A 72089-nucleotide genomic window follows, 5' to 3' on the forward strand; every position below is an offset into this window, starting at 1 on the left:
GTAAATGCAGCACACCATAGGTGACGGAACAGCGGCACAGAATGACTAACACATCCCTGGTGATGCGCCAGTCATCATAAATCTATCCCTATGCTTCTTATCTTGTTAGAGATGAACCGCCATATGTATCATCAAAGTTATTTGCATTTCCTAAATAGCGAACTTTAAGGAATAAATAGCGATTCTTTACCATTCCTAGTTTGCGATGAGCTATTTGCTAATTAGCCGAATGTAGCCCAATGAAGCCCAATGTAGCCCAATGTAGCCCAAAGATGGCCGCCAGACACACAAAAAAACAAATGTAGCCCAAATATCAGCCAGATGTAGCCCAACTATAGCCCAGTGACAGAATGACCAATCAGCTTCGCAAACCTCCGTTACGCGAAGCGGAGCGCTGTTACAGATATATATCTTTTTTTGAACGTTAATTTCTCAAAATCCACTGGAGCACATATATTGAGACCTAGCAAAGGCACATCGGGCTACCAGTCCCTAATATTTTGCCAAGTTTCGTGCAAATCCATTCAGCCGTTCAATTATTATTTTTATTATTTTTTTTTGCCCCGCGGGGCCCTTTTAAAACCTCCACATCAAACCTAGGGGGTCAGCGAGGATCTACTATGCCCCCTTATAGTTATTTCCCCCTTTGTTTTGACCTCCTCTTGTCTCTCGATCCTACCGAGAGACAAGATGGCGGCCGCTACGGACTGTTTGGAATGTTGACAGACGCCGGAGAACCAATCAGCTTCGCTTCACAAAGCTCCGTTGCGCGAAAAGTCCGCGAACCAGAGCGCTAACCGGTCCGCTGTTACAGATATATATCTTTTTTTAAACGTTAATTTCTCAAAATCCACTGGAGCACATATATTGAGACCTACAAAAGGCACATCGGGCTACCAGTCCCTACAATTTTGCCAAGTTTCGTGCAAATCCATTCAGCCGTTCGGGCTAAAAGTGAGGCCAACCGCCCTATGGAAACCTCAATGTTAAAAACACGTTTTGGGACCCCCCTTTTTTCTCGGCCCCCACTGGACGAACCCCCCCCAAATTTTCAAGGGCTGCTCAGAAACAAAATGTGCCATTTTCCTGAAAATTTCAGCCAATTCCGTCCACAAACGCCAAAGTTATTAGACATAGAATTTTCAAAAAACCCATAGAGAAAAAATCCTAACTATATATACCTACTGGCGACCGCCAGTAGGTAATATATATATATATATATGTATATATATATATATATTATCGCATATATTTCCATACCAGAAGCATTTTCTGTCTTGCAAATATCTTTGATGCTGTTTGACGAATCTACATGAAATTTTCCCCAAAAAGTGCCCTGGTTAATCTTCTGTATGAAATGTTTGGTGATGATCTGTCAAATGGGCCGAAAAAAGGGAAGATCAAAAAAGTCCAATTGTCTGGATAGAATTGCACCGAATTTAGCAGAAAGGTAGAGGCTTTCAGTTATTTGGTGTCAATCGTTTCAGTAGTTTCTGAGAAATTAAAGGAAATCCAAATTTGTTTATCTGCAATTGTGGCTAATTCGTAAATAATAACAAGCTCGTACTGAGATATGCAGAGCTCTGATTGGCTGCCAACACTTCAACCAAGAAGTGTTGGCAGCTATCTTGAAGGGTTATATGATGTAATTACTACCCCCTAAATCACGCATGCCCGAACCATGCATGCTAAAATTCTAACTCCGCAAGACTTAACCATGAAATTACAAAAAGCACAAAACAAATTAATAAAATAAATAAATAAAAATTAAAAATATAAACAATTGTCCTAAAAATTATTTTTATTTTACAAACTAGAATATTCAACAACTAATCATCATTAAAATGAATTATCGAAGAACTTCCAGTGTATGCAAATGACTGGCGAGAAACACTAAAAAAGAAGTCCTACAACTTTTTTTTACAATAAAGACATACTTAAATGGTAACTAAAATGGTGGTGCATCGAAGAATATAATAATTCAAACGGCATTAAATAAAACGATTATAAAAAGACATGTTTTCACAGTAAATTAACGTTTATAAAAACAGATACCAAAACATATTTTGTTTTCAAAAACCATCAACTTTACTAAAACATAAAAAAACGCCCATCCACCATTTTGTCGACATTTCAACTGTGGATACCGCACTGAACAGGTGCATCGATCACAGCTGAGCAACACACCAGTCATGTACAAACCCTCTACTGTCCTCAGGAGGTAAATTTTATGAACCTTTATTATTGCAAGTTCTCAAATAAAATAAAAAAAAGTAAAACGGCAAAATACTTTTACTTTAATTTACAGTCTCTGAAAAAAAATCAGACAGACTAAACTAACTCTAACTTCGGAATTAAACAATAACTTAACTGTAAGTTCATCGCGTTTATTTCATTTTTATTAAAACAACTGTTCTCTTCAAAATTTTTAAATAAAGTTCATACACACCCCCCAAAAAACAAATATCAAAATAAATTAACTTCTATATTAAATACCATATCGAACCACAAAAATAACTAACATCCTGCAAAAATGCTGTAGAGAGAATGGAAAATAAATTTATATAATACAATTAGTAATGTTTACTGTGTCCCAAAAAACAGTAATCCACGTGATAATTATTTAGAAACTGAGCAAAATATTTTTTTAAACAAATGTCTCAAAAAACAGCTTTAAATATATATATAAATAAATACTTGTTACATTTCACAAATCAATCTAAGACAAGATATTCATTTGTCAAATCAAGGAGCCTAAATAAATCCATCAATAACTAACAAGAGTAAATAGTAAGCTCTAACAAAATATATCTACTTATAATAACAAAGGATCCAAATTATTCTTCACAGACAACTGGGTACTCACATCAGGACAGGTGCTGACAGTGCCTTGGGGTCAAATTAAATTATCCAACACCACAAGGTAATCAGCTCAGTGTAAGTACCAGACAGTGACTTGGGAACACATTTTAAATACCAAATCAAGCAGGTAATTACCTCAAGGAAGGTACTAAACAGTGAATGTAGTCCACATTTATAGTCCAAACCCACTGTATACTTATCTAAAAACAGGTGCTGAACAGTGAATTGAGATCCAAATTAATATTCCAACTCCACCAGGTAATTACAACAGGGAAGGTGGTGGACACTGACTAATGTTGTAACTTCCTTCCTCAACAGAAGATTTTCATTTCTAAATTTAAGGATGCTGCAGGAATCAAAAAACTACCTACAACAACTAAACACAGTAAATGCTTCTAAAAAATCTAACTTTGCAGGCATAGTTCAATGTAATATTCCAACTCTATTGGGTACTTACTAAAGGGCACAGGGAGGACAGTGACTTTGGGACCAATTTTATATTCCAACGCCAGTGGGTACTTACCTTAGGGCAGGTGTTGGACAGAGACTTAGGGGCCAATTTAATTTTGCAACTCAACTGGGTACCTACCTCAGGGCTGGTGCTGGACAGTGACTTAGGATCCCATTTAATATTCCAACTCATTGACTAAATAAATACATAATAAAGTAACTTACCTAATAAATCGTGGTAGAAGCAGGTCATTGTTTAGACTTGATAGTTTTTTTTCCGTTTTTGTATTGAGCAGAATAAAAAAATACAAGTTGGAACAAGCATAAATAAGCAGATAAATACATCTTAATACAATTAATACTGTGCAATACATAAAATCATAGAATGGCCAGTTTTTTATATAAACGTGTAAATGATCCAATCATCAAAATTGAAGTGCATTTAGAAATATACTACAGACTCAGCAAACTTATTTTCAACATTAGCAGGGGTCGTCACCTAAATCTTTCATATTGGAAAGGGGGCCATATTCCCAAAAAAGCAAAACAAAAAAAAGGTGTGAATGCAGATTCAATTGAGGTCCGAGAAATACAATTATACAGAGAGGATTGATTTAGTTAACTAAAGTGCAAGTGCAGATTCAAATTTACTTTACAATTCATTCCTTCAAAAGAGGCGTACATACGTCTTGAAGACTAATACTTGAGATAAAGATACAAATACAAATGGAAGACATCACCTATATAATAATACTTACGAGAGAACAACCATTCTCATCAGCTGAAGTGCGCAACAGAATAGAATCGCTGGAGTAAAATTAAACCAACAATACCACAAACATAATAAAATTATCCCTGCAGATTCCTCTCCATTTGATCAAAAAGGTTCCACACGGAGACACATTTTTTAATGACTCCAACCCTTTTCGCATACACTTCTTCGTATGCTCTAACTAGTTTCATTTTTTTATACCATTCAAAAAAGGTAGGAGTTTTTATTGACTTCCAGTTCTGCAAAATAAGAGAGCGTGCCACCAGAAAGGAAATTGATAGAAACTTCCCCTCCCCCTTTTGTTATAACCTGGTTTGGGCTTCGTTTTAATAGACCAAACAGTGCCAGGTCTGGTTTTAATGGTATATTACTTTCCAGAGTATGGCTAAGCCCAGCGCATAATCCATCCAAAACTGATTCAGCTTGGAGCATGTACAAGCAATATGGAGCCAGCTGGCCTCACCAGCATGCTGACAGCGAAAACAAGTATTTTCAATCTCAGGATAAAGTTTATGAAGAGCATATGGAGTATGGTAAGCCGACCAATGGGACAGAAAAGACATACTTTTAAAATTTGCAGCCCTGAGCACCTGATTACCATGCTGCGAAATCGCTTGCCATTATCTAATTGAAAGGTTGCAGGACAATTCATGTTTTATTTTTACCAGAAAATTGGCGACAGCAGAAGGCTCCCCTTGATTTTGAAATAGTCTATACCAATTCCCTATACCTGTCACTTTAGTTCTGAACACAGACGAGAGGAACAAAGGGGCGCCTGTATTGCCTAAAAGAACATTATTATCTATCAAAGATCTTATCTGGAGAAAGCTAAGCAAGAGAACCCTACTCCGGGTACCACATCTAGACTGAACCTCCTCACAGGTGACACATCTGCCTTGTATTATAAAATGGCCTAACTCTTTGAAGCCTTTTAATTCCCAAAATTTAATGTGGTTATGGCGAATAAAAAGGCCCAAGCTTTTAAGCTCCGACAGCCCCAAATATTCGAATCCCGAAGATTTAGCTTTTTGCGAAAAAAAGTGTTGCAGTCTAATAGAAAATTCTTTATATGTCTTATATCTAACATTTATGGGCAACTTTGATGTTTTTAGGAAAACCGGGAGCGGAGTCCCAGCTTCATCAGCCATTTTTCTCATTAAAAAACCATCCAAAGTCCCCTTGTTATCAAGCAGATGAACTAAAATATCCATAAATGCAGCTTCACAATAAGTTCAGATATGGGGGAGTACTAGCTACCCCCCCTCCCGCTTGTATCCAGTTGTAAAATTGATAATTTGACACTTGATACTTTTTTGTTCCAAATAAACTGGTGGAAAAGTTTATCCAATTCTCCAAAATACGCTGAACTGACTTTAATCGGAACATTAGAAAAAAGGAAAATGAATAGGGGGAGTACCGACATCTTGATCAGGGCGATGCCCTATCAACGAGAGAGGAAGAAATCCCCACTTACCCAATAAATCTTTAATCTTACTTAATGCTGCTTTGTAATTTAGCCGAAATATATCTAAATAGTTATTTGACACATAAATTCCTAAATAACGGATCGGTTTAGAGGAATATGCTTGCTGTTTTAGCATATCTGGGAGAGAATTGCACGATACATTTGGGGGTCGATTCCGATTCGGGAAACAAATCTGTACGACGAATCGTATTCGTAGCCGAATCGCGTAGGACGATCCGTAGGAAAAGAATACGTACAACTGTGTGCGAACCGTACGAAAAGCAAGGGAAAATCCGTACGATACAGGACCCTCACGGTGAACCGTACAAATCGTAAACATACTGTACGATCCAGACCGGGAAACGAGAACGCGATTCGTACGGAAAACGTCATATGAGCAATTCGTACGGAGAACCACACATTCACATATGCACCGTACCCCTGCAATCATGGTGGTATGCACCGTACCCCTATGCTCTGTACCTCTACACACCGTACACCCATGCACCATACACCAATGCACTGTACCCCAATGCACCATACCCCTAGGCACGTACCCCGATGCACCATACCCCTATGCACCGTACCCCTATGCACCGTACCCCTATGCACCGTACCTCTGAAATCATGGGGTGCACTCGCGTACCTGGGGGGGTCCATGTCGCACGCGGTTCAAGTCGAAATATGCTTTTACAGACGTTTTAAACTCCCGTAGGAAAAGAGTCATACGGAGTGTTGTTGTAACGAATCGTACTTGCCGGTTCATGAAAAGCTGCTTTAATCCGTACGGATGTCGCATACTACGTGTTCCGAATGCGATTTGTACGTATTTTTAAGTTGCATGGTCTGCTATAGGTTCGGATCGTACTTCATCGTACGTACGGGGAAGTTCAAGGTGTATGATTCGTATGGGAAAAATGCTCCAAACGGCGCTTCATAGGGGATTTTACCAAATCGGAAGCGACCCCTTAATGCCAATACTTCAGTTTTTTAGGGTTGATTTTATATCCTCCAATTGCCTCAAACTGATCAAACTCCTTTAATATTAAGTCAACATTTTGTTTTTCTGGTTTGAGGTAAAGTATCACATCATCAGCAAATAATTTGATTTTGGCCATCCCCCCAATTGGAGTTTTTATATCTATATTATCTCTACTCCTCACGGCTAGAGGCTCTATGAAGAAAGTGAATACAACCGGAGACAGGGGACAACCCTGTCGAGTCCCACGCTTTATATCAATTAGACCTATTGATTTAGAATTAATCCTGATCTGTTCCTGTGCTCCTTGATACAGATTTTGAAGCATATTAATAATTTGCTCTGGGAAGCCAAACTTTTTCAGGCCATAAAACAATGCTCCCCAATTCACTAGGCCAAATGCCTTTTCGGCATCAACCATTAATATTATAGCAGGGGTTTGGTGGGTGTTGAAATAATCAATTCCTTGAATAAGAAAAGCTGTGTTAGATGACATTGACTGACCTGTTATAAAGCCCGATTGATCCTTGTGAATAGCATATTGAGACAGAGAAGTAAATCGATTTGCCCAGATTTTCATCAGGATTTTGTAATCTGTGTTTAAAAGACTAATTGGTCTATCAGAGCCAACTTCCCTGGGATTTTTTCCTTTTTTAACAAAGCTTACTATTGATTACTCCTTAAAAGATGCTGGAATTTCCCCTCCTGCTCTAACAAAATGAAAAAGCTCAAGCAAAAAAGGAAGTAACTGTGCCGAAAAAGCTATATAAAATTCGGCTGGAATATTATAATTTCCACAAGCCTTGCCTCCGGGCATCGTGGCTAGAGCCCGAGAGATTTCCTCTGTCGAAATATCCTTCATTAAAGCCTCTTTTTGTCTTACAGAAAATTGAGAAAGGATTAAATCATCAAAATAAGACTGAATGGCTTGTTTCGATATCTGGTAGTCAGTTGAGTAGAGATCCCTATAATGATGCATACAGATTTTTAAGATATTATCTAGTCCAAAAACTAACAGCCTTATTCAGTTTCAGTTTTTAACGTCTTTATTGCGAATTGTTATTCATAAAAGACACGCATACAATACAAACAGTACAAATTGATTTAACAGAATCATAAAGTATCAAAGCAATACTAACAATCAAAATAAAAAGTAACAGTAATTAATTAGATACAAATTCCCAATTAAACATACATTTATAGACGTCAAAAAGGAAAATTACTAAAAATATAAAAAATTTACAAATATACATTTGTATATGAAAGAAAACTGGACATCAGTTCTGATCAGTCCATAGTATAATGCAAAAGCGTACTATTCAAAGTTATTCAAGACGATAAGTTTCGAACTGACTTGATCCTGATTAGCCAAGCCCATCCAAGAAATTTAGCCATTCCAATGGATAGCCATTCAGCAGTATTTGTTCTCAGAATGTACAAAGCTTCGCTACTCACTCGGGTATTAAGTCTGGAGCATACTGGTTTCAACCATTTACATCGTGGTTTACTGTAAGCAGTACATACAAATAAAAAGTGACCTAATGTTTCTCTGCAGTCAGTACAACAGGGGCAAAGGGATGATTCAGTCTTCTGCCAACCATTAGTAAAAACCCTCAGTGGAAGTGTTCCTACACGAAACTGATGGTATAATTTTCTATCTAATGTTTTGGGAATAACATCCCAATAGATCTCTATATGAGGGACTATTTTGTGAAGCAGAAACTGACCTGTCAAGTTCTGTTTCTCCGTAAGAACAACATGTTCTACTTTTACCGTTGACCAGAAAAGTAGCTTGAAGTCTTTTTTTGTAGGGAAAGTATTAGAACCCGGCTCAGACCAGAGCAAAGGAAGACCCATTTTGATCAAAGTGATCTTAATTTGCTTGAACCACGGTATGTCACCTGCCCCCTGCTGCATTCTCACATCCTGTATTTCTCGGGCAAACATGGCAAGTTCTGGAGTAGACCATATGCGCCTCCACAGTGCCACCATCCTGTAGAGGGCTTGATGTTTAATAGAATGCAGGCCCATATCCATTAATAATGGTAGGACTGGTGTAGAAGGGGGCAGGCTGACAAGGTTTCGAAGGAATTTGCTCTGTATCCTATCTAGGACAGACAGATCCACACAGCCCCAAATATCGGCCCCATATAAAATGGCTGAACTAATTTTAGCACCATAGATTTTAAGAGCCGGTAAAACTCTTTTAGTAAGAGAACATCGCTGCTCCTTTACTAAACAACCGGACAAGCGAGCAAATTTCAAACTGAGCGCAGCCACTTGTTCTTTCCATCTTAATCTATAGTCTATTGAAACACCAAGGTATGTCATTGCTTCAACCTGCTCCAAGCTAGACCCATTCATGGTAACATGACCCCTCTTCGGTTTATTTTTTGTCAGGACCATGAACTTAGTTTTATTGATGTTAATTTCCAGATCATTCTCATTACAGAAGTCCACAAATTTATTTATAGCCACTTGCAGACCCTTCTGTGTTTTAGCCAGTATGAGTATCGTCTGCAAATATTAAAAGAGGAAATTTAGTCCCACCCAATGAAGGGGCATCAGTCGGAATGTCTGTGAGGAATTTCACCACTTGGTTAATAAAGAGTATAAACAGGGTAGGAGCCAGGACACAGCCCTGCCTCACTCCACGTGTCACGGGGAAGGTGTCTGTGACCTGACCCTGCCGCCGCCATCTAACTCTGGCAAAATTTCCCTCATGCATCCTGATGGTGAGATCAAGGAGTGCAGCAGGCACACCCATCCTTCTCAGGGCTGACCACATCTTTGCTCTTGGGACCAAATCAAATGCTGATTTGAGGTCCACAAATGCAGCATATATCGTGCCACCTCTCAGGAATACAGTTTTCCAAAAGATCATGACAAATCTTAATATCTGGTCAACTGTGCTTGTATATTCCCTAAAACCCGCCTGCATAGGAGACAGAATGTCAGCTTCGGACATCCATGAGTGAATTTTTCCTAACAACATTCGAGCTACAACCTTTTGAAGGGCATCAATAAGACTGATGGGTCTATAATTCCCTGCATCAGTTCTGTCCCCTTTTTTATACACGGGCAGAATCTCTGCCCCTTTCCATGAAATGGGAATCTCAGTCCCTCTAGCTATTGCATTTGCCAAAAGTGTTATATACGGGACCCAATGCAATTGATCATACTTAAAAAGGTCCGCAGGGATGCAGTCCATACCTGGGGCTTTACCATTCTGCACTTGGTTTAGGGCGGTGATCGCTTCTGATTTAGTAAAGACAATGTGATCATGAGATGGCACAGGAAACTGTACGCTGGCATCTTCCCTATTGTTATGGGAGATCCGTTCCGCGACACTAAACTGTGCCTCAAAATGCTTGACCCATTGCTCAACTGGAACATAATTAACAGGAACATGCATATCACCCGTCCCACCCCATTTTACAACCTCCCAGAATTTTTGTTGGTTGGATGAGGTGCTTGCCTGATATAAATCCAACCAACGCTGGTCATCCCATTTGGTTTTTGCCTCTTTAAGTACTTTCTTGTAGTTTGCCCTAGCCAACCTTATATCCCTGGCTATTTTAGATTTAATAGCAGATAACAAAGAGCTATGGGCGGCACGACAAGATTTGTCGTACCACTTTGACTTAGTTTGCACTTTTATCCTTCCTTTAACTGGTTCGATAAAAAGAGATTTAATTTTATTAAAAAGAGACTCGTGAATCATCCCAATTTGATCAGGTGAGATTCCTTCATCAAATAAGGGTACTATCAGGTTTGTAGCAGTTATGACCTCATCGGCAACTTTGTTGATAATAGTGGGGTTGTCTAGTAACCTGGCCCATCTTACCCTTCTGCAGTCATTCGTAAGACCCGCATCTGCTGTGAGAATGCTGGTTGCAGGATCCAAAAACAAACCCTCCTGCAATAATAGTTTTATGGCCAGGGGGTTGTGATCACTTTCAGATCTGGTTACCACCACCATATCCTCCAATAATTTCCAGTATTCTAATCTTAACAAGAAATAGTCAATGCGACTCGAGTGCAGGGAATTGTCAAATGTAACCATTCCCATTGTGTCCTATTTGGTCCTGCCATTTGCTGCACGCAAATTCCAATCAAGGCAAAGACCTAACCACTGCATAGCAGCCTCAGTGACTTTTTTAACTGGTGGAATAGTTAAATGAGGAATATTCCATAACTGGTCAATCTCCCCATAACCCCCATCAACAAGGCTAGGAAAAGGTTCGAAAGAACAATTAAAATCTCCTGCCACCATAACACATTTATCTCTACTGATACTATTCAATACAGATTCTAATTCAGCTACCACTCTCGCGGGCTTCCCTCCTGGTAGCCCTCTTGCATAAATATTAATAAGGAAAAAAACCTGTTTATTTTTACCACATAATTTCAGGGCCAGAATATCAGTGCTTGCGGTGGGGAGGTCTGTTATCGCGAAAGCTAGAGATTGTTTTATCCAGATAACCAGGCCACCCGAGGGACGTCCCTTCAATCCTTTGCAGGCTAGTTTATAATAGTTAAGATAGCCAACTCGGTAAATGGGCTCTGTTGACCAACTTTCCTGCAAAACAATTATATCGTATAAATCTATAAAGGAACACCACTCAGCCTCTGACATTTTCCCCCTCAATCCCGCTATATTCCATGATAAAACTGTCAAAATATGAGGTGGTTTCTCTCCCATAAATACCGTTGGACTCACAATTTCTACTGTATTCAAAGGACTAGGTGTACAATTAGGGTGTATATCCCTTTCTATCTCCCTCTGTACTACATCAATGGACCCTAAAACAATCTCCATTTCAGGGGTTTTCAAATTATTTAGGGGCTGGGTTACTACATCTTCAGGTACCCCAATATCTAAAGATTCAACATCTTGTCAATCTACACCTTCCAGCCCTGACAATGGTGCAAACCGATTAGCAAGGCGAGGATAAAACATTGGGTAGATCGGAGTTTCGGGTTGAAATCTGCCTCTAAACCTATCCCTTCTTGTGTGGTGGAATGGAGATTGGGGTCTAGTTGCGTATAAAGCAGGATAAAAATAATGCAGTGATAATGTTTGCACATCTCCAACTCTTCCAAATCTTGCTTCCCTACTAATAAATTCAGTTACCCATGGTTCTCTAAAGCTAATAACCACACAATCACCCTCTAGGTCTTTTTTCTCAAAGCCTACCCAGTCCACCCTCCTTACATTAAGGATTTCGGGTTTTAGATCAGGGGGAAGCGGACGGTTTTTATTAAGCCAAAATATGACCTTATTGTAAAGATCCTTGTGTGTTTCTCTCGTGCCACTACTAAGGGGAGCCACACCAGTTAGAATAATAGTATAAGGCACTGATTCTGGGGGGAGATTCACACAATGCTTCCTTGGGATAGATTTGGGATGGTAACTTGAAGCCTTATTATGTGTAGAAGTTGGGTTTCTCTGATTCTGCGGGTTTATAGCAGGCTTTAGCCCAGTTGAATTCTCCAAGGTTACTTTTTTGGGAACAGGTACTGTTATATTTTGTGCTGGTTTGGGAATAGATAACCCCGCTTTAGAGGTATTTTTGGTATTATTACCATGATTATTATTGACCCCTATATTATTAACCATAGTAGTAGGCAATTTAGTAGGAAGGGCAGGGGGGTTCAATCCTTTTGGCACTAAGCTAGCAAGGATTTTAGTCGATGACGCTATATTATCTTTAACCAACTTATCTAAGGCATCCATTTTATCGTTTAACAATCTAGTCCTTTCGAAAAGTGGTAAAAGAAGTGATTTGAGTAGTAACTCAGTCCTGGCCAGGAAGATTTCTTCTGAAATACTAATTGTAGGATTACATTCCTCAGGATGGACAATCAGATTAGTATTAAGTGGCTGCGAGGGGGATTAAATAAAATTTCCCGCACCCTCGATTTGTACATCTGTATCAGGTGAATCTACCCTTTTACGCTTCCCACAGTTATTGGAAGATGTATGTTGTGAACTAAAAGTGGAATCCATATGTTCTGTACTAGCATTAAAATTAGGCGAGTCTGAAAGGCCAGATTTCTCACTAACCAGGTCTAAATCGATAGTCCCACCATTCGATAGGTTGCCCTGTGCAGTATTAAATACACTTTCTTGGTTTGTCCCCACTACCTCCACAGAATAATTATCGGGAGCAGTTAACAATAACGACTCCACATTAGTATCGTTACTGTTTGTAGTCAACAATAAAGTGGGACAGGAGAGACAACCGCGCTAATTTTACCAAGAGAGGAACGCTTGCCAGTAATAATATCAAGCGAAAGGCGTTTTTCAACTAAGGCTATCTCCTTTTCCAAAACGGCAGTAGAGCGTGTAAAAAATTGATCAATAGTCCCGGTAAAAGTGCCATTTGAGGTAGAAACCTGAACATGTCTTTCTTTACCCGACCTTAGGGGCATGATTTCAAAGAGATTACAAGAATCTAAAATGTCACGAGTCTCGATAAACAATTAATAAATATACATGATATATACTTCAAAATATAAAATGCCAAATATTAAGACCAAGTAAAAGCCACAGTTAGGAAGGAATAAATGTTAGATGGGTGGCCCTGCCCGGCCTCCTGCGGCCCCGGACGGCCACAGACGGTCCCGCCCTTGTCCCGGGCTTCTCCCGCGCTGCGGGAGTGGTATTGGATTAATGTAGAAAGAGGTGGAAGGGGTGGGAGGGGTCGGGGAGAGCGGCCCAGGTGTTGGTCCTCCGGGCTGGCAGGCGCTCCTGGGAGTTGAAGTCCCTCCGTGAGCGCACGCCGCTCGCAGCCCCGTCAGTAATCTCCCCCAGCTGACCCTCCAATCTCCAAGCTGCAGAGGTTCACACAGCGCGATGCGGGACCCGCGGAGCGGGTTCCGCGAGCAGTGGGTCGACAGGCAAGACAAGTAGGTCCCAAGCAGAGTGCTATCTAATCAGCAAAGCGTCCCACTCGCTCACAGGGAAGTGCTGTTTAAAAACGGTCGGTGGAAGGGTGGGAGGGGTCGGGGAGAGCGGCCCAGGTGTTGGTCCTCCGGGCTGGCAGGCGCTCCTGGGAGTTGAAGTCCCTCCGTGAGCGCACGCCGCTCGCAGCCCCGTCAGTAATCTCCCCCAGCTGACCCTCCAATCTCCAAGCTGCAGAGGTTCACACAGCGCGATGCGGGACCCGCGGAGCGGGTTCCGCGAGCAGTGGGTCGACAGGCAAGACAAGTAGGTCCCAAGCAGAGTGCTATCTAATCAGCAAAGCGTCCCACTCGCTCACAGGGAAGTGCTGTTTAAAAACGGTCGGTGGAAGGGTGGGAGGGGTCGGGGAGAGCGGCCCAGGTGTTGGTCCTCCGGGCTGGCAGGCGCTCCTGGGAGTTGAAGTCCCTCCGTGAGCGCACGCCGCTCGCAGCCCCGTCAGTAATCTCCCCCAGCTGACCCTCCAATCTCCAAGCTGCAGAGGTTCACACAGCGCGATGCGGGACCCGCGGAGCGGGTTCCGCGAGCAGTGGGTCGACAGGCAAGACAAGTAGGTCCCAAGCAGAGTGCTATCTAATCAGCAAAGCAGCCTTATTCATCAACGGGCCGTTTTGCGAGCCCCTAATAGCGATTCATAGCGAATCGCTATTAATGACTCGCAAAACGGTATTCATGTAGGAATTGCTAAATAAATAGCGATTCCTACACATTCCTTATTTGCGAGTAGAAAATTGCTAATCGCAAATAAGGAATAACTCCCCATTCATTCCTATGGGCCAAAAGGCCCATAGGAATGAATGGGGAGTATTCCTTATTTGCGATTAGCAATTTGCTACTCGCAAATAAGTTAGCAATTTAAAGGGTGCCAGGGGTGTCCAAAGGACACCCTGTAGCACCCATTAAATGCAAATTGATACAGGTGTTGCGCACACACATGTCCAAAGGACATGTGTGTGTGCAACATGCAACTTAGAAAAATGCTTTTAAAAGCATTTTTCTAAGTTTTTGCTAGTTTTTGCTATTTACCGAGAGGTCTGACCCCTTGGTAAATAGCGGCCCAAAATTGCATTTTCACAATTTTAAAATGCTTCATGAATTGCATTTAAGGAATCTCAAATAGAGATTCCTTAAATTCAATTCTTCGCAAATGTGCGAATTCTTAAATAGCGAATTTTGCATTTGGGATGATGAATCCCAAATGCAAAAATTGCACTCGCAAAAGGCAAGATTCTGAGAATCTTGCCCTTTGCGAGTGCAATTTAGCTTGATGAATCAGGCGGTAAATTCTATGTCCCAGGTATTAGCAGTTCATCGATCACCGCTGCCTCTTGTTTGGCTCTCGTTGACCATGCCAATATTTTGCCTACCATCTGACTTTCTTCATAGGTTCTCTGCTGATATGCTTTTGCACTGCATATCTCTTCCCTAATAAAGAAATCCCTTGATTCCTGTTTAGCCTTGTTAAGTTCCCTTGCAGTAGCCTGACCCCTCTCAGCAGAGCTTCTCTTTTTATTAATCAAAGTCATATCGACTGTTTAGACTTGATAGTTGTAAATGCAATACTGGTTCATCAATGCGTTGTTTAGACTGGATCATTGTAAATAATTGTGGTTCAGGCCCCTCGTTGGTAAAGTCCCAAAATAATCATGTAAAAAAAGGAAAGGGGAAAGGGTAAAAATACCCTGACCCATTAGCTCTGGTCTTGGAGTCCCAATCGTGACAAATTCATAAATTTGAGGCAAAAATGAAAAAATTAAGAAAAAAAGTGCAGTCTCCCACTCTTGTTTTTAAGCCCCTGGGTGGGCCAGGTCCCAAGGGCATGGTCCCTTTATTATTTTAAAGGAGGGGGGTGCAAGTGGCCCCTCTCCATGGGCATTTTATTGCCCCGGTGACCATCACCTTCCTGGGGCTTAGGTTAATGTAAAAGCGGGGGCTGTGTGCCCCCCCCCCCCTCCGGGCTCCCTGGACCACCACCTCCCTGGGAATACAAATAAAATGACTAGAAGGGGCTGCGTGGATGATCAAAACAGAGGGCAGAAAAATGAGCAGTAAAGGCAGGACGGAGGGCAGAAAAACAAGTAGAAAAGGCAAAACATAGCAGTTCCCAAAATTCCAGGGGTATGTTAACTGACATGCACTTCTTAAGTGACCTTCGAGCAGACCTCCTTCTTGAGCTTCTCAGGGTCATATTTGCTATTGAGGATAGGGGACAGGCAAAGAGCAGACTTGGTCGAAAATGCACGGATCTCATAGCACATGGTTTACTACCCGCTCCTGTCTCTGCTACCCTTTGCTACTCCTGATCTTAAGTGCCGCATAGGCAAAGGAAAGCTGTTCCTATTACCAACTACTGCTCGTTCTGGTTACCCATGACATTAGTAGACCTTAACTCCGAGTGCTAAGGGGCTTATTTACAAGCCCTTGTGCGCCACTGGTAAGTCTCTTTATTGATGTTCTGGCAGTTCACTGTGCAGTCCCATATCTGCAAGGCCATGTAAACCACCTGTGCGGCTTTTCATGCCGTTGTAGAAAGGGTGTGAGGCAATGCAGTGGAAGTCGCTGCATTGCCTCACACTGCGAGGGGGTGGAGTGCTATGGGCTCTACGGAATGTGTTCCGACAGAACACCCATGGCATTTGACACATTATCAGATTTACAAAATGTTGTAAACCTGGGAATGTGTCAAAAGCCTACACCGCCACAAGGGAGGCTTAGGGGAGGCGCAATGAGGACAAATAACATAATTTCTCCTAGTTTCTTCCTCTTTCTATTTGTGAGACAGCGATGTTGCATGTGCACAAATTAAAGGGCGCATGTGCAGTCCTCTGCAGCTGAACTGTCACTTGCACAACTGTTCCAGCAAGAAATCTTTAATCTGAAATGTAACTTTTGGTGTCAATTACATTACCAGTGCTTTTTGAAGGATTATACATTACCAATCTTTCCTAATGTAGGGCCTTAGTTTTGATGAGCTACATGTGGGTTTTAGGCCAAGTAGACTACGTTTAGGACTGAACGGAAAGCTATTCTTTTTCTGGCCTCATCCTACCAAATTGTGGCAACCAGGTACTCTAACAGTGCTACATTTTGTTGTTGAATATCATGATGTGGAGGGCTCATTAATGCATTTATGGAGTGCAAATAAAAAATAGATCTTTTTTCTAAGACAACAACACCATATGATGGTACTTTCAACTAATAAGGGTTTTGGGATTATAGGAACGGACTTCGCCTATTTTAGGCAGTGTCGGGGTTGTGGGGCCTGTCATCCCTTCTGACAGACACACACAGCCATCTACTGAAGACCAGTGTTAAAGAAAAATGTTTCACTAATGTCTGAGTTCAAGGTCCAGGGTTTATCACTGAATGCCTTTCAGTGTTGACGTTTTTTAGTAGGCATCAGCACTGATTTCTAGGTTTGCTGTTAGTCAAAACCATTTGATGTTCCTAAACTTTTTTGTACAATGTACTTATGTAGAGGAGCATTCTGCTAGAACACTTCATCCATTGGTCATTCACATTTTTCTTCCACTCAGCACAGTACAGAGCATGGGGCAGTCGGTAAGCCATCTTCAGCCATTGGCTGACTTCACTGTGAGCAACGGCATTCTACTGTTTCACAAGGAGCACATCTGTACACAAAGTAGCTCCATTAATGCTAGAAGCTACAGTGGAGATGAGAACTTTTGAAGACCAAGAATGTTTTTGCCTTGAGGTATTATTTTCTATATTAGCAAGGGATCAGCAGCTCCCCCAACAATTACGTTTTTTCAAAAGCAATGATGAAACAAAACAAGCATTGGCAAAGCTCAAACGTCGGCAGCCAGCGGCAGGCCTATCGGCTGTGCCAATGCATGTTTAACAGTGATGTTGCTGGACATTATCATTCACTGTATATCATAGCTGCAGATTCATGCGATCTCTCCTTTCATTACAAGGCTTTTTTTACTAGAAATAGAAATACCAGCTTTTGTAAAGTGCACAGCTACCTCCAGAGAGGTGTACTGGCGCTGGAAGCCGCAGGAAGATTAAGCGAGCTACTGCCGACAGTCACATGTGCTGGGCTAACCTGCCGCCGAGGATCAAACCGTGAGCCCCAGTGTTCCGGAGTCAGCCGCCCTGGCAGCTGCACCACACCTCTTCACTAACAGCACCAATGGCCATATTTATGAGAGCCTTGCGTCACATTTTCACCATGCAAATTGATACATTCATGATGTGAGGATCTGAGTCAGATTTATGAAGCCAAACAAAGCCACATTGCATGCCTTTAAGTGGCTTCATAAATCATGAGTATGGTAATGCAGTGCAAATCGATGCGTCGCCTTACTCTGCACAAGGGAGTGTTTCATGGGTGTTGCGGTGGGTGTTCCCATGCAACTCCCATGGATTGTGATGCATTCCCAGATTTTACAAGGACTTATAAACTTGGGAATGCGTCAAAATCTCATGCCTCCCAGGGCAGGCATAACAAGGAGAAATATATTTATTTTTCCTCGTTTTTCTCTTTCAATGGCAGCACACATCGAAGGAGGAAAAAACCTCCATGGTTTGTTTTCTTGCAGGAAGGTGCCCCTGCAGGAATCCTGCCTACAACACAGGCACCCCAAGTTCCACCATGGTGCAAGGGTGCCTGTGTTGGCGCTAGGCTGCTGAAACGACACCAGCGCGGGGTGAAGTACAGGCATGCGCTGTATTGGATGCATACGATGCATTCCTGGACTTTCACTTTAACACAAGGCAGCGCAGAAAGGTGACTTGCTCTCCTACCCTATGCCAAAATCCCATAAATGAAGGCCCTAGTTTTTGGGAAACCCCTAATCCCCTCACGTTGATGTTACTTCACCTTCTTTTTATGTACGTGTCACATACATTCTAGAAACGCAATTCTGTCTCTTCAGATTGAAGAAAAGCCCTGGGGAGAAAGAGTATTTGCTTGTGTAATATTTCTTTTTATTTGCATGTATAAATGAAATTCATATGATGTCCAAACGCATTGCAACGCTGAGCGCTTCCGCCATACAAACGTGCAAATTACTTGGAAGGCAGTAAATCAAATTTTGAAATATGAGGAACGCTTTAATTTGCGCGCCATCTCGTTAAAAAAACATGACTTGCTTGTCCTGTCACCCTGAATTTCTACCATCTGTTTTGAGGCGCGCTATCCCAAAGATGAAATGCATTTTTCTCTGTGTGTAATTAATTAGTGTCATCCTCCCTCGGATGGGCTGGCGCGGAATAAGCTCAATATCGCTCAAGTATTTGGTCTCTTTACAGAAAAAACTCCTCAACCAATGATCATTCATGGTTAATTATTCTGCTTGTTAATTTACGTTCCGCTGTAAACCCTGCCTGATTCTGCGTGGCCTTCTGGCTTAGCGGAACATAGGCATATTAGCAGAAAGTGCGATTTCCTTTGAGCAGAATTTGAATTGTTAATGACTTAAAGGCAGCAATGCTACAAACCGCAATCTTACCCGCCAATATTAAACAACATTAACCATTATGTCATGGAACCTAGTGCAAGGAAGGAAATGCCCCCCCCCTGGTTTCTGTTTGAACTGTGAAATACCGCAATAATCAGGGTTCAGTGGGCCTCTCAGGGCTTTGAGCCCTTCTGCGTCTGCACTTGCTGCAGTAATTGGAAGCTACGCCCTTGCCTGGCCCGACTTCACACTCCTACCTCATATTTAAAGTCCGCTCTTAGGAAAGACAATCGGCCACATGCATCATTGTTACATTTTGCGATTTTTTAATTGCGAAAATTAAGGAATCGCAATTAAGAAATCGCAAAATGCAATGCATTAAGAAATCACAATTTTTTTTGCGATTTCTTAATTTTCCTTAATTGCGATTCACAATTTGCGAATCGCAATTAAGGAATCCCTTCCCATTGATTCCTATGGGCCAAGAGGCCCATAGGAATGAATGGGAAGCCATTCTCATTTTGCGATTCGCAATTAAGGAATAGCAAAATGAGAATGCTATTTCATGGGTGCAGGGGGGGGTCCAAATGACCCCCCCGCACCCCTGAAATTTAACTTTAAGAACATTTTTCACACACACATGCCCCAAGGGCATGTGTGTGTGTAAAATGAAACTTTCAAAAATGCACTTTTGTGTATTTTTGAACGTTTTCACAAATTACCATGAAGTTCAACTTCATGGTAATTTACCTCTTCCATTTGCGAATTCGCAAAAAAAATGTTAATGCATTGCATTTAAGAAATCACAAATTGCGATTTCTGAAATGCAATCGCAATTTAAGAAATCGCAACATAATTGAGATTCCTTAAATTGCGAAAAAATGAAAAAAAAATAATGCATCCCAAAAAAGGAAATTGCATTAGCAAACGGCCGAATTTTGTGATTCGCACCGTTTGCGAATGCAATTACCTTGATGCATGTGGGCATTTAAATCTGCTGCTTTTCTGCGGGGTACCTATTGCTAGGGCTTCTAGTGACATAAGGCCTTATATAGATTTTGGTGGGTAGAATCGTGGAAATCTAGCAGATATCCAGCCCAACGTATTAAAATGCCATACGCCCTTGCAATGTGGGGGAGTGGGCATCTGCCACATTTATGACAGAGTATTCTGTTGGCCAAACTCCAAATAAGGCCCTTAGTTTGTGAATATGCCCAGCCATGGGTTCATGTTTCTCATGCCATGGGACTCAAGCTGCACTTCACTGACAAGGCCCCAAAGGCCAATACCTGTCTGGGGTTGTGCATGGTCCCATTTCGGATGGACCTGATCTTACAATTCATGCTGAATTGCTCCCATTGGAGCAGAACCAAGACTGATTTGCATGTGACAAGCTTCTGTATGATGTGACCAAAAACGTATTTACTGGAATGCAACCCCAGGTTATGACTATCAGATGAGGCTATTTTCAGCATTCCACAAATCACATTTCTGTTTTTTTAAGTGAGGTGCCATAAATACAACGGTATGCCAACATATGGTGCCCATGTTCTCTGTGCCATTGGACTCAAGCTGAACCTCACTAAAGAGGAAACAAAAGACTGACACTGGTTTGAGTTGCTTGTGTTCCTGTCTAGAGGGACGTGGTCTGGCTGGCTGTGCTAGACTGTTCCTCCTGGAGCCGGACAAAGACTGATTTACATATGACTGGTCTCTGTCTGGAGTAGCATAGGAGGCAAAAATGGATGGACTAGAATGTGATCAGTGATGGACTAGTGACTGAGATTAATACAAACATTCCACGTCTTGTGTTTTTGCTTTTCAATAAGCTGTGCAGCCATAGCAGATACCAAGAATCACATAAAATATATGAACAAAAGGGAATGTATCTTGTGGGAAATACAAACAAGTTACTAATACTGATTTTTAGGTACCAAAGGACTGTATCTTGTAGAGTTCAACCAGACTCATCAGAGGAACAACCAATGGTAAGCAAACAAGGAATATTTTCTATTGGATATACCCTGAAGTGACACACAGCAATTCTCACTGGAGGCACTGTTAAGCACCAAAGGTGTATGAGTAGAGCACATGGGTCTAAATGTCCAGTGGTAGTGATAAGAGGGCTTCCAAAGACGTCGCCTATGGTGCCATAGTATATGGGTCTCTATTTAGGTGGAAGGATGGGCTCCTATTAGGTGGTCTAATGTGATGGACCCAGATAGCATTAGTTAGTGATCTTGTGTGAAGAATGTGGTTAGGTTTTGGAATGGGTGCCATGAGAGGGGATGAGGGAAGGGCCAGAGTATGGATTCTGCTCCAAGGCCCTTCCAGGTCTAAGCACGGAAGACACAACAAGAAAGTGCTCTTAATCCCTCTGTCATTTACCTGAACAAGAGGCTGAATGGTTTGGGTGCAGAGACTAAGACGAGTTAGGGCTAGATGAGAAATATCACATGACTATAGGTGGAGCAGCCTCAGGGGGAAGAGTTTAAGAGTACGCGAGAGGAGATGATCAAAGGAAAAGTCCTGCCTTATGTGTACAAGAGACATATGACAATATTGGAGGGCCAGCAGACAGAAGAGCAAGCCCATCTCTGTAAAGTCCCAATACCCAAATACATAATTAGAATTCCAGCCCAAGTGGGTGTGCATTTTAACCAAAATGGAAGCCTGAAAAGCAGGCACCTCATGATGATTAGGCAGACTGAAATGGATCCAGATCATGATAGATGGGCACCTCCCCGGTGGTGTCGCCACCTTCATGGAGGTGGGGAGGAGTAGAGAAAAGTCCCAGTTTACGTGGGCCACAGGCTGTGCTTCATGTATTCTAATACTTTAATGTTCTAAAATGCATTTATTTTTTAGTATTCCTACAGATTTTTATCTAAAGGTGCTCAATCATCAAAATTAGAATATGCTCTAACAAATCAGATTGATTACCCTTTCTCTCTAGTCTTTACACATTGGAGCTTATCAGTTCCTGCCTCTAAAATCTGCAACTGATGTGCATTTCATAACCAATCTCTACACAAGCGGGCCTACATTGGTCATAATCTCCAGCGGCGGCCGCTCCATCAGAGCGTAGGAGTTCCGCTCCCCAACACCACCAGCAAATAAAACAATAATAAAACAGGTTTTAAAGGCGTTTTATTTTAATCCCCCGAACCCGCCCCCAGGACTCTGACGGTTCTTGGGGGTGGGGCCAGGGGATGAAACTGCTGGTGGGAGAGTGGTGGGCACTCCCTTCACAGCACATGAGGTGTTTGACCAGCCGTCTCATGCCGGCCACACCCTCATGCACAGTAAAGCTCTCTCTGTAGAGAGCAGGCACAGGCTCTCAGTCTGCCTGGAAATGCATGTTTCCTGCGCTTAGGCCAATACCGATGCTGCTTTCATGCAGCGTCAGGATTGGCCGCAATGCATTCTGGGAGCCTGTACCCAGAATCAAGAAGAGCGCGATGCAGCGGTAGACGGCGGCGGAGTTAAGGTACTTTTTTTATTTTTGTTGGTCCCTCCTTCCTCCTCCGGTCCCCCTCACAACTTTGGCAGGGGACAGGCCACTACTGATAATCTCATCCTATCACTAGCGTGACCAACCGTCCGGAATTTTCACGGACAGTCCGTGATTTTACTGTTGTGTCCGTTGTCCGTGAAGGAAGTTTCCACGGAATGCATTTGTCCGTAATTTTAGCCTTGGGGCTGGGTAGATCTCTAGAGGGGCCAAAGGGCAAATGTTCAGCAGTTGAGATGGCTCATCTCCAGCAGAAGGGAGGGAGTCTCCTGTGCAGTTATTCAGAGGGAGGGGCAGCCAGGGTGCAGGGCTGCTTCATAGAAATGGAAATGTGGGGCCTGGTTAATCTGGGGATGTAAAGGCTGCTTGAATAAGAAATAAATAGGTGTTAATTGACTCTAAGCTACCTGAGTTGAAAGATTTCTTTCTCCATGGTATTGTTGAGATGTTCCAAGCTGAGCTGGGAAGTGTGTGCTTCGCAACCACAACTGAGATCACATACCACTGTTACATTGCATTGCGACTCACAAAGATGATGCAAATAGCTCTTTCATGCCAGCTCATGTTTACAATTCAGAAGGTGTTGAAAAACCTGTTCACAATTCAGAAACTCTTTCCCCACTCTTAAAACAGGGTCTTTGCATTGTAAAAAGGTGTTTTGCTAATTCAAAGACTTTGCAGCTAAAAAAATACCTTTATGATATGCGGCCCTTGATGGATTGACCTGTCGGTATTCTTCTTGCTTTAAACAGGATTTTTTTCGTATTGTGCTTTTCACTGTTGAAATACAGGCTCTGGAATGTGGTAGTATATGACCTGCAGGAAATATACACATATCAATGTCACCTTGCAACTAACATCAAAATATTCACAGATGGGATGTAATATTGTGTGTGCTGGTGCCTCATGAAACAGGATGCTTAACTGGGTCAGAGGTTTCAGAGGGCCGGGTCCTGTCTGTGCTCAGGGCCGGGTGCAGTTCTAAAAAGCAGGTGCTGAGATGGGTCCCTATTGGGCTCTCCATTTTGCCCTAATCCTCAGGGTGGAAACAAAATCTTAACTCTGCTGCAGTTCCACCCTTCACTGCCTTTGATGCAACTCCAAAGAGACTGGTTACAGTTCTTTCACAGTCTCATAATGTTAGAACTGAAGCATTTTCAATATTATTTACAATGAAGCCAAAGTTGCTGCTTATTCGTCTTACGCAACTAACAACCATTGATAAAGCCAAAGGTCCTGACTTGTTCTAGGTGAATTGTTACTTATTGTGTTATTTATCTGAATGCACTGACATAAGCAGCACATTTACCAGTCGGGCAGCAAAATATGCTAAGCACAGATTTGTAGCTTACGTGTTTTTAAGCCACGCTCTTGTTTACATCGGCCATGCCCCTTTGACAGATCCCCCAGTTCTTTCAGCCCACTTAAAGCCCTGTACTAGGTAGTGTACATATGGCTGGCCTGTAGCTCTTCTTCATCATTTTACTACAGCAGTCAGCAGAAACTTATCATGCACCATTTGAGGTCATTTGTGTCCTGCAAGCTACAGTTAGTGGAGACGTAACACTTAGGGGTTTGCATTATATTATCATCATCATCATTATAGAAACTTTATTTCGATCATGTACATCTTAAGAAGTACATATCACCTCAGTACATCTGCTGAGACATAAAACTAGCTACACGTGAGGGGGCATGACACTTTAGGTTATACTGTCCCACCTGTGATCCTCATCTTCTTTGTATAACTATACTGCTCTCCTACCTTTACCCTGCCTTCATCCACTCTACTTGCTTATCGCTCTGATTTACTAGTGTATATCTTGCTGGCATCTTTTTGGGCTGGATTTTTTTATACTGTGGACATTTCTCAAGGTTAGCATTGATCAGGCAATTCCCTTGTCATGCTTCTATGTCATACACCTTCTGCACATCTATGTAGACATGTTACAATTATTACCGTTTCTATGCTAATGTGATCCTTCTAAATGTTTACTCCTGTTATGACAACACTTTATAGGGAGCTCCGCAAATTGTTTCTCTGCGCTCCTGCTATTGTGAAATCTATTGTGTAGTGTGCTGTAAGAGATTCATCATGTGCTTCCCCTACCCTTCCATATTGCTTTTACAGTTACCTCAAGCCAGTTTGAGTGGACTCTGCACAACGGAGAAAAAGAAAATAAAGTGCTAGGCTAGATATTTTACGAAGAGAATGTGCGTGTTTCATTTTTCCCAGAGTCTGCTTTCACTTTCTCATGCCCAATGTATGGATTTAAGACAAAGCATACTTTCAGTGCTCTGGAAATAGGAACACACGGGGCAGGAGAGATGTGGTACTATCCTTGTGCTCTCTTCTGCTGTACATGCGAACAACAGCAGTTCAGTGACTTGGTGCAATTTTCATATTTCAGACTTGGGTGAAATGTCATCATCATTAACAGCAAATGTACTTGCCCATAGACGCTGGCACAATAGATTAGGTCTCACATTAGCCAAGACCTTTTGATTTTGATAACATTATGGGCCAGATGTAGGTAACACATTTTTACCGACTCCAAAATACCGATTTTCACCGAATCGGTATTTCAGAAAAGTGAAACGAGATGTAGGTCAAAATCCAGTAAAAAATACCGATTCGGTAAAAATCGGTAACCCCTTCACGGTATTCACCGATTCGGTATTTACCGATACGGCAAATACCGAGTCGGTAACTCACATGCAATCCTATGGGCCCGGAGGCCCATAGGAATGCATTGAAACTACCGACTCGGTATTTACCGAATCTGTAAATACCGAGTCGGTAAATACCGAGTCGGGGATACAAAATATCAGGCAGTTGAAGTATCAACCAATCACGTGTCTCCATCCCGCCCCTCAGCCAACCAACAGAGCAATAGACCAATCCTGTGCATCGACCCCACCCCACTACCAGGAAGTGGCAACACCCATGCAGGTGCAGTGTAACTGATCACACAGGAGAGCAGACACACAGAGACAGGCAGTTGTGAAGCAGATCCATGCAGGAGAAACAAATGGAGCCCCAAGACTCTCAGACGGAAGGACCAGAGAGGAAGAGGAAGATGAAGTTTAGCACTGCAGAACTGCAGGTGCTGGTGGAGGAGGTAGTCAAGCACTATCCAAGAATCTTTGGAAAGCAGTCCCTGCAGGTACCAGAGGCTGTCAAGAGGAGCACCTGGCTGGGGATCCAGACTAAAATCAACACCATAGGAGTGACCAACAGGGAAGTGGACGACCTAAAAAAGCGATGGTACGATCTAAGGATCATCACTAAGAAGAAACTGGCTGCAAGAAGCAAGGAGTCCAATTTAACAGGTGGAGGGAAGAACAAGGCACCTCCACTCACAGACCTGGAAGAGCTAGTGGAGTCCACACTGGAGCCAGATTGCGTCCTGGGGATTGGTGGTGCAGACAGCTCAGCCCGAGCTGCAGCTAAGAAAGGTAAGGGACATGTTCATCATCCCACACCCCCTGCCTGTGTACCTCCCCCAATGTGGCTATGTATTTAGGAAATCCAGTTCTGACTTTAGTACTCACCTGCAATGCATTATGGGAGTGGTAGCCATGAAAATACCCATATGAGCAGTCAACATGAAATGTTATCAGGCATGCCACACAATACAATCAGACACATGGGAGGAGCAGGAAATAGTGATGTGAACATGTAATTTAATATTGATGTACACGGTGAAAGCACCACTAAGATACTGTCCATGTCTGTCCACAGGAGAGACATCACTCAAGTCACAGCAGGCGAGGGAGAAGACACATCCCCAAAGGGATAGCAGTGAGCATGAAGGTAGGGATGCTGGGCCCAGCAGTGCAAGACCTACAGCACCATGCACACAAGCAGCAGACATACCAGAGGCAGACGACACCATGCAACTGGAAGCATCTCCTGTGCTCATTGGCTCACCACTACCTGTGTCAGACCAATCACACACACCAGCAGACTCCGAGGTGTCTGAAATCCTCAGGCCTGTGAGGCATGAGGGTCCCCCGCATAGGATCCTACAAACATCCTCGGATGAGGAAGGGGAATGTGAGGAGTCAATGCAGTCTATGGCAGGGAATGCACCAGGTCACACATCCACTCCTGTCAGGCCATCTGAAGGAACAAGACGTCGTAGGGTCCAGGAGTCAGGCGGAAGTGGCCGTGATGAGAGTGTGATCCAAGGCCTTGAGACCACTATGGTGAAGGTTCAGCGCCTGCAGGCAAAAGGGATAAGTGCAATACACAGGCAGATGTGAATTCTGAACACCAACTTCACAGACATAAACAAGGGAATAGCATCAATGGCAGACAGCATGAAGGACATGTCAGAGGGAGTCAGGGACATGTCGCAGAGTGTGATGACACTCTGTGAGGAACTTCGTGAGGACCGTGCACAAAGGCGCAGGGAGAGCCATCGTACGCAGCAGCAGACAAGGGGAATGCGACAACTTGCAAATGCAACTTCACTGATGTGTCGCCGGTCAGTTGCAATGCAGGAGGGGCTGGTGCACTGCTGTACTGACCTCTCACGGGGGATGGAGAGAGTCACTACAGCGATGGAAGTGTTGCTGACAAACCAGTCAGCCACCACAGGAGCAGAAGGTCTTGGGGACACAGATACCACTAGTAGCAGGGGCAGCACCCCTGTCCCTGAAGTAAGAAGGAGTAGCAGACGCCAGAGTGCCGGCGCTGGCACAGCAGACTTTTAACCCAGCCAAGCTCATGCATCACGCGGGGCTGTTCATGGCTGCAAGCAGTGAGTCTAGCATGTTCAGTTGGACATGTGAGGGTGAGGTAACCCCTGTACACACAGTAGTGCCAGGCACACTAGTATGTGACATTTGTGGCTCATGTCTTTTCTACGTAGTGCTAAATAAACTACGTGCATTGACGTACAACACGTGCTTTGTCTCGATACTTACTCAGAAGTAGTTGTGTGTGATTTCTGTCCGTCTCTGTCTTCCATCTGTGGGTGTTGGTACTCAGACTGTGTTGGCTGCTGGTAGTGCCTGCTCATCGTCATGGTCTACATACTCCTCCAATTCCACCTCTCTGCCCCTCTTAGTTGTGAGGTTGTGCAACATTGCACAGGTAGCAATTATCTTACAGCACGTTTCAGGTGTGTACTGCCGTGCCCCCCCCACTTTTGTGGAGGCAGCGGAACCGGCTCTTCAGGAGGCCAAAGGTGCGCTCAATGATGTTCCGGGTGGATTTATGTGCCACATTGTAACGTCTCTGGCTGGGGGTTGTGGGGTTGAGGTAGGGTGTTAGGACGAAGGAACGGAGTGCATATGCACTATCCCCTAAAGTGGAAGACAAAATATACATTACTCAGATGCACACATTGGCATACGTCTGCTTCATCTATCAAGGGAGTGTCACCCATTTCTTTACCTAGCAGGTATCCTTCCTCGAATTCACCCGCTGTCAGGCGGGTATAGATCCCACTGTTTTGGAAGATATATGAATTGTGGGTACTTCCTGGGTATCTGGCCACTATATCGGTGATGATGAACTTGGCATCACAGATTCCTTGTACATTAATTGTGTGTGTTGACTTCCTGTTCCTGTATATGTGCTCTGTGGCAGCTGGGGGGCAAATGGGGATGTGGGTCCCATCAATGCAGCCAATCACGTGTGGGAAGTTTGCCATGAGGTAAAAGTCAGTCTTGGTCCTGAGCAAGTCCGCATCAGTGTCTGGGAAGTGGATGTAGTGATCGATTCTTTGCATTATGGCTTCCAGGAACTTTTGAAATAAATGCGACAGGCAGCTCTGGGACACCCCACCTACCGCTGCCACTATACTCTGGTAGCTCCCGGATGCTAGGAGGTGTATGCTACAGAGCACCTGGACATGGGGTGGGATGGCATGGGCCCTTGGTCTTGGGTGGTCCAGGAGTGGATGCAGGTCCCTGATCAGGTCCATGATGGTTTCAGGGTGCAGTCTGTATCTCTGCAGTATCTCTGGCTGTCAATTGGAAGAGTGTAATCCTTTGTCTATATACCTGTTCCTCCCTTCTCCATTCCCTCTCACCTGCTGCCTGTAGCCTTAGCCGTCTTGCTATAACGTAAAAAGCCACCATTCTGGTTCCAGTGTTGCATTTTGGGGCCCTTTTTTATAGGCTGCACCTGATTACCACCTGCTTGCAATCCATGTTAAATACCGACTCGTAATTACCGAATTTCGGAGCAAATCGGTAATTTAAGGCTGACCTATATATCGATGGCGTGGTATTTGCCATTTCGTAATTTCCGAATCGGTAATTTTACCGAGTCGGAACTTTTACCGACTCGGTATTTGTTCCGAATCGGTAATTTTACTGAGTCGGAAATATTGACGTTTCGGTATCTTTACCGAGCCGGTAATCTTCCGATTCGGTATTTTTACCTGTTTTAGGCGACCGCATTTTCCAAATACCGGTCGGTAACGGCCGAAAACACCGATTTTCGGCCGTTACCGACCGGTATTAGGCTACCTACATCTGGCCCTATATGAACAATATATTCATCTGACACAAAGCTGGCCACTTGGAGGATTGCAGTCTAGTCCAGCAGGGCAGGACCAATTTAGCTACATCCTATGACTGCTGCTTTACATCTCACAGTGCAAACACAAGGAGATGATGGACAGAGTGCTGAAACTTTTCAGACACTCACCCCAGTCACAGATGATCTGGGTTGAATCCATCATAATTCTTTAGCTCACTTCGCCACCCCAGTTCAAACCCAGCCATAGGAAAATCAGTCTTGACCCTGGGAACAGTCCAGCCCAAACTGCCAAGCCAGGTCATCACTGGACCAGAACCAAGCATCCTTGGACCGGTTTCTGGGTAACACACCTCATCAGCCAGGCTAGTGTGAATCCAGTGGCAAAGTGAGCTAGGGACCCACGTCTGAGCATACCCTGCCAACTTAGGGCGAACAAAGCAACCACTTAGAGATGATGGACAGAGCGCTGAAACTTTTCAGACATTCACCCCCCGTCACAGATCTGGGTTGAATCCATCATCATTCTTTAGCTCACTTTGACACCCCAGTTCAGACCCAGCCATATGCAAATCAGTCTTGACCCAGTGCCTCATGGGAACAGTCCAGCCTGAACTGCCAAGCCATGTCCTCACTGGACCGGAAACAAGCATCCTGGTACCAGTTTCGGGGTAACACCCCTCATCAGCCAGGCTAGCTTGAATCCAGTGGCATCTGACACAAAGCTGCTCACTCGGAGAATTGCACTGTAGTCCATTAGTGCAAAACCCATTTAGCTACATCCTATGCGTGCTGTTTTATATCTCACAGTGGCACTCAGATATGAGATGCTAGTAATAAAGTCCATCCGAACAAATCTTTCTGAACACTTCTCTCACCACACATGCTTGCTCAGGACCATGAACTGCAAACAAAATATTAGACTGAACAACCCAGTGCAGTAACCATATAAATATATTATGATCAAATGAAAGACCTGCAGAGTTGCTCAAAACTGCGTGCATACCGAAAAAAACACGAAGTGCATGATTGTCTCAAACTAATATAAACTTATTTTGACTTGTACTTATGTTGATTGTGTATTTACTTATATACTATTGCACGACTTCCTCTGATGTGTCTGTAAAACTTGCCTTTTTTGCAAATTTCGGTCCTGAATTTTGACCCTTTGTCCTGAATTTTTACACTCACCATCCTGAATTTGCCCCCATGCCAGTTGGTCACCCTACCTATCACAGAAAGTGAATAACCCAAATATCTTTGTCTGTTTTTTTTTATCCTGCAACATACATAATACAAAACCAAATCAAACAAACACCTCTGTCATATGTAGTTTCACAATGCTTTCTTTTGTGGTAGTGTGCTTGAGCAGTTAGGCATCTCAGAGGGTAGTGCTAAGCATGTATTACAAATACACAAATGGCAGCCCAAATGCTTTCTTTTGTGGTAGTGTGCTTGAGCAGTTAGGCATCTCAGAGGGTAGTGCTAAGCATGTATTACATATACACAATAAAACCGATTATTTGCACACAACATCACCTCAGACGCCTTCTGCTGGAACTGCAAACGTGCGGAGGGTGACTTATCTCACATTATCCTCGAATGCGACTGTGTAACACATTTTTGGGAGAAGATATTCGAGTTTGTATCAAAACTATTCCACATTACACCAACTAAAGAGCTCCCTTACTTAGTTTTCGGATTCACCCAGGACCCTTCCCTTGAAGCAGACGATAAGGCCTTACTTGATCTCCTTCTCACGGCGGCGATCAAGACAGTCCTTAATAACTGGAAAGACACCAACAAGGCCAACTTCGCAGGGTGGTTAAATTGGATAATCAGCTTACGCGGTGCAGATAATATCGCACTTCAATAGACACCGTGGCGCCCGCCCACGAGAAAACTGTGGTCAACCCTTGATAACTACTTTACGACACATAAACCACCTTAATATGGTCCACCACTGTTCACGCCACATGCACACGTGCTTGCAGTCTCCCATCATTGTACTATTTTTCATGGTACCCTTTTCCTTAATGCTAGAGGTACACAATATCTGTTACTAAATGTTTGCTGAGTATGCGATACATGTTCTGCTGCCTTCAGCGAGATATCGGTTATTGTACTCTTGAATTGTCATGGACTATTGTTGTAACATACTGTACAGCACTTTTAAACCATGAACTTCTGAACATAATTGTACTACTGGATCTACTCACTGTTTGTTACTGCTGAAACAACCAATAAAAACTTATTGAACAAAAAAAAAAAAGAACTCCGAGGTCAGGACGTTTTCATGAGTTGCAGCAAAGCATATCTGTGCTCAAAACAAGGAATGCAATTCTCTTAGAGCTGAAATTTAAATCATTCACCTATGTCTTCTGTAAAATACTAAGAACCTTTCTCTGAAAGGTGTTAGTGATTTACCAAAGGCATTGGTAAATGATTTGGCTTGCTTCACAATTCTTTCTCCACTGTCACTGTCTGTATATCCTTGAATGTAGGTGAGGTAACATTTATTACTCAAGAAGGAATAGAAAAGAGTGATTCCTCCAGGTTTATTCAGATCAAGCACTTTTAGGTAATTGTATGGGATGGAAAACACAACTATCCCCCATGTCATAAACAGACCTCTCGAAAGACACAATTCCAAGGTATGTTAAAATATTGTGATAAGATTAAAACAAGGGACCCAAAGAAAGTAGTTTGCATTGCTTAAATATATTATGATAACTCATGTAGTTAAATCCTACATTTATGCTACAATGTGGGAAGCTGGCTCTTTTTACAGTGGATCAAAAAGAGGTACACTGTGCAAACGGTACAAGCAAACTCCAGAGGAATTACAGATACACAAATGGCAGCCCAAATGCTTTCTTTTGTGGTAGTGTGCTTGAGCAGTTAGGCATCTCAGAGGGTAGTGCTAAGCATGTATTACATATACACAGGCAGTAAGTGAGACTACACTCAATAAAGAATTCTGACATGAATTTATAAAAATAACACACACTTTTATATCAATTTAGAAACCAAGTTCATTGGAATTGGATAAGTACTTTTCGAGTTATTGGTAATGGTATCCTATGGAGGAAAAACGTATATTGCATTTGGGCACTCGGCAACAACTTACAGGATTGTTCATCTAGACTTAAGGTAAGTATGGGGCAGGTCCAAGGCCACACCAACAGGTCACGTCAGGAAGCTCTGGGGCGTCCGGGTGCCGAGGTGGGTCACGGTGTTGGGTGTTCCGTTCACTTCAATGGGAGAATGGTCCGGTTACAGAGAGGCTGCAAGCTGGGATGAGGGGCCAGTACGGTGGAACCCACAGGGGGTCTCGACCGATGAGATCCTCAGCGGCACATGGACACCCTTTGACCACTTCTCCTCGGGCTGTGGGACATGGGTGCAGTGGTGTCCTTTGGGGTCGGATTCCAGTGTAGGAGTCTCTCGTGGTTGGAGGGAGCCAACAGAAAGAGGCTGCAGATGGAGACTAAAAGTTCAGTCTTGGTAAACCAAAGAGCGAACTTGGCTCTTATGGGTGTGGGGACCCTGTTGGCACTGTCCTCTCCCTTGGACTCGAGCTCTGGAGCGCAGGTGCATAGGTACTTTGAGGTGTCGGGTGTTGGCAGTCACAGATTCATGTCTTAGTTATGAAGAAGAGGGGCAAACAGATAGTACAGCTGGGATACTCTCAAAGTGGGTCTCATGGTACTCGAAGTCCCTCGATGTGTAGGTTGGTCTTCTTCGGTGTTGGTCCTGTGCCGCTCTGGGCTGGTCCTGGTGTCCTCCAACTTAGTGGGGAGACAGATCTGACTTTCAAGAGCACAGTATCCTCTACCTGGGGAGCTGCTGCATCAGGATGGCTGGTGAATGGTAACTCAGTGGCCTGCTCCTTGCATCTTTGGTGCCTGTTGCTGCAGGGGAGTAGATCCTTGTAGGAGGCTGGCTTAATATATGGTGCCCACTTAAAGGAGTGATGCATCTTGTACTAATCCAGGCAACCCTTATAGTGATTTTAGTGGTCTTTGATAACCTTAGGCTCTCAAAGTGGTAGCTGTGAAAACCAGCCTTCAGGCTTATCGTGAAGGAGTTTAAACCATCTTGTTTCACCACATTAGATCAATAGTGTAGATTAAATGAAAAGTAACTGCACAGTGTTTATAAAAAATAAGTCTATTTATTACACAACACAATCACTATCACATTGATATATCTCCCAGCCAGAGATATCAACAATACATATGAAAATACTTCAAATAAATCATCTAAGTAGCACCAATATACACTGGTCTCCAGGGGAGACCAAACCACATACTAAAGAAGTGCAAAGCTAACTGCAAGGAAGAACTGTACTTGGACCACAGGACTCAGGGGAGCTTGGAGAACCTAGAAACACCCAATGTAAGCACCCAGGTACCCCACGGAGGATGTGTGTAGAGTGGAAACACTGCAGAGTGCCCAATAGAAGTAAATGGAGAAGTTTCGGTTGCAGTTTTAAAGAAAAATGACACTTCCCAGAGGACCATGAAGAAACTCTGGAGGATAGAATCTTGGAAAGCCACTTCATCCATGGATGCCCCAGGAACCAGGATACCTGCACAAGGGATGCCAGGTGCACAGGGCCTAATGGACATCGGAACCTCCCATAGACAACAATGGAAGACCTGGGAAGAAAAGCCTCTGGAGAAGTCTCTGAAGATGTCTGGTGGAATCCAAGGGTGGATTCTTGTAGAGGAGGACCTGCAAGCAGAGGGGACTGGTGACCAGGAGGTGACTAAGAGGCACGGAAGCACAATGCCCAACTTTGTCAGGGAGCTCAGGAGATTTGATGAGGACCTTATCACTGGAGCTGTGGGGACCAGGCGATGCTGAGGAAGACAAGGAGCCATACACAAGCTTTCCCACATCGGATGTCGGTGACTAGGTGGTCGGAGTCTGGTGGGAGCACCAACAAGCCTTGGTAGCCGCAATTGTCTTGGAAGACGACAAAATACAATTGTTTGGCCCAGCAGGATCCGCAGGACTCACCAAGTGCAGTAGAGTCAGAGCAGGCCTTGAGAAACAGGAAAGCCCACCAAAGCATAAGAGGACCCTTGAGAGGACACACAGGCCGAAGGCACAGGAGTTGCAAGAGTACCTCAGGCAACTCCCTAAAGATGGAGGCCCACGGTGCAAGGGATACAGTGAAGATGCTGATCTTCAAGGGATGAAGCGATGAAGGCCGGAGCTTCTTGTAAACTGAAGATCTCTGGAGTGTAGAGCAGACAAGCCTTGGCAATGGCAAGTCAACATGGTGCGCAGTGGTTTGGTCCCAGTGGCTCTGATGAGGGATACTGTCCTCCAAAATGCAGGGACGGCAGGTCAGGCCTCTGAAGTGCCACAGAACCACCACCTGTGTTGCTGGGCCTCAGGAAGTCCGTAGGACGACAGGAGCAGCAGGCTGGTAATCTTTGTTGTGGTGCTCCTTCACTCCAAGGGAGATTTCTTCAGATGTCCTTGATGCCCACAAGTCTTCTGTAGAACCTCCGTGAAGCACAGACACATACAGCAGAAGACTTGCAGAAAAGCTAGACCAGAAGCGGCAGGAGGCTTCCTTGATGGAATCGCGGTTCTAGGAAATGGTTTTGGTTTCAAAGGTGAGTCTTGCTCCATGACAAATCTGAGAAGCCACCCATGGGGGATCCCTTAAAAACCCAAGGAAAGGGTTGGAGCAACTTGGGGGTCCCTCCCATACTAGGAACTGGACAGAGGAGAGCCTACTCCCCTGCTCTTTTTCCATTTTCATGCCAGAACAGGAACCAAGGGTTCCTGAACTGGCTCAAACTTGAGTATGCACGTAGGGAATCAGATATGCCCTTCAATGCATTCTGGTGGCACGGGAAGGTGCCCCCACTCCAGCCCATTACACCCAGTCATGTTCTGGAGGTGGTCACAATTCCCTGTGACAAGAAACCTAGTGTTCTACCTTCCGCTGCTCGAGCTCAGCTCAGCAGCTGGTGTGAAGAACATTGTCTGTGGTCGGCAGCAGCACTAGCTGGCGGGCAGACCCTGAAAGGCAGCAACAGTGAGTACAGGCAACTCCCCCGAGGGGCCCCCAAGTACATGGGTTCATACCTCCAACACCGGCATCAGTGAAGGGGTATGATTCCAGCATGTTTGATACCAAACATGACATGGTTCGGCACAGCCATTATATAGTTAGACATCTTGTAATGACTGGTGTCAACCGTATGTCTTAAAATTGCTAGGACTTGGTCACATTACTTAATTTCTTAGATGCTTGGCAGGCATTCCCCATATTACAGCACCAGAATGGTTAAAACAAAAAATTGAAACAGGAGTATTGGAATACAATTGAGTGCACAATCTCCCACACTTTATTGATAATTCACAACTGCCATACCAGCGGATTGTAGCACCTCCAGGATAAAAATGTTGTTTGAATCAATTGCAAACATAACGGACAATAGAGCAAAAACCAAAGCTTATACCACGGAGGAGGCAAATGACATATATAATTTAATACAAGAAACAACATCATTTGATGTGCAAAGTGGTTCCGCCACTCAACTCTTAAGACAACTGGAATATCTTACCAGAAGGGAACTCAAACAACGATTACACGCGTTCACGCTTATACAGTATCATAAAGTCAAGAGAATCCCATGCGGTCTCATATTAGCAATAAAAACCTATGATTTTCCGACTATAGCATAAACAACAATTTATGGATAAGTGGTACGCGATTCTAAATAAATGCTTGTTGGATCTGATATTATTACTAATAGAAGAATTCTCAAAAACTATTCATGATTTAGAAGAAGAAATCAATACCATCAAAAATGACCTGTTGAAAAGGACGGAACAAGAACCTTGGCAACAATTCCTTGAAGAACTGAAAGCAAAATTAGAAAAATATGGAAAAGAACTTCAAGAGGCCAAATTACGCAAATTCAAAAGAGACATGTTAGACTATAAGTTGAATGAGGCCTATACGTGGGCGGAGGTTTACCCACAAAAACGGTTCACCAGACGAAACACCAACACATCTTCTGAAGAATCTGTAATATCTGACAAAGACATAGACACAGCCAGAGCACCACTAACAACAGTAAGGGAAGCGACTCACAGAACCATTGAAGAAAGAGCACATGGCAGTACTCCCGGGTCTCTTTTTTAGAGGGAGGAGGTTATCTAGTAGAACCACCTGACTCCTCACCAAGGAAAACAACAGCCATCCAACAAAAACTCAGAGAGAAAAAGGATAAAGGGAAAAAAGGCTTACAGAGCCAAACGAAAGCCTCATAATTAATATCTGTACAATGAAACTCACTAAAGCGGAAGAGAATATCCTTAACAAAGGTACATCATTTGTAGCTACTTATCACAGCACAGAACTAGAAAATGAAGTGGCATTTTATAAATGTATGAGGGTGCTCAGACTACGGAACTATTTCACGAATATAGTACCGGTTGATCTCACAAAAGGAGAATCAGAAGGCATCCATTTTAAGCCTAAAAGCACCTTTGTGGCTCCAGTGTCTCACAAAACACTTGATACTTTTGAAACGTTAGTCAAAAAAGACCTCAAGCAAATTAAGTATCATCAGCACCACAAAACCAAAAACAACTTAAGCAGAGCATTAACGAGACTGGCTAAAACTCCACAGTGATTTTTCAAAAGGCTGATGAAGGGCTTCTATGAGCGGAAAGTGTATGAACATGTGAATGGCAAAAACATCTACACCCGACTTGATACTGATCCCACATCAGACATTGCTGCAGTGCTTAACAGAATACTTAATAAAGCGGGGGACTTGAATTGGATTAACACCACAACCAGACAAAATACCTCACTAATCGGTTTCCGAGACATCCCAAACGGTACATGCTACTCAAGGTACACAAAAGTCTAGTGGATCCTCCATTTAGGCCAATTGCATCTGGTTGTGGATCTTTATTCAAAGGTTCTGGACGATATATAGATGCCCATCTCCAACAAATAGTACAGAGTTAGACTACATACAATGAGGACACGGCTGATTTTCTACGTAGACTCACAACCATCACTGAACCGGTTGCTGAAGATTGGCTTTTATGTACAATTGATGTGATATCACTCTACACCTCAATACCACACCTAAGCCGTCTTGAGGCACTGGAATGGGCCCTACTTAGACAACAGAATCTTGACATTTCCAAAAGCTTTGTGTTAGAACTTTTTTACATTTTGCCTACTACACAGTTATTTTGAATGGAAAGATGAATATTTTTAACAACTCAATGGAACATTAATGGGCCTTCCTGGACCACCGGCGCTTGGGAATACGTTTATGGCTAAATTTGAGCATGAACACATTTTGACAAACCCGAACTGGCAACAAGGGTTAATATTCCTCCGAAGAGTCATTGATGTCATATTTTTGATCTGGAAAAATTCTGAAGAATCACTCATCGAACACATAGGTGTTCTATATACAAAGGATCCAAGAATACAATTCACATACACTATTCAGAAAAGTGGATTAGCTTTTCTAGATGTATGGATTGAACTAAAATCCAATCAAATCACCACACAATTGTACAAAAAGCCCACGGATAAAAACACCTCATTGTTGTTCGGGAGTTTCCATCCTCCATCACTCATCCAGAATACACCTGTATCTCAATTCCTTAGTACTCAATGTATCTCCTCTGAACTTAACACTTGCAAGGAAACCTTGAAGGCTCAAAAAATGAACTATATAATTAGGGAATACCCAGAAGAACTACTAGACAAACATATTGATCTGGCATTAGCTGTCCAAAGAGAAGACTTGTTACAGAAGAAACCTAAAAAGACATCAGACAGAGTAGTCTTTGTGTCAAAGTATTCTACGGTTTCAAGTCGTATCGAAATGAGAATTTGCAAATGCTGGGAATTGTTGGAATCTTAACCAGATTTTAATAATCTGTTTCAAGAGAAACCATTGCTTGCATACACAACAGCACGGAACCTCAAAGAGTTATTATCATCTAAACAAAGAAAACTATCACCTACAGTTAAAACAGGGACAACAAAAATGTTAGAACTGCATCCAATTGTATAATGTTATACCTGGAGAAGTACTTCTGCACCGGAAAACAAATTAAATTAACTCAGAGTACAGATTGCAATTCTCATAATGTTGTGTGCTCCATCAAATGTCCCTGTGGATTATTATACGTAGGGAAAACTGAGAGGACAATGAAAGTGCGACTTACAGATCACAAAAGTAAAATCAGAAATAAGAACATCAACTCTAGTCTTGCCACACACTGGGAGCAGAACCGACATACCATTGCACAACTGAAGTTGCAAATCATCGAGCAAGTACCAACTATCTGAGACACAGATAATTAAAAAAAGACTTATACAGCGTGATGCATTTTGGATAAAAAGTCAGAATACATTGATGCCCTACGGGCTCAACGATAGATTCGAAAAGGCCTGTTTTCTCTAGCATAGAAACATGGTCCCAGATGAAGACCCCTAAGAACACGCATATTATATTTACATACGATCCAGACATGCCACTAGTCTTGATGTGATTTAAGTTTTCATTACAATGGTTGCCTGAATTCCTATGCATCTACTGACGGAAGCTTAGTTATAGGAATTATATTAACATTAGATCTAGATAGGCCACTAGTCACACTCTTTTCACGTAGTAATTTCACCATATAGAGTGCTATTTTTGCAGACTCATTTGCACATCATCTGATGAATTTTCTTTATCAACAGGTTTATCCCTGATGAAGGGACAGCTCGTCCCGAAATGCATTGGGCGATGTTCAACTGAAATGATGTACAACATTTATTGATTGTATCAATGCCAGCGAAACACATTTATGGTATTATGTAATGTTTTACAATTGTGTTTGGTATGTTGCACCAAATTGTAATGATAGTAAAAATGTGAGACTGAATCAGATAAATATTGGTTTAAAAATGTTATTATGTTTAGGTAAATCACATAGAGCAGTACTCGCTAGCGTGCAAGTTGCTTGAGGGATTTGGCCACATTACTTAATTTCTTAGATGCTTGGCAGGCATTCCCCATAGCACAGCACACTAAGGGCCATATGTATCATGCAAATTCGCAATCGCAAAGGCCGAAATTCGCAGAATTTCAGCCATTGCTAATGTGAATTTGCTAAATGGAATGTATGAAGCAAAACTGCTGCTAAATAAGGAATCGCAAAATTTGCGATTCCTTATTTTGCAATTGCATTTAAGGAATCGCAAATTTTGCGATACCTTAAATGCAATCTATGTAGCAAAAAAAACTTTGCAAAATGCCCTTAAGGAATCACAAATTACCACCAGCTTCTAGTTGCTGGTAAGTTGAGAATTCCTTGAAAAATGCACATTTTTGCTTTTTTCAAAGTGCCATGTGATGCACATACATGCTCTTAGGGCATGTATGTGCGCCACATGTGCAGCCATGCATATTTCAGGGGTGCAACAGGGTGTCCTTTGGACACCCCTGCACCCTTGAAATTATTCTCAATTTGCGATTAGCAAATTGCGAATCGCAAATTGAAAATAACTTCCCATTCATTCCTATGGGCCTCCTGGCCCATAGAAATGAATGGGAAAGTATTCCTTAATTGTGATTCGCAATTTGCTAATCGGAATTAAGGAATTCTAAGGAATAGCAAAAAAAATTCGATTTTGTACATACATACCCATTTGCGATTCTCAAATACCGATTTCTTAAAAATCGCTATTTGAGAATCGCAAATGGGTATCTTGATACATATGGCCCTAAATGGTTAAAACAAAAAATTGAAACAGGAGTATTGGAATACAATTGAGTGCACAATCTCCCACACTTTATTAAAATGGCTTACCGCACTTACAAAGCCTGGAGAATCGACTCTGTGATTTGTAAGGGTGTCATGCTATGTGTGGGCACTCTCACACTTCTAATCCAGCACCCTGCCCTCAGGATTGATGACCTACCAAAGGGGTGATGCATAGGTTTTAAGTGTAGTGACCTCAGATATAAGAAAACTTATATCTGTCATGAGAGGTGCAAGCACCACCTCACACGCTGCAATGGCAGGCCTGTAGTCTGAATTTAAGTTGACTTCAATGGGTGGCACAATACATGTTGCAGCCCATAGGAGACCCCTGGTGTACCTATGCCGGGCGTACTTTAGTAACATATACTAGGGACATATAAGTATACATCAGTAGCTTATTGATTCTTCAGGCAATTGGCAAAGCACCGGCAGCCCTCCGGGTTTCTTAGAGACTGTTTAGCGGCAGGACGAGTCTGCTTCTTCTACAATAGTTGAGGGCATCAGTCTCGTTGTCAAAGTTGGTGCAAAGTAAGTTGTTGCTCATCAGACTCTTCTTTGTTTACTTTTTCTCTTGATCTGTTGGAACCTGAAGTCTTGCTGTCAGGGGACAACTTAAATACTCAATTTAGGGGCATTCGGGAGAGTAAAGGGTAGTAGTCAATGGGCTACTTACTCCTAGGGTCACTACTCCCCTTAGATGACCACTTCCTGTGGGTAGTGGGCATCCCCATCCCAGAATTCCTAATTCCACCACACACAATATGGTGGATTTTCCTAAAGTCGTGCTCATATAAGACTTGGCCACCCTTGAGGTGTGCCTAGTGTGGCAGTGCATCACACCAACTGCATAGGTAAGTTTCCTGCCTGTCCAGGTGCCTAAGTGCTCTGGACAAAGGGGTGTGCCTTCCTCTCCTGTGAGAGAAGCCAGATTCACATTTCAAAGGTGATGGGCTCTTTGAAGCCCGCTGCCTTGGAATGCTAATATACCAGCCTTTCCTGGGGGAGGAGGTGATACCACCTCTCACCCAGAAAGAAAGCTCTCACCCCCGGGGGTCAGAAACCCATCTCTACACACAAGAAACAGACATAAGTAAAGCAGCATAGCACAAGGGTGCAAACAAGAGGGTTGTGTTTCAAAAAGTGGGAACACTTACAAATGGGCCAAAGAAATGGCTGCAGTATTCCTTATAATATCCCACATTAATAATGACTGCAAAATATTGTGGTACCAGAATATCATATCAAAGATGTCATGGACCAAAATATTGAGAAGGTGAGTTTGCATATGTAAACGTGGATGTACTTAATATAACTCCTCACACGTGGACCTTGATTACATATATTTATTTGATGTAAAATGGCAAAAGACTTTAACCTTTACTAGCTTGCCATTGCTAGTACTGCGCCAATCCCATGCTTTAAAACGTTGATAGCAAAAAGCAGACATTTGAGGTGAGCAGATTCAAAGTGCTGGTGGTGTTGTAGGGTGCTCTATATAGAAGCTCCTCGCCACCAAAACTAGGGAACTACCCAGAGTTCCCTGCTTCCTTTTTTGCATATTTAGTATAGCCCTCTAAGTCTTAAAGGGTATTGGTTGACTTATACTGGCTGCTTCCTTGAGTCTGGACAAAGCTATACCTCTTTGAAGAGCTCAAATTAACACTATGCCTGGATTGGTAAAAAGGCTTTTGTCATTTTTCAGCTCTGCATGGATGTCACTAACTAATCCTATGCCTAAAGACTTTGCTGTAAAAATGGCAAAAGGATTTGTCTCATTTTAGCTCAGCGTGGGTGGCACTACACCAATTGTTTGCTATAAGCTTTGCTAAAAAACAGATATTTGAGGTGAACAGATTCAAAGTATCTGTGGTGTTCTAGGGTGCTCTATTTAGGAGTTGCTCACCATCAAACTTTGGAAATACCCAGGACTCCCCACTTCCTTTTTTGTGCAGTATTCATGCAGCAATCTAAGCCTGAAATGGTATGCTTTTTGATATATATGTTACCTACTGGCGATAGCCAACAGAAAGTTATAGTAATAGGACCAAAGTTTACACAGGAAAAACGTTTTTTTGTTTTTCCAATAACCTTTGCACTGCTTGATGAATTTCCACAAAGGTTTTACAAAACTTCCCTTTTTTGGTCCAGCTGATGTGTTCAAAGTTTTGGGGTGATCCGTCAAGCAGAAGCCGAGAAAAAAAGGATTTCAAAACACGTTTAAGTCTATGGGGATGCTTCATTTTTTCAAGACTACAGCCCAAACTGCTGACCAGAATCACACCAAATGGAGGAGAAAGCTAGATTTTGGTCCAGAAAGCATGCTTTTGTGATTTGGTGTAAATCCGTTCAGTAGTTTTTGAGATATCTACCTTTAAAAAGTATATATATATCTGGGGACACGAGTCCTTGGAGTGGACTTGCTAATCCTACTAAAATTTGATTGGCTGCCAACACTTCAACCAGAAAGTGTTGGCAGCCATATTGGGACTCGACTTGAAGCTGAGTCCCAGAAAATAAAAGTAAAAAAATAAAGAAAAGGGGACAGGGTGCGAATACTCTGACCCCCCAGATATGGTGGGGAGGTCCCACAGGGGTTTAAAATCATTTTTATTTTTTATTTTGCTGCAGACTCACAGGACGATACAGAAAAGGGGGTGGTGATGAACAGAGTGTCTGAATTAAGCAGACCACTCTTACCCAGTCCAAAGATCAGGGCTTGATCCATCACCGTTATTTATCTCACTGCCCCATCCCAGCTCAGAACCTGGCTATATGCAAATTAGTCTGTCCCTGGCCCAGTGCATCATGGGAACAGGGCAGACCAAACTACCAAGCCAATTCTTCACCAGAAAGGAGACAAGCTACCGGGGACCGGTTTCTGGCATTTCAGCCTCTTCGGCCCGGCTTGCTTGAATCCTGATGGAGCAGTGAGAAAGGGACTCATGTCTGAGTATACCCTGCCACACCTATAGTGGCCAAAAACGATACAGAAAAGGGGGTGGTGATGAACAGAGTGTCTGAATTAAGCAGACCACTCTTACCCAGTCCAAAGATCAGGGCTTGATCCATCACCGTTTTTTAGCTCACTGCACCATCCCAGCTCAGAACTTGGCTATATGCAAATTAGTCTGTTCCTGTCCCAGTGCATGATGGGAACAGGGCAAACCAAACTACCAAGCCAATTTTGCTTAATTCAGAGACTCTGTCCATCACCACCCCTTGTTGTAAATAATTTTGTCCACCCTAAGCGTGGAAGGGTATACTCAGATGTGAGTCCCTTGCTCATTGCACCATCAGGATTCAAGCAAGCCGGGCCGAAGACGCCTGAAATGGCAGAAACCGGTCCCCGGAAGCTTGTTTCCTTCCCAGTGTAAGAATTGGCTTTTGTAGTCTGGTCTGCCCTGTTCCCATGATGCACTGGGCCAGGGACAGACTAATTTGCATACAGCCGGGTTCTGAAACTGGGATGGTGCAATGAGCTAAAAAACGGTGTTGGATCTAGCCCTGATCTCTTGACTGGGTGAGAGTACTCTGCTTAATTCAGAGACTCTGTCCATCACCACCCCTTGTTGTAAATAATTTTGTCCACCCTAAGCGTGGAAGGGTATACTCAGATGTGAGTCCCTTGCTCATTGCACCATCAGGATTCAAGCAAGCCGGGCCGAAGACGCCTGAAATGGCAGAAACCGGTCCCCGGAAGCTTGTTTCCTTCCCAGTGTAAGAATTGGCTTTTGTAGTCTGGTCTGCCCTGTTCCCATGATGCACTGGGCCAGGGACAGACTAATTTGCATACAGCCGGGTTCTGAAACTGGGATGGTGCAATGAGCTAAAAAACGATGTTGGATCTAGCCCTGATCTCTTGACTGGGTGAGAGTACTCTGCTTAATACAGAGACTCTGTCCATCACCACCCCTTGTTGTAAATAATTTTGTCCACCCTAAGCGTGGAAGGGTATACTCAGATGTGAGTCCCTTGCTCATTGCACCATCAGGATTCAAGCAAGCCGGGCCGAAGACGCCTGAAATGGCAGAAACCGGTCCCCGGAAGCTTGTTTCCTTCCCAGTGTAAGAATTGGCTTTTGTAGTCTGGTCTGCCCTGTTCCCATGATGCACTGGGCCAGGGACAGACTAATTTGCATACAGCCGGGTTCTGAAACTGGGATGGTGCAATGAGCTAAAAAACGGTGTTGGATCTAGCCCTGATCTCTTGACTGGGTGAGAGTACTCTGCTTAATTCAGAGACTCTGTCCATCACCACCCCTTGTTGTAAATAATTTTGTCCACCCTAAGCGTGGAAGGGTATACTCAGATGTGAGTCCCTTGCTCATTGCACCATCAGGATTCAAGCAAGCCGGGCCGAAAACGCCTGAAATGGCAGAAACCGGTCCCCGGAAGCTTGTTTCCTTCCCAGTGTAAGAATTGGCTTTTGTAGTCTGGTCTGCCCTGTTCCCATGATGCACTGGGCCAGGGACAGACTAATTTGCATACAGCCGGGTTCTGAAACTGGGATGGTGCAATGAGCTAAAAAACGGTGTTGGATCTAGCCCTGATCTCTTGACTGGGTGAGAGTACTCTGCTTAATTCAGAGACTCTGTCCATCACCACCCCTTGTTGTAAATAATTTTGTCCACCCTAAGCGTGGAAGGGTATACTCAGATGTGAGTCCCTTGCTCATTGCACCATCAGGATTCAAGCAAGCCGGGCCGAAGACGCCTGAAATGGCAGAAACCGGTCCCCGGAAGCTTGTTTCCTTCCCAGTGTAAGAATTGGCTTTTGTAGTCTGGTCTGCCCTGTTCCCATGATGCACTGGGCCAGGGACAGACTAATTTGCATACAGCCGGGTTCTGAAACTGGGATGGTGCAATGAGCTAAAAAACGGTGTTGGATCTAGCCCTGATCTCTTGACTGGGTGAGAGTACTCTGCTTAATTCAGAGACTCTGTCCATCACCACCCCTTGTTGTAAATAATTTTGTCCACCCTAAGCGTGGAAGGGTATACTCAGATGTGAGTCCCTTGCTCATTGCACCATCAGGATTCAAGCAAGCCGGGCCGAAGACGCCTGAAATGGCAGAAACCGGTCCCCGGAAGCTTGTTTCCTTCCCAGTGTAAGAATTGGCTTTTGTAGTCTGGTCTGCCCTGTTCCCATGATGCACTGGGCCAGGGACAGACTAATTTGCATACAGCCGGGTTCTGAAACTGGGATGGTGCGATGAGCTAAAAAACGGTGTTGGATCTAGCCCTGATCTCTTGACTGGGTGAGAGTACTCTGCTTAATTCAGAGACTCTGTCCATCACCACCCCTTGTTGTAAATACTTTTGTCCACCCTAAGCGTGGAAGGGTATACTCAGATGTGAGTCCCTTGCTTATTGCACCATCAGGATTCAAGCAAGCCGGGCCGAAGACGCCTGAAATGGCAGAAACCGGTCCCCGGAAGCTTGTTTCCTTCCCAGTGTAAGAATTGGCTTTTGTAGTCTGGTCTGCCCTGTTCCCATGATGCACTGGGCCAGGGACAGACTAATTTGCATACAGCCGGGTTCTGAAACTGGGATGGTGCAATGAGCTAAAAAACGGTGTTGGATCTAGCCCTGATCTCTTGACTGGGTGAGAGTACTCTGCTTAATTCAGAGACTCTGTCCATCACCACCCCTTGTTGTAAATAATTTTGTCCACCCTAAGCGTGGAAGGGTATACTCAGATGTGAGTCCCTTGCTCATTGCACCATCAGGATTCAAGCAAGCCGGACCGAAGACGCCTGAAATGGCAGAAACCGGTCCCCGGAAGCTTGTTTCCTTCCCAGTGTAAGAATTGGCTTTTGTAGTCTGGTCTGCCCTGTTCCCATGATGCACTGGGCCAGGGACAGACTAATTTGCATACAGCCGGGTTCTGAAACTGGGATGGTGCAATGAGCTAAAAAACGGTGTTGCATCTAGCCCTGATCTCTTGACTGGGTGAGAGTACTCTGCTTAATACAGAGACTCTGTCCATCACCACCCCTTGTTGTAAATAATTTTGTCCACCCTAAGCGTGGAAGGGTATACTCAGATGTGAGTCCCTTGCTCATTGCACCATCAGGATTCAAGCAAGCCGGGCCGAAGACGCCTGAAATGGCAGAAACCGGTCCCCGGAAGCTTGTTTCCTTCCCAGTGTAAGAATTGGCTTTTGTAGTCTGGTCTGCCCTGTTCCCATGATGCACTGGGCCAGGGACAGACTAATTTGCATACAGCCGGGTTCTGAAACTGGGATGGTGCAATGAGCTAAAAAACGGTGTTGGATCTAGCCCTGATCTCTTGACTGGGTGAGAGTACTCTGCTTAATTCAGAGACTCTGTCCATCACCACCCCTTGTTGTAAATAATTTTGTCCACCCTAAGCGTGGAAGGGTATACTCCGATGTGAGTCCCTTGCTCATTGCTCCATCAGGATTCAAGCAAGCCGGGCCGAAAACGCCTGAAATGGCAGAAACCGGTCCCCGGAAGCTTGTTTCCTTCCCAGTGTAAGAATTGGCTTTTGTAGTCTGGTCTGCCCTGTTCCCATGATGCACTGGGCCAGGGACAGACTAATTTGCATACAGCCGGGTTCTGAAACTGGGATGGTGCAATGAGCTAAAAAACGGTGTTGGATCTAGCCCTGATCTCTTGACTGGGTGAGAGTACTCTGCTTAATTCAGAGACTCTGTCCATCACCACCCCTTGTTGTAAATAATTTTGTCCACCCTAAGCGTGGAAGGGTATACTCAGATGTGAGTCCCTTGCTCATTGCACCATCAGGATTCAAGCAAGCCGGGCCGAAGACGCCTGAAATGGCAGAAACCGGTCCCCGGAAGCTTGTTTCCTTCCCAGTGTAAGAATTGGCTTTTGTAGTCTGGTCTGCCCTGTTCCCATGATGCACGGGGCCAGGGACAGACTAATTTGCATACAGCCGGGTTCTGAAACTGGGATGGTGCAATGAGCTAAAAAACGGTGTTGGATCTAGCCCTGATCTCTTGACTGGGTGAGAGTACTCTGCTTAATTCAGAGACTCTGTCCATCACCACCCCTTGTTGTAAATAATTTTGTCCACCCTAAGCGTGGAAGGGTATACTCAGATGTGAGTCCCTTGCTCATTGCACCATCAGGATTCAAGCAAGCCGGGCCGAAGACGCCTGAAATGGCAGAAACCGGTCCCCGGAAGCTTGTTTCCTTCCCAGTGTAAGAATTGGCTTTTGTAGTCTGGTCTGCCCTGTTCCCATGATGCACTGGGCCAGGGACAGACTAATTTGCATACAGCCGGGTTCTGAAACTGGGATGGTGCAATGAGCTAAAAAACGGTGTTGGATCTAGCCCTGATCTCTTGACTGGGTGAGAGTACTCTGCTTAATTCAGAGACTCTGTCCATCACCACCCCTTGTTGTAAATAATTTTGTCCACCCTAAGCGTGGAAGGGTATACTCAGATGTGAGTCCCTTGCTCATTGCACCATCAGGATTCAAGCAAGCCGGGCCGAAGACGCCTGAAATGGCAGAAACCGGTCCCCGGAAGCTTGTTTCCTTCCCAGTGTAAGAATTGGCTTTTGTAGTCTGGTCTGCCCTGTTCCCATGATGCACTGGGCCAGGGACAGACTAATTTGCATACAGCCGGGTTCTGAAACTGGGATGGTGCAATGAGCTAAAAAACGGTGTTGCATCTAGCCCTGATCTCTTGACTGGGTGAGAGTACTCTGCTTAATTCAGAGACTCTGTCCATCACCACCCCTTGTTGTAAATAATTTTGTCCACCCTAAGCGTGGAAGGGTATACTCAGATGTGAGTCCCTTGCTCATTGCACCATCAGGATTCAAGCAAGCCGGGCCGAAGACGCCTGAAATGGCAGAAACCGGTCCCCGGAAGCTTGTTTCCTTCCCAGTGTAAGAATTGGCTTTTGTAGTCTGGTCTGCCCTGTTCCCATGATGCACTGGGCCAGGGACAGACTAATTTGCATACAGCCGGGTTCTGAAACTGGGATGGTGCAATGAGCTAAAAAACGGTGTTGGATCTAGCCCAGATCTCTTGACTGGGTGAGAGTACTCTGCTTAATTCAGAGACTCTGTCCATCACCACCCCTTGTTGTAAATAATTTTGTCCACCCTAAGCGTGGAAGGGTATACTCAGATGTGAGTCCCTTGCTCATTGCACCATCAGGATTCAAGCAAGCCGGGCCGAAGACGCCTGAAATGGCAGAAACCGGTCCCCGGAAGCTTGTTTCCTTCCCAGTGTAAGAATTGGCTTTTGTAGTCTGGTCTGCCCTGTTCCCATGGTGCACTGGGCCAGGGACAGACTAATTTGCATACAGCCGGGTTCTGAAACTGGGATGGTGCAATGAGCTAAAAAACGGTGTTGGATCTAGCCCTGATCTCTTGACTGGGTGAGAGTACTCTGCTTAATTCAGAGACTCTGTCCATCACCACCCCTTGTTGTAAATAATAGCAGACTCACAGGAGGCAGGTGGCTGTGAAGTGGGCAAGGAAACAGATGATTGCTCTTGCCCATATGGAGCAGCATGTTTTGATGCTCCTGTAGGCAGGAGCAATTCTAGCTTCTGCTTGAAGTGGAGAGCCAGCCGGGGCTGCTGGGTAACTGGGGCTACCCCTGTGGCATCTAATAAAAAGGAAGTGAGTGACTTGGGTGGGCTCCAGGGCACCCACAGTTAAGTGGCAGGTTCCCGAGGATGGGGCCTCGGGACCAATATTGGCCAAGGAAGCGAGCTACATGCCCCTTTCCCCCTTTGGAATATTTAGTAGGTGCCCAGAGTTGGCACCAGTGCACCCACGATTTACTGGCCAGGTCCCATCAGATAGGGTCCCTGGGGCCAATTTCGGACAGGCCCTCCTACCCTTCAGACAATACCCAGGCCCTGGGAGCTAGGGTCCCTGGGCCAAACTTTGCCCGATGAGGGGAGCACATGGCCCCCTTTACCAAGGCTTGGCCCTGAGGGATGGGGTCCCCAAGGCCAATATTGGCCCAGGGAGGGGGGCTGAATGCCCCCCCTGCCCCTTTAAATATGCCCATGCCTTTTGAGGTGGGGTCCCCTGGGGCCACAAGTATTCCTGGGAAAGGGGGCTCTGTGCCCCCTTCCCATTTACAATAAGACTGGGCCCCAGGAGTTGGATTCCTGGGTCGAAAATATGGCCTGGGAGGGGGGGCCACATACCCCCTTCCTTTAAAAAATGTGACTGCCCCACAGGGATGGGGTCCCCAGGGCCAAAGTCAGCCTAGGGAGAGGGGCTACACACTCCACTCACATGTTAGCTGTCTTTGGGGATTGACCACAGGAGCTTGCTGCAGCCTTTCGGCTGTGCACGGCGTGGGATTGGCTGCATGCAGGGTGTGTAGAAATTCATTGAAAAAAACAAAGGTTTCAGGGATGTTAGAGATAGGAAATAGAAAGGAAAAAACGTTTGATATTCACCAAAAAGACAAAGGTTACAGGGACGAAATATTAAGATGCAGATTTTACACACACAATGCCATAGAAATTCAGCAGTTAACTCGTGCCCTAAGATAATTATAAGTTGCGTCCTCATCATGCACTGCTAATTACCCCACATATTACATCACTGATGACATCTTCTATGAAGCAATAATATCACAGCAACGTTTGCAGTAACATTATTGATGAGAAAACTGTGCTTGGCAGGGACGTGAATTATAGTTACCTTAGGGCACAAGTTATAGTTTGTTGCGATAACTCTAACTATAACTGCTGCATTTCTATGGTTTTGTGTGTGTAAATTCTGAACCTAACCATAACGTTCCTGTAACATTTGTTAGATATAACCAGGCTTTCCTGATTTCAGTTTCTACTTTTGGTAAATTCTGGTGGGGTTTTTTCAGTGTTTACAATATCTTAAAAAACAGTGGTTATCAGTGTTACATTTTCACGCCATTAAAAACAACAGAAACTGTATTTTTCCAGTGTTTATGAAATGTTTTGTTATTATTGCTTGGTTTCTGCATTGATATTGCCTGTGAACACACAGTGTACGTACAAGGTATATGATGTCCAAATACAACTTTACAAATCAAACTTATTGTAGCACACCATACAATACTTCTTTAGTGAGTCTTTGGTCATGTGCGCTCACTCTTTCCTTCCCTTGTAAACGTTTATCTGTGAAAAGGCCCTCTCAACATTAGCACTTGAGACAGGCAACGCCAAAACAGCCAATACACAATTTGCTAACTCTGGCGGCTGACATAGCTTTCCATGCCAATACTGGTGCACCTGAAGATAGCGATTTTCTGAGACAGGTTCTGCAATATATGCGTTGAACTGGGCGCATATGCTCTCAGTTATACAAGTGGTCAAAAATAAATCAGTACTTTTCAAAGTCCGGAGGAAATTCCCCTTTACGGAAGGGATCTAGAACTTGTGCAGAGTACCTTAGTGAGGCTTCATTGACTTCAAATGCCATAGTTGGTGAAGGGACATTTCTATGCATAATTGCAAGCTATTTATCATGCACTGTAAAATAAAATTTCCTGAATTGCTCCTCAACATTTCTTTGCTTACCAAGTGGCAAGAATTCTAACATGAAACATGTTGCAGTGCCAAAGTCTCTAAAAGTGTCACCCAGCCTCCTTTCAAGCAGATGTTTCACATCTTCTACAATTACACTGAACACTTGGTAGACAAGGGTGTTTTTAGACTCTAGTTTTTTTATTATGTCCACTACTGCAGTCATGTTTTCCTGTAAAAAATCTAAGAATGCAGTAGAATGTACTTTTTTCACATCACTATCAATATGCGACCAAAGATCCTCACATTTCTTGCCTTTGGCATCATCACCTTGCAAACATTCTGTATACGGTCGCCACATGGATAATATAGCATTCACGGCCTGTAGGACTGAGAACCACTGGCTAAATGACACAGTTGGAATGACTCTTTCTTTGATGCCACATAAGAGCAAACATTAGAAATGTTTGCTTTTTAGTTCCAATGCATAATGAAACAGGTCACCAGAATGGACTACAAAGTTAATAGCATTGTTCATTAACTTTGAAGATTGGAAAGCTATTTTTAACATACCATCTAGCAAGTGCAAGGATCTCTTACAGAGATGTACTTCAGCTCAGCTATCGATTGTGACAGGTCATCACACAACATTTTCATATACATAGCTGAATTACAGCAAATACAAACAATATCATTCCAATCTTTGTTGAACTTGGCAAGAACTTTTTACAGCACCATTCAAAGTGACACTGCGTTCCATGTTTTCCAAATATCTGGTGTCCTGTTTTCACCACTATCCCAGATGCTTGGTGGCAGCACTCTTTTTACATATACCTGTCACTACACCTTGCATAGAATGTTTAAAGCCTGAGGTGTTTGGCAATTCACCTACTATCAATACTGACTCTCTATAAAAGGGTGCTGATGCATCAAAGGTTTTCACTCATTCTCTGTTTCTGGGAAAATGTAATGGTGCATATTGGCACAGGCGATTTTGCCTATCAGTAAAAGAATCAAACATAGCTAAAATATCAAATATGATTAAGATATTTTCTGATACTCTACAGTTTACAAAATAATAAATAAAACCTAAAATGTTTTTCTAAACCCTGTATCTTTAGACCAAAGACCAAAAAAACAGAAAAAGCAAAAGGAAGTAGAAACAATATTTTAGTGACATCCTTAAACAACAAAACTCAAGCAGAATAATGTTAAAACTGTCTTTCTTGCTGCTGCCTTGTGTAACAAAGTTACATTGTATTGCCCCTTCAAGAAAAAATAAAATTACTCTTTGAGTCACCTTTTCCTTTCTTTGATTGGCATTTAGTTTGTGGTTGCAAAGGTGTTTTTTCAGTGTTTATATGTTTACACTGGCGAGGGCTATTTTCCTTTTGGTGGGGTTTTACCAGTTATTATAGGTTTAAACCCAAAACTGTATAGCTTAGATATAACGCAGTTGAATTAAATTGAAAGGAACAGTAATGGTGTCTATCTTACTCGCATGAGCATTGAGGAAAGCAAAGTTGCCGAAACGCGTCGACTCCTTTAAACACCAAGAAATATCAGTTGTTGACCCCATGAGTGCCTTGTAGGGTCTTTGGCATGAATACGTAAGTTCGATACTCATGGACAGAGCACCCGCCTTGAGGAGTTCGGCAGCATTGGTGGAAACGTGCAATGGGGATATAGTTGGGGTCCTACCACGGCGCACAGCTCCTCGTGCCAGTGCCTGGTTCTTACCACTCCTGTCACATAAGAAAACCTCACAGTGGGCACTCCAGAGTGGGTTTTAATACCTTGACACCTTTACTTCAGCATAACACACCAACTCCAAACAGAAAAAGTTGCATTTTGATTAACAGTCTTGAACACGTTTAAAGAAAGCCATTTTATTTTCACTATATACAGTGTCCCTTTTCCATTTCCACCCAGATGGAAAGCACTATGGTATTTATAGTGCATAAACATCATACCCCAGCATCATTTGATTTTCAGGGAAAATATGTTGCTTCATTTCATGGCCATTTGTCTTACACAACCATTTCTGCCTTGTCATGAATACTAAAATAGAAAGGCACTAATCAACTTCTGTTATTTTCAATTAAACTAAACACTCATACTTCCACTCATATATCCTACTCTCTCAAAGGCATATGATGTGTCTCTCAATCCTGTCCTCTAATGGACTGTCTACTATTCTACATTACTTGAGTGTAAAACTTTAAAAGCCAGAGAAAAATAATTTGAAACCATAAATAAACGAAAAAAAATACATAAAATCAAAAAATTATTTTTTATTTATTTTGTCCATAATTACATAATCCCAAACATCCTGATATTTCCTGATAGGGGGTAAATTGGGAGATTAACACGCAATTTGCCCCCAGTGCGGGACAAAGCTCATTGAACACAAGGGAATAAAATAAGTAAAAAAAGAAAGAGCGGAAGCAGACCACCATTGCAATGGACCATGCCCCAACCCCCAGAAGGGCCAATATAGACTTTCTGCACTTCATGGCTAAAAAAAAGTAAACATATGAAGTCAATATGGTCTTCTCATTGTTTGATTTGTTCCTGTCACTTGCACTAGCCCAAGCCAGAAAAGGGGTACTGATTGTATTGCTAGAAGTGTGGGAATGCTGTATGGAAGAATGTTTGTGGCTCTTTGGAGATTCCTGAACTTTCCCTCACAGAAATGTCAGGGAAATGCAATATTTGAGTCGAGGGTTACAGGGCTTTCTTGGGAAGAACATGTAGCAGGATTAATTGAAAATACACCACAATGGGCTCTGGTGGGGGTCTAGTTTACAGAAATGTCTGAGTTTAGTAGATTTACCTGGGTTGGGGTTGAGCCTGGCCCAAATGCCACTGGTACCCACATTGCCAAAATGGGTTGATTTTGATGCGAACATTTGATATTTCAATATTACGTTTTGGGACCTTTCCAACTGTGCACAATGGACCCATCTCCTCAAGTGAGAGACTATTTTTATCAGAAGAAGTGTAGGAACATAGAAGAGTAGAATGTTTGTTATTATCTATGACATTTCTGTCCATTTTTTACTTCCAAACGTACCCCACTGTGCAAGACAGAACAATTTAGCTAATATTCTCTTTATTACATGTTAGTATTCGAAACCCGAAATTCAGAGTTATAGAAATTACCACTGTTCCCAAACTCTGCATCTTGGAATCTTGGACACATTTAAAAATTGTGTAGGTTTCTTTCATTCCCATTTTCATTCCTCAGAATTTACATATGAATAGAATTGTAGTTAACACACAATGAAAAACCATTGTAAGCTGCAACTCACTTGTTGGCTCTGGGTATCACATATTTTGGACAACGTGCTAACACTATATCTTGCTGGGGCACAAGCACCTGTTTGATGTACCGGTATACTATTTTTGTACATCAGTAACTGGGGCAAACAATTCCAGATGAAAACATTGTCAGCCATATAAGTTTTTTCTATTTTTGTACATCATTTTTGATTTCAACAATTATTTTCTTTTGGTAAACCATGCCAGTTCTATATAAATGGCCATGTTCAATTCAGAATTTGGTCTATTTTTGAAAAAGGTATAGCTTTCTGGGTTCACCCATGTTCAGTTCAGTTCAAATACCTTTATTCGGCACTTCAAAAGATACCATAAAAGAGCATAAAAGATAAACATACATTCTTTAAAAACATTATTTTAAAATAGACAAGTTAAAAGAGATTTAATAAGAAAGTCTTAAAAATAGGGCGACACCTTCAAATGGTAGGATTTGCTAAAGTGTGGGGCTAGGTTACAAATCATTAGAGTCCACTGCTTCTCGTGTGTTCCTTAGTCTCATTGCCATCCTAATGAAGCTTATTATCTATACTACTATTATAAAGGAAGAACATTGAACCTTTGAGGCGGGTAAACTCGGGAACCACAGCGGCAATCCACACACACGATACATCGTTGTAATCGTCAGGGTGTGCAGATGGACATAGGCTATATAAACGTAATAAATATACGTTATTTAAAAAATGTACCCCCCAAAAAAAGTAGTCCCTTGGAAGAAGCGCCGGCCGCGACGTGCGTGCCCGACGTGAGGAGCGCGGGGAGGAGCGGCGGACAGGCGGTGAGGAGCGGCGGACAGGCGGGGAGGAGCAGTGAGCGGCGGATGAGGTAGGTTATTTATTTATTTATTTAGGAGCGGTGAGCGGCGGAAAAATGAAGCAAAAATGAAAACCGTGAGCAAGAGGAAGCAAACGGAGCATTACAAAAGTGAGCCAAACGCTGCATTACTGGAGGAAAAAGTTACGTGTGCAGGTTACAAAAGCGTAGAAAGTAAACATAGAGGTTTAGGAGGAAAAAGTGATGTGTGCAGGTAGCAAGAGGAAGCAAACGGAGCATTAAAAAAGTGAGCCAAATGCTGCATTACTGTAGGAAAAAGTTACGTGTGCAGGTTACAAAAGCATAGAAAGTAAACATCATGGTATAGGAGGAAAAAGTGATGTGTGCAGGTAGCAAGAGGAAGCAAACGGAGCATTAAAAAAGTGAGCGAAATGGTGCATTACAGGAGGAAAAATGTACATGTGCAGGTTACAAAAGCGCAGAAAGTAAACATAGAGTTATAGGAGGAAAAAGTGACGTGTGCAGGTAGCAAGAGGAAGCAAACGGAGCATTAAGTGAGCCAAACGGTGCATTACAGGAGGAAAAAGTTACGTGTGCAGGTTACAAAAGAGTACAAAGTAAACATACAGGTATAATACTGCAATATATGGAGGAAGGCTCCTGGGGACCCACGGACAACGTTGGGGTGGGCGGGGGCCCTGAAGCCTAATTGCTCCCGGACAACGTCGGGACGGGCTGCTAGTACATATTAAAGTATGGGGGTCTGAAGCTTCTTGCAAAAAAAGTAAAGCTGCTTTCGCCTGTCTCAGCTTCTTTTTTTTCAGAATCCCTACTAAAAACTTGCGCCTGGGGGCTGAATAAAAGGAGCATAATAGAACAAAGTGAAGGGTATCCTGCGGAGACCTAGTGTCGCAGCTGCAGGTACCCTTCAACTCCACTGAACGTGTGAAGCCCAAGGGGACGGCGAGTAGGTGATGTAGGAGATTTAGTCTGAAGCGAGTCATATAAAATCTTTCCTGCGCATTGTACATCACCGCCAGATATGGTTCCATTCTGCATGATTTTTTCAGCAGGCAATGCGCCATGACGGACGGTTTACCAATTTCCTTAAGAGCCCTTTTCGAGGACAGTCAGAGAAAAGTTTTTTGACCTGAGTCCTATTCTGGACTCAGGATCCGAAAAAGAGTTCTTGCAGCCAATTATTTCCAAGGAGTCTTTTACGTACTTTAACCACGGGATAAGTCCCCCTCTGTCCCGGCTCATGCAGTCTTTAATGATTTGTCTACTAAAACTCGCCTCTGGGTTGATCCAGATTTTGATCCAGGCCAGAAGCGGTCTAATCATTATTCTGTCTTCAATGTGTGGTTCCCACAGTTCGTTATGTGTAATGTACGAAGGGGTGCTCTGGGGAACCTTTAATAACCTTTTGAAAAACTTGTTTTCCTCTGCTTGGATCTGACACACACGGTTGGTCTTAAAACCCCATAATTCTGCCCCGTAAGATGCTTTAGAGCAAGAAATTGCCCGATACAGGTTAAGTATCTGCTCCGGCGACCATCTACCAAGTCTCCTCCCGTAGGCCATTATGGCACCCGATGATGCCACTAGTTTAGCTGCGTGTTTTTCAATCAAACCTTTGAAATCCAATTTCTCATCAAAAAGGACTCCTAAGTAGGAAAATGACTTCACACTTCCCAGCCTATGGGATCCTATCTTGTGTACAAAGTCCCTTTTGGTGTTTGTGCCTATTGACATAACGTAGGATTTTTCCAGGTTTGCTGCCAGGTCAAGCGAGTTCATGAATTTGACAAAACCATCAATCAACTTTTGGAGTCCCAGTGAGGTGCGGGCCAACAGCACTGCGTCGTCCGCGTATAAAAGAACTGGCACCGGGCGCTGACCTATTTGGGGGGAGTCCACGCTCAGCTTTACTAACTCTTTATCCAAATTTTGGATATATAGTGAGAATAGGAATGGGGCTAATATACAGCCCTGGCGCACTCCACTTGTGCAGGAGAATGGCTCTGTCTTCATTCCTTCTTGTGTATATCGCACTGAAGCTGTGGTCTCCCAATGTAGGGCCTTTAATGTGTCAACTAGCCCTTGATCCACCGCTAGACTTGTCATCAGGGTTCACCCATGTATTTATCAGGGATCACTGAAATAATATCGAGGGACAGAATATCGACCAACAAAAATATCGTTGAGAAAATATCGAGAGACAAAATATCGAGTTTCTATCTACAAACAGGTAAGTACAAAAATATCGAGTTGAAAATATCGTTTACAAAAATATAGTTGTAAAAAATATCGACTTTAATAAAAACAATGTTTAATTACATTAATATAAAAAATTAATTACTAAAATATACTTAACAATACTTAAAATAACTTTTAATAATTAAATATTTAATGAAAGTAAAAAAATAATATTTTTTTAATCATATTTCTTAAAACATATATATATATAGTAACAACATTTAATTAAATAATAGCCAATATTATTAACGTACAAATACAAAAGAGTAAAAATTACTATTCCCACTCCAGTGGGTGCAACAGTAGGGAAAGCGTTGGATAGCGTAGGGGTTAAAATTACTATTTCCACTCCAAAGAGTGCAACAGTGGATATATGACGTTACAACGCAACTTTTACAACGCACTACCATTACAACGTAAGTATTGGTAAGTATATAATAATTTTTATAATTTAAATTATTTAAAATTAATTTAATATAATTTAATTTCATTTCATTTCATTAAATTAAATTAATGTAAATTTAATTTTACTTTATTTTTACACTGTACCCCTGTACCCCAAAAACCCAAAACTGACCCTGAACCCTAAAAAAAACCCTTTACCCAAAAACCCAAAACTGACCCTGAACCCTAAAAATACCCCTTTACCCAAAAACTAAAAACTGACCCTGAACCCTAAAAATACCCCTTTACCCAAAAACTAAAAACTGACCCTGAACCCTAAAAATACCCCTTTACCCAAAAACTAAAAACTGACCCTGAACCCTAAAAATACCCCTTTACCCAAAAACTAAAAACTGACCCTGAACCCAAAAAATACCCCTTTACCCAAATACCCAAAAACTAAAAACTGACCCTGAACCCCAAAAATACCCCTTTACCCAAAAACTAAAAACTGACCCTGAACCCTAAAAATACCCCTTTACCCAAAAACTAAAAACTGACCCTGAACCCAAAAAATACCCCTTTACCCAAAAACTAAAAACTGACCCTGAACCCTAAAAATACCCCTTTACCCAAAAACTAAAAACTGACCCTGAACCCTAAAAATACCCCTTTACCCAAAAACTAAAAACTGACCCTGAACCCAAAAAATACCCCTTTACCCAAAAACTAAAAACTGACCCTGAACCCTAAATATACCCCTTTACCCAAAAACCAAAAACTGACCCTGAACCCTAAAAATACCCCTTTAATTTAACATAATTAGCAATTAATCAATGAATTACCAATTACATTTTAATTAATTAACAAATATTTTTTAATTAACAATTAATTAAATATTACTACCAATTATTAAATTTACATATTTAATTAATTATAATTAAATTACTTCCCACCCTATTCCCCTATAAACCCACAACCCGCTACAGGAAATAAATTATTTAAATTTACACAATTAGCAATTGATTAATTAAAATAAATTAATTACCAATTAAATTTTAAATAATTAACAAATATTATTTAATTACCAATTAATTAAATATTACTACCAATTAATACATTTACATATTTAATTAATTATAATTAAATTACTTCCCACCCTATTCCCCTATAAACCCACAACCCGCTACAGGAAATAAATTATTTTAATTTACATAATTAGCAATTAATTAATTAAATTAAATTAATTACCAATTACATTTTAATTAATTAACACATTTTTTTTAATTAACAATTAATTAAATATTACTACCAATTATTAAATTTACATATTTAATTAATTATATTTAAATTACTTCCCACCCTATTCCCCTATAAACCCACAACCCGCTACAGGAAATAAATTATTTAAATTTACACAATTAGCAATTGATCAATTAAATTAAATTAATTACCAATTAAATTTTAAATAATTAACAAATAATATTTAATTACCAATTAATTAAATATTACTACTAATTAATACATTTACATATTTAATTAATTATAATTAAATTACTTCCCACCCTATTCCCCTATAAACCCACAACCCGCTACAGGAAATAAATTATTTTAATTTACATAATTAGCAATTAATCAATTAAATTAAATTAATTACCAATTACATTTTAACTAATTAACAAATATTATTTAATTACCAATTAATTAATTATTACTACCAATTAATAAATTTACATATTTAATTAATTATAATTAAATTACTTCCCACCCTATTCCCCTATAAACCCACAACCCGCTACAGAATAAAATTACACAATAATTAAAAAAAAATCATTAATTAAAAATATTTATAACATAAAATGACACTTTTCACACATATTATAACATAAAAACACAATAAATAATTAAATATTATTTAAAAAACGATATTTTCACTTTCTATATTATTTACAGTCGATATTACTTCACTTACCTTAAAAACGATATTTTGGCTGTCGATATTCTGTCCTGTCGATATTTTGTCCAAACGATATTTAAAACTCGATATTCTGTCCAAACGATATTTTGGAGTCGATATTATGTCTGTGCACCATTTATCAGCTGTTTCCACCACAAGCTGCGAGTAGTTTGAAACAAAACCAATAGGTCATGCAAAAACAGAGGTAAACAATATTTTTAGACCTCTGCTTGTTCCTGAAAGCTGGGATGATGCTGATTTTAGCACAGTAAACCTTTTGATGATGTCATTGTTTGAAGTAAAAAACAAATCCCATTCTTGTACAGTGTATTTTTCAATTTTTTTTACTCAGATCTATGCGGGGGAATTTGCAATCTCTGGGTATTATTATTAGGCCCGTGGGTATCAGAGTGCTTTACAACATGAATGAATAGAGTACTGAAAAACATGGTATGAGGATACAAGATGAGACATGCATAACAAAATAAACACTTTGAGACAATACATTAGAGAGGTGAGTCAAGAGGTGGCTTAGGTTGGTGAAACTGTCGGACAAATCACCAATCCTTGACGGTGTAGGTATTAAGGATAGTCAACTGGGTTGTCAGTGTCTGGTTCAGTTGGCTTTGTCTGTAAAGTATTTGTCGAGGAGATGGAGTTTCAGGTCCATTTTGAAGCAGGAGAAGGAGGGGTTGCATCTGAGTTCAATAGGAAGAGCGATCCACAGCCTGGGTACATTACCCGAAAAGGATCGGGACTGGGTGGATTTATTTTTCAATTTTGGAGGGATAAGAAGAAGTGAGTTAGAGCTTCTCAGAGTTCTGGCTCGTCCTGATTTCACATGTCTGCTGTTTAGGAAGTTGTGGTGATGAGTGCGAAGGGTTTTGTGCGTGATACATGCAGACTTGTAGATACAACTACCTTCAATAGGAAGCCAGCTGAGTGATTTAAGAGTTGGTGTGATGTGTTTAAACTGTTTCATGCCTTTGACGAGTTGGGCTGCCATGTTGAGGACTGACCTTAGTGGAGCTAGATGGGATTATGGTGTCCCTGTTAGGGTAGCATTCCCATAGTCCCGTCTAGAGAGGACTAGGGATTGAACTATTGTCTTGAAATCATCTTGGGGGATGAAAGGTTTAATTTTCTTGAGGTGTTTTAGGGAGTACAGTAAACCTTTAGCAGATTGTTTGACGTGATCTTTCATTGACAAGTGGCGGATGGCACCTATTATGATGAATAATTATGATACAAAAGTTTTAGCGTGCGCGGACGACATAGCTCTAGTTACCTCTAACCTGAATGAAGCTATTAAAATTGTCGAAGAAGAGGCGCTATGATTCGGCAAAACGTCCAGATATAAATTGAATACAGGAAAAACTCAGATTGTTATCAATGAAAAAATAGAGATGAGGGACATTAGAGTAGTGGAGCAGGCTGTATATCTCGGCGTCAGTATAAGCGCCAAGGTAGACAAAATTGTACAGACAAATCTCGGCCCATTAATAGGGCGCACCAGAAAAGATCTGATCAGAATGGATAATCTACATATGACTATTGGCGGTAGGTGCAATGTGATTAAAATGTCGGTACTACCCAGATTTTTATATTTCTTTAGAATAATTTGTCTTGGATTTCCTCCGCACTATTTTAAAAATATTGAATCCCTGTTTTCCAGATTTATTTGGGGATTTAAGAAACATCGAAGGGCACTTAAATGGATTATGCTACCGAAAGAAAGAGGGGGGTTAGCTATGCCTAACTTTAGGATTTACTATTGGGCTACAGTGGCCAAATATAGCATGAATATGATAGCTATTGACTCTAGCAACCTTCTAATCCCTACCCCACAGGAAATGGCTCTAGGGAATAGAAGTAAACGGTGCGATTGGCGCCATGTCAATGACAATTTTTTTAAAGAAAACTAGACTCAAGACTATCTCGAGCATCTGGAAAGTCTGAATTAATATCCGCAGACTGTTAGGGCTTGGACGCTTCTGTTGCTATACTCCAGTTAACGGTAACACCGACCTCCCAGAGATTTTTCAGGATGGATGTATGTCTAGATGGTTCAGGGCAGGGATTACCCAAGTGGGCTGCTTTTTTACAGCAAATCGGGTGAAAAGTTTTTCAGAGCTTCGAAATGACTATAACATCAGCAATAGGGATTTTTTTAAATACCTGCAGATTAGTGATTTCTTGGCAAGAAAAACGGGGGGGGGCGAGGCAAATTTCAAAATATTGTAGCCATAGATAATCTGTGCATGGAAACAATCCCTAAAATCGGGGAGATCTACAAGGAGTTTAATAGCACTTTACCTGATGATTTAGATAAGCACTTTGCTAGGTGGCAGACCAATCTAGCGGCGCAGCTAACAACCCCAGTTCATGCTTAAGAGCTAGCTCAAACATGGCTAATGTCCATTAAACTGCAAGTGCAATTTTATAAAACATTCTTCGCCCTATACTACACCCCGTACAAAATGTCCAAATGGGCAAGCGGTCAGGGAACTACTTGTCCTCGCTGCACATTGATTGCAGCTGACAACATTCATATGTTCGCCTCGTGCCCGGCACTCACAAATCTTAGGTTAGAGTTATCTAACTTCCTATCTGATATATTTCATGTCAGAATTACCATCCTCACTGAGGAAATACTGCTAGGAGTGGCTGGAAATGAGCGGCCAACAAACCAACAGGGGCTGATCTTCATAGCTATGGCGGCTCTGAGACTGTGTATAGCCTCCTCATGGCTGGATCCTCAGCCACCCTCCTTCACGCAATGGAGGGCTAGATTACTTGCAATATCCAGTGTGGAGGTGGCCATATATAAAAATAAAGGGATTAAAAAAAAGCAAAAAGGTATACAATTCTGGGAACCGTTGTTACAGTGGATACAAGCTCACGCTCAAGGGCAATATGTCGAATGGGATACACCTAAGGCGATAGAAGAATTAGTCTAGCTATTAGTGCCTCCTACAGGATTATGATGGGGTATGCTCTTACAGACTGTTTTTGTTTAGGGCTTCACACTTCGATGTTTTGTTATGATGTATTTTGCTCTGGAAACTTGCCCTTTTTTCTTTTTTTTTCTTTTGTGTGTCTATTTTATGTGATTTAAACAAATTTGCTTTATGAACGTGGTATTCGGGGGGAGGGGGATGATTGTATTAACTGTCAAAACGCAAATAAAAACTTAAAAAAAAAAATGCAATCTCTGGGTATTAATATTAATATTATTTGTTATTTAGAAGTTTTATATAGCGTTGGCTAGACCCGTGGGTATCAGAGCACTTTACAACATGAATGAATAGAGTACTGAAAATCATGCTATCAGGATACAAGATGAGACATGCATAACAAAATAAACACTTTGAGACAATACATTAGAGAGGTGAGTCAAGACGTTGCTTAGGTAGGTGAAACTGTCGGACAAATCACCAATCCTTGACGGTCAAGGTATTAAGGATAATCAACTGAGTTGTCAGAGTCTGGTTCAGTTGGCTTTGTCTGTAAATTATTTGTTGAGGATATGGAGTTTCAGGTCCATTTTGAAGCAGGAGAAGGAAGGGTTGCATCTGAGTTCAATAGGAAGAGCGTTTCACAGCCTGGGTACATTACACGAAAAGATTGTTGGGACTGGGTGGATTTCTTTTTCAATGTCGTACGGATGAGAAGAAGTGAGTTAGAGCTTCTCAGAGTTCTGGCTCGTCCTGCTTTCACAAGTCTGCTGTTTAGGGAGTTGTGGGGATGAGTGTGAAGGGTTTTGTGCGTGATACCAGCCAACTTGTAGATACATCTACCTTCAATAGGAAGCCAGCTGAGTGATTTAGGAGTTGGTGTGATGTGTTCAAACTGTTTCATGCCTTTGATGAGCTGGGCTGCCATGTTGAGCACTGACCTTAGTGGGGCTAGGTGGGATTTTGGTGTCCCTGTTAGGGTGGCATTCCCATAGTCCAGTCTAGAGAGGACTAGGCATTGAACTATTGTCTTGAAATCATCTTGGGGGATGAAAGGTTTAATTTTCTTGAGGTGTTTTAGAGAGTACAGTACACCTTTAGCAGATTGTTTGATGTGATCTTTCATTGACAAGTTCTTGTCCAGGGTAATGCCTAGTGATTTTACCGCATCGGAGACGATGAGATGAGGGAGCAATTTAGAGCATTCAGCTTCTTGAGCCAATATTGTATTGTTAGGTGGTTAATTTTCAGGGGGGGGGGAATCTTAATTTAGATTTGTCCGGGTTCAGTTTTAGGTGGTTTGAGCGAAACCATGATTGTATCTTGGTTAGAGTGTCATTGAGGTGTCAGATGTCATTGGGAGATTTGATGTTGTATTAGAGTTGTTTGTCATCTGCATATCAGTGTTATTTAACTCCAGTTTTCTTTAGTTTGCTTGTGATTGGTTCCATGAAGAGATTGAAGAGGGTCGTGGAGAGGATTGAGCCTTGGGGGACACCAAGAGTGACTCATGGAGGCTTAGAGAGGCATGCGTTAATTTTAATTTTCTGTGATCTGTGTTGAAGGTAGGAAGTGAACCATTTTAGTACTGTACCATTAGAGCCAGAGTGTCTCAAGTAACACTGTGTGATTTATTGTGTCGAATGCCGCAGATAGGTCAATAAGAATGAGAAGACAAGCTTCAACTTCATCTAAGGCTCTGTGTATTTCATTGGAAATGTTGAGCATGGCTGTTTCAGTGCTACAACCCTTTCTGAAACCCAATTGAAAGGAATCAAGGAGGCTGAAATCATCAATATGTTTGTTGAGTTGTTGGAGGACGCATTTCTCCAGGGTTTTAGCTAGGAACGAGAGAATATAGACAGGTCTGAGGTTGTTTAGATCGTTAGGGTCAGCCCCTGTATTTTTTTAGAATAGGTGTGACTTGTCCAAGTTGGAGGGAGTCAGGTACCCAGTGTGAGGTGAGAGAGGAGTTAATGATTTTTGTCTGAAAGGAGGCGATGATGTGGTTGAGATTGTGTACTATTGTGGAAGGGATGGGGTCAGTGGTGTGGAAAGTGGGCTTCAGGCTCGCAATTATGTTGAAGACTTCTATTTCAGACATGGTTTTGATTTCTGACCAGTTGGCATCATTTTCCATATGGGTGGGTGTCGGATTATCCTTGCTGTTAGAACCGGCTATTTCTGGTAGGCTAAGGCTGATGCCAAAGCCAGGCAGAAACCACCATTCTAGTCAGGGCAAGGAAGTCACACGCCAAGATAACCCCTGCTCGCCCTCTAGGTAGCTTGGCACGAGCAGTCTAGGCTAAACTCGGAGGCGATGTGTAAAGCATTTGCGTCAGCGCACAACAGCAACAACATACTAGGTACACCACAAAAGAGACTCCACACAAGGTTATATTAAAATAACTTTTGTATTGTCAAAACATATCAGATAGAAACCACACATGTACATTGTGCCAACTGGCACGTCAATATTCACAAGGGAATATTTACAAGACAGGGCCACATGGGCCACTGTCTGAATCAACACTTTGCAGATATAGAAATACTTGTCAGTAATTAGAATAAAAATATATAAACTTCACTGTAACACAAAGTAACAGTTATAGATCACCTCCAGTAACTACTGGGAACAGGTAAGTACCACCTACGCAACCCTAAACCCCTTAGGAGACTGTCACGCAGGGGACCAGGACTTCAATAGGACCACCTGTACTAAAAAGAACAACCACCTAAGTATAACACAGCATTTAGGGGTCTAAGCAAGAACACATTACCCATGATGTATGAAACACATTCAGAGGAGTAGTAAAGGAAAACCACCTAAGTATCACACAGCATTTAGGGGTCTAAGCAAGAACACATTACCCATGATGTATGAAACACATTCAGAGGAGTAGTAAAGGAAAACCACCTAAGTATCACACAGCATTTAGGGGTCTAAGAAAGAACGCATTACCCATGATGCATAAATATACATCCAGAGGAGTAATAAAGAAAAACACATAATGCATAAACCTACACATTCAGCAGTGTTAAGAATAAAGCACATGATGAAATAAAAATACATTCAGAGGTACCAGAATAATACAGTAGCGCAAAAGTCACATGATGTCTAAAAACATTCAGAGGTGCAGGAATAAAACATGATGCAAGGAAATACATTCAGAGGTGCAATAACCATACAATTGCGCAAAACCTACATAAGCTACCACCTGTGGCAGTCCCTAGGCCAACTGGCCTTGTTGGGGCTAGAACGCCCTGAGTCTCAATGTCAGGGGCCTAAACGATGCAGGGGCCCACTACTTGCTGGGCCCCTGGGAACACTCACAAGGGCCTAAACGTTGCAGCTGGCACGAAGTGCTGCGCAGCTGGGAAGGCCTGGCACCACTGTGCCCTCGCTGTCCCACACAGGGACTCTCTCCTGAAATTGCGCCTAAACGGTGCAGCTGCCCACTAACTGCTGGGCAGCTGGAGAATCATCAACACTGCGCCAGGGCCCTCACTGGCCCTCAGGCGCAAACTGCGCCACGCTGGAGCCCCACAGGCTCTACAAACAGCTAGGTCCACGTTGGAGCCACCCAGGCTCTGGCATTATACGTGCCCAACGTTGGAGCCACACAGGCTCTTGAAGACAATGTATGCCCCCAGCCGTTGGAGTCCTCCCTCTGGGGACTCTGACCAAAAGGAATGCCCCGTTAAATGAATTGCGGCAGAAGCGGGAGCCATGGGGCTCTGACAGTCATCAGGGGCCATGGAGCGCACTGGCTCCTCACATAACAAGCCTGGGCCCCCCTTGAGCAACTCAGGCTCTTAAAGTACCTAAAAATGCCCCCGGGCGCTGTGCCTACACAGGCACTGACCTGCGCCCCTACGGAGCCTCTCGGGGTTCTAAGCAACGCTGGGGCGACCCACTGCCAACCGGGGCCGCCCTTCCCGCATCACTATCTTCACGTTGGAGCGGCCCACTGCCACACGGGACCGCTCTTGACCTTGTGCCTCCACCGGCACCGCCAGCAACTTCACGGAGCTTCCTCCCCCGCAGCCCTTCAATCACCGGCTCTGCTGCGGGGAGGCTCCATCGTCGCTCTGCTCTCTGCGGCGTCCTCCCGGCTGCCGGCACCTCTCTCTTCCTCGCCGGGGCTCCCTCCGCACTCGGGAGCCCCCAGCAGGCGACCACGAGTCTTCTCCTCTCAGCAGGGCTCCCTCGGCACACGGGAGCCCTGCCAACCGGCCGCCTCGTCTCCCTGGGGCTCCCTCAGCCGAGAGGAGCCCCGTCAACCGCCGCCATCTCCCGCGCCTTCCTTTCTGCTTCCCGCCGACTGCGGGGGGCGGTACTTCCGGCCGGCCGCGCTGGGATTGGCCGGCCGGCCGACCACTTCCCGGTCGCTGCGGGCAGCTCAGCGGCCCTCCTCTTTAGGCAGGCAGGCGGGGAACCACGATCCGAGGGGTGGCACCCTCGATACAAACAGCACCCAATAAAAGTTGAAGCGCTATTAAGCGCTTGGGGCCAAGTAGCGCTGTAAATACAGATAAAGCGCTCTCCAGCGCTTGGGGGCCATAAAGCGCTCCAAAGCGCTAAAAAAATAGGCAAAGCGCTCCCAAGCGCTAGGAAAGGCAAATAAAGCGCTCCTAAGCGCTATTGACCAGCAAAGTCTTCCAAGAAATGCAGCAGGCAGGGGGACAGTCAGGAAGAGTCCCCCAGCAGTCCATCAGGGCATCCAGGGGCTGGGCAGAGTCCCCCATCAGCCCTTTGCAGGGCAGAGGGGTCCCCCCGAAGTCCTCCAGCCTCCAGGGGCTGGGCAGCGCCCGCCCCGGGTAGATTCCAGTCAGCAACAGAACAAGACAAGAACAAATTGGAAGGGAACACAGCCCCTTCTTATCCACAGAAAAGGCTTTGAAGTCTTTTGAAGTCTTTGTGTAAGCGAGCCCCTTAGCCCTGGGTGTATCTGGTTTCCCTCTCCTGTCAGCCTCAGGTCAGAGGTGACAGTGGGCCATCAGGAGGGAGAGCCATCAGGAGTGGGCCGACAGGCACAGCCTGGTTCCACCAGACGGTCTTTCCTCCCCTCCCTAACAGCAGATGGGGGCCTTTCATCTACGGCTGACTCAGACCCCCTCCTCCGGGGCCCTGCAGACCCCGTCCTACTCAAAACAGACAGTCCATCCACCAGCAGGCCCAGGCACTCCTGGGCCAGACGCATCAGCCAATCACGTGCCAGCAGACTCACTACACAATTATGCCAACTTCTAAAAGTGGCGCTTCTAGACTAGACACAGCCATGCCGCATACACCATTCTGCAGCATTCCTTCTCACGAGTTCACACATATCAAACTCGACCCTGCACTCCCCACGCATCAGGAATCTACCATGGGCATACATATTCCCCATTCATTCCTATGGGAGGGCAGGTCACTCACCATCCATACCCAGAGAGCACACGCACTTTACACTGTACCACAGTGAAAAAGTGCGCAGAGGCCTAAAATCACCAATCCAGGTTCCAAAAACAGGCTAGGAAAAAGCAAAAAGTCACGGGGTGAACCTGCCCAAAGGACCGGGTCCAACACATCCCCCTTCCAGCCAAAACGCAGGGTAGACCAATCACTACACTGATGGTCTTCAATGCTTTGGGCGACAAAACCACGGACACGGGCCTGCACGGCAGGGCCACCTTCCAGTTTTTCGCCACTCTGAACCCACATAGATTTCCCTCAACAACAGCTCTCTGGCACAACTAGGATACCCCACTGGTACACACTAGTCGTCCACAGTCAGGACCAGGCCCTAGGCCATCCAAATGTCACAGGTCCTAACCAATCCACAGAGTGGGGGCAGAAGCCCCTGGCACACAATAGCCAATCTCCACTCTCTGTCTCAGTGTAGCTACACTACCACTGATCCTTCAACCTAGGGACCACACCCCTAGGCTGACCAGAGGTCACGGGCAAGCATGCCCCACCCTACCTCTACTTCTGAGTTTCCGCACCCTCACAGGGAAGCACTCACCAGAACACAACTCTCCTACCAGATCAGGACCTCCCTCCGTCACTGGTCTACCACCTGGAAACTATTTCACTTCTGAGGTACAAAGCACACAGCACAGTCCCTCTTCAAGCAGGTGGGGGGCACAGCACACAGCAAAGCCCCCCTTTTCTATACCTTAGTGGAAACAACAAACGGCAGGTGGGCCCCAGAACACACAGCAAGGGCAGCCCCCTCAGTCTCTTCAGCTGATCTACTTGGGTAGAGATTCCTCTTGACCTAGAAGTTTCCTAATCTCCCAACCTAGGATCTAAACCCTCAAGTTGCACCTGGGTCAGAAGTACACCGTCCTTCTGCACCCCCTTCCAGAGTTCTGCACTCTCCCACCTTGGAGCGGTACCCCTGGAAGCCAACAACCTGTCAGGACACTGATTACAGATGCCCTTCCCTCCAGGTCAGGCTGATCCTGAACCTGGCCTCCCCCCTCCTCGGGGAACGACCTCCTGAGGCAACACAAATGGTCAAGCACTCTAGACGGTCAAATGCCCAGCGAACCAGGACTTCTGCACCCTCCACTTAGGAGCGGTACAGCCCAACACCAGGACCGCCAGAGTTCTGATTACAGACACTCCCCGTCCTCTAAACAGAGGAAGATTTTCCTCAAATGACTTATAAGTACAGCCTAGGCCCCTGACCTGGCGCTCCCTTAGGGAACCCTCCAGGCCCTGAGACAGTGTTTCGGGCCACCGGGGGACACACCGTCCCACACTCACTCCACCTCCACTGAGACAGGACGCGAGCCCCTACACCCCTACCATACTAATGGGACCTAGCTGGGCTACACATGAACCTCTTCACCTACACAGGATCATCAGATACACAAGCCACTACTATTAGAATCACTCCCTAATGCCTCTGCAAGACATCTAGCACACCGCCAGACATCCACCTTCTTGTCCAGTGCCTCTGCAGGACCTCCTGCACACCACCAGAGGTACACCTCCCGTGCAAGCTCCTTTAAAAAAAACTCACACCAACTCCTCCAGTACAAGACACCACTCATCCACACACTCCCCCTCCAGACTGGTGAGACAGTTCCTCACTGCCTCTGACTCTCAACCTGTCACCCTTTTACTGAGCACCAGGCACCATACTCTGAGAACTGGGAATGGGACTACACGCACTGGACACATTTAAGCTGCCACCACTGGATCCTACCATACGGGGGAATCCAGACACACACACTACACTCAGGGAATAACCCCCCTCCTGAGCAAGCAATTTCTCCTCCACACTCCCTCTCTTCCATCTACCCACACAGGGACAGGAAAAGGAGTTGGACACTGGACCCAGCAAGGGATTCCTAATCTATGGGAACCTCCCCTCTCTACTGGCGTCCCGCCCTGTCATTTTCTCTCATCTGCCACTAAACATAAAGCGCAGGAACACCATCTGAAAATGACACTCTCGAGGAAAAACAAAATCAAAAACAATAATCCCAAACATGTGAATATCTGAAAAACGCAGAGTTTTTGTAATGTAGCCAGTTGTTGCTATGGCACTGTGCAAACACCAGTCCAAATCCGCACCGCTGACCCACCAATGTTAGAACCGGCTATTTCTGGTAGGCTAAGGCTGATGCCAAAGCCAGGCAGAAAACACCATTCTAGTCAGGGCAAGGAAGTCACACGCCAAGATAACCCCTGCTCACCCTCTAGGTAGCTTGGCACAAGCAGTCTAGGCTAAACTCGGAGGCGATGTGTAAAGCATTTGCGTCAGCGCACAACAGCAACAACATACTAGGTACACCACAAAAGAGACTCCACACAAGGTTATATTAAAATAACTTTTGTATTGTCAAAACATATCATATAGAAACCACACATGTACATTGTGCCAACTGGCACGGCAATATTCACAAGGGATTATTTACAAGACAGGGCCACATGGGCCACTGTCTGAATCAACACTTTGCAGATATAGAAATACTTGTCAGTAATTAGAATAAACATATATAAACTTCACTGTAACACAAAGTAACAGTTATAGATCACCTCCAGTAACTACTGGGAACAGGTAAGTACCACCTACGCAACCCTAAACCCCTTAGGAGACTGTCACGCAGGGGACCAGGACCTCACTAGGACCACCTGTACTAAAAAGAACAACCACCTAAGTATCACACAGCATTTAGGGGTCTAAGCAAGAACACATTACCCATGATGTATGAAACACATTCAGAGGAGTAGTAAAGGAAAACCACCTAAGTATCACACAGCATTTAGGGGTCTAAGCAAGAACACATTACCCATGATGTATGAAACACATTCAGAGGAGTAGTAAAGGAAAACCACCTAAGTATCACACAGCATTTAGGGGTCTAAGAAAGAACGCATTACCCATGATGCATAAATATACATTCAGAGGAGTAATAAAGAAAAACACATAATGCATAAACCTACACATTCAGCGGTGTTAAGAATAAAGCACATGATGAAATAAAAATACATTCAGAGGTACCAGAATAATACAGTAGTGCAAAAGTCACATGATGTCTAAAAACATTCAGAGGTGCAGGAATAAAACATGATGCAAGGAAATACATTCAGAGGTGCAATAACCATACAATTGCGCAAAACCTACATAAGCCACCACCTGTGGCAGTCCCTAGGCCAACTGGCCTTGTTGGGGCTAGAACACCCTGAGTCTCAATGTCAGGGGCCTAAACGATGCAGGGGCCCACTACTTGCTGGGCCCCTGGGAACACTCACAAGGGCCTAAACGTTGCAGCTGGCACGAAGTGCTGCGCAGTTGGGAAGGCCTGGCACCACTGTGCCCTCGCTGTCCCACACAGCGACTCTCTCCTGAAATTGCGCCTAAACGGTGCAGCTGCCCACTAACTGCTGGGCAGCTGGAGAATCATCAACACTGCGCCAGGGCCCTCACTGGCCCTCAGGCGCAAACTGCACCACGCTGGAGCCCCACAGGCTCTACAAACAGCTAGGTCCACGTTGGAGCCACCCAGGCTCTGGCATTATACGTGCCCAACGTTGGAGCCACACAGGCTCTTGAAGACAATGTATGCCCCCAGCCGTTGGAGTCCCCCCTCTGGGGACTCGTGACCAAAAGGAATGCTCCGTTAAACGAATTGCGCCAGAAGCGGGAGCCACGGGGCTCTGACAGTCATCAGGGGCCATGGAGCGCACTGGCTCCTCACATAACAAGCCTGGGCCCCCCTTGAGCAACTCAGGCTCTTAAAGTACCTAAAAATGCCCCCGGGCGCTGTGCCTACACAGGCACTGACCTGCGCCCCTACGGAGCCTCTCGGGGTTCTAAGCAACGCTGGGGCGACCCACTGCCAACCGGGGCCGCCCTTCCCGCATCACTATCTTCACGTTGGAGCGGCCCACTGCCACACGGGACCGCTCTTGACCTTGTGCCTCCACCGGCACCGCCAGCAACTTCACGGAGCTTCCTCCCCCGCAGCCCTTCACTCACCGGCTCTGCTGCGGGGAGGCTCCATCGTCGCGCCGCTCTCTGCGGCGTCCTCCCGGCTGCCGGCACCTCTCTCTTCCTCGCCGGGGCTCCCTCCGCACCCGGGAGCCCCCAGCAGGCGACCACGAGTCTTCTCCCCTCCGCAGGGCTCCCTCGGCACACGGGAGCCCTGCCAACCGGCCGCCTCGTCTCCCTGGGGCTCCCTCAGCCGAGAGGAGCCCCGTCGACCGCCGCCATCTCCCGCGCCTTCCTTTCTGCTTCCCGCCGACTGCGGGGGGCGGGACTTCCGGCCGGCCGCGCTGGGATTGGCCGGCCGGCCGACCACTTCCGGGTCGCTGCGGGCAGAGCAGCGGCCCTCCTCTTTAGGCAGGCAGGCGGGGAACCACGATCCGAGGGGTGGCACCCTCGATACAAACAGCACCCAATAAAAGTTGAAGCGCTATTAAGCGCTTGGGGCCAAGTAGCGCTGTAAATACAGATAAAGGGCTCTCCAGCGCTTGGGGGCCATAAAGCGCTCCAAAGCGCTAGAAAAATAGGCAAAGCGCTCCCAAGAGCTAGGAAAGGCAAATAAAGCGCTCCTAAGCGCTATTGACCAGCAAAGTCTTCCACGAAATGCAGCAGGCAGAGGGACAGTCAGGAAGAGTCCCCCAGCAGTCCATCAGGGCATCCAGGGGCTGGGCAGAGTCCCCCATCAGCCCTTT

The sequence above is a fragment of the Lissotriton helveticus genome, chromosome 2_1, assembly GCF_964261635.1.
Source record: "Lissotriton helveticus chromosome 2_1, aLisHel1.1, whole genome shotgun sequence".
Classification (NCBI taxonomy): Eukaryota; Metazoa; Chordata; class Amphibia; order Caudata; family Salamandridae; genus Lissotriton; species Lissotriton helveticus.